The sequence below is a fragment of the Eretmochelys imbricata genome, chromosome 11 (genome assembly GCF_965152235.1).
Source record: "Eretmochelys imbricata isolate rEreImb1 chromosome 11, rEreImb1.hap1, whole genome shotgun sequence".
Taxonomy (NCBI): Eukaryota; Metazoa; Chordata; order Testudines; family Cheloniidae; genus Eretmochelys; species Eretmochelys imbricata.
Window position 1 is genome coordinate 58,503,644 of NC_135582.1, and position 72,089 is coordinate 58,575,732.

Genomic DNA, 72,089 nt, shown 5'->3' on the forward strand with positions numbered 1-72,089 from the left:
TGAAGGATGCTGCTGAATATATGCATGTCCATATGGATCTAGCACTTTTCAACAGAGATCTGAATTTATTTCAAGTGCCCTCTATTTTGGGCATTCACAGGATTGGTACATTCAAACATGCACACATGTAAATCATTTACTGTCTGTATCCCAAATAAAGACCCTTTGAAAGTTTGATCCAAATAGTGCACTTCTGCTCTTATATTTCTTTGGCAATAAGAAGGTAAAATTTAGGGCTCTTTCACAATCAAATTATGATGACTTTGTTATCAAGAGTTTGAATGAGAATGCACTGAAATTGCAGCATGCAGAAAGAAACACCTCACCCAGTCAATTCTGTTTCATATCTGCTAAAGAAACCTCACTATCTAGTACAGTGCATATTTTGTGCCAGAATGGGGAGGTCTAACACAAGATAGTATCAACAACACCAGCTCTGGAGATCAGGGTGCTTTAAACTACTGAGATCACATGAATGCTAACCATCATGACCACCTTCAAAGTTTCTCTCATTAGCTGTTCTGTATATAATGTTATTTTTCACCCACTTCAACCAAAGCTGTCAACAAACGGATATCAGTCTATGTTGCTTTGGGTTATCTTGTCACATCCTCCATCTGAAAACCATTACACAACACTTGAAGCTGACAACCACTGAACATGCAAAGCTGAACACCACTTTTGAAGGTATGCCTTCCCGGCAAATATGATTTCTCTCTTTCCTGAGGTTTAGGGGATGATTTCATTTGCTTTGAGAAAAGTAAACAAGCACCAAGTGAATTCAGAGTTCACTTCCACAGGTTTCAGAAGACAATTAATTATATGATAGTCTATGACCAAGATTTTCAAAAGTGATTTTTGGATGCCTCAATTTATGGCTGCTGAATTTGTTACTTCATGAAGGGATCTGATTTTCAAAGGTTAGCTACTGAGAAATCTCTGAAAATCAAACCCCTTTAAAGTCTCTTTCATTAAGCATCCAAAATTGGAGGTACACATAATCATTAGTCAATTTTGAGAATCTTAACCTACACATTTGTCAGGAGAGAGCTAACGTTTGTGTTTTGTTCACCAGGCTCCCACAGGGATATATCTGAGTAATAACAAAGTTTTCAGGATTTGGTCCTATAACCTTTGTACTGTACAGTGTGGGCCAAATCCTCAGCTATTGTAAATTATCATCACTCCATTAAAGCTAATGGAAGCATGCCAATTTATAGGAGAGGAAGATACAGTCCTAAATATTCTAGTCTCTTCTGTAATGACAGATTCATATTTCAATTATATCGTACAGTAAATATTTATATTAAGGTTGTAGCCACAGAACTGTTGTCTGGACTTCCCAAAAATGATTTTTCACCACTTATGAATTTAACAGGAAAGATATCCTTTCTGCATTTTTTTTTAAACCAACCTATAGAATTTGATAGACTACATTCCTGCTAGTAACTTTTACAGGATAGTTCATAACCCTATAAAAAAGATATCATTGTCTTGTAAATACTATAATTTTTTAAAAAGTAATTTCTTTAGAATCCTACTAAATTTTAGAGACTTGTATTGACTTCTTTTCTATAAAACTTTATAGGACTTTTCCCATCAGGGTTCTAATTATAATTTAGCAACCACAAAGAAGCTACAAACCTCTTGCCTTTATGAATACCAAGCAACCTTGCTCATGAAATAAGTTACAAAAGAGAAAAGAGATTGATTATTATGAAGAAATCAAGCACCCCAGTATGATTAAGGATTAAAAGACACTGTATTGCAGTAGGATTAGGTAACAGGGTTTGGGGTTTTTTAAGATAAAAGAAATTTTTAATAAAACATAACTGTACTCTGAAAGTAGTGAGCCAGATGACTGAGCAGGAGAGAGCTCAAATGGTTGCAATCAATACTTAAATCAATGCTCAGATACTTAAAGTTAAGCAAATGCTGAAGTGCTTTGCTGGATTGGGGACAGGGTGGTCAGTACCATGCAGGAGCCGAGTGCTCAGTCAGCACGGGGGAGGTGAGGGAGGAAATCAGTTGTGTCACCAGAACAGTCTTTACACCAGCCAGTTTTCCTCTTCCCAGTTCAAGTGCTGTGATTTTTTAGAGCACATTGGTTACAAAGAGACAGACTAAGACATAACGGTTTTACACTAACAAACAGAAAACCCCCACCTGGAGGTACAACCTAGTCCTGTAACAGACACTTGATTGCACGCTCTCTGCATGCTCAAAAACCTTCTGAGTTTTAAGTGGCTAGTTCTGTAGAGTCTCTCGTACATTCTCCCAGATTCTGACTGGGCCTTCTGCCCCCAGCCTTGCCATGTTACTGTACCCTGATCACCAGTTTAAAGCTTAGTCGTGGAGTTAATGCCAAGCTGGGTGCCCAGGACGCTTCCATAGCCAGGCTGAGTTTTTCCCAGCACAACAGAGGCTGCAAGTAAAAAAAATAAAAAAATGATTAATAGAGTGAAAAAAGCAAGACCAAAACGATCTGTGGCATTAACATTAAAGAAGTGAGTCAGAGAGAGCCAGCCACTCAAATGGGAAAGTAAACAGAAACTCTTAATAATAGTACAATTTATCAGCATCATAGACAATTGCACATAACAGTTGAAATTCTGGTCCCATTGAAGTCAGAAGCAAACTCCCATTGACTACAATGGGGCAAGGACCTCACCCTTGGGAATAAGCGTGTGCAACTCCACTGAGTTCAATGGATGCTGAACTTGCATCTCCATATCACCTGCTATGTGCTGTAGCCCAGCCACTGTAAGGTTTACTGCAATCCCACACTTTGGTGTTCAAAGTTAAACACAGACTTACTTTAAATAAGAAACTTTTCTTCCCTACTGTTACCTGCAACATTTAAGTGACAGTGATTTGGCCTAGGCCCTTAGAACCCTGCAAGGAACTCTGCACAAGTGGAACCCTGCCCCCACATGAAGTCAGTGGGACTCTGTGGAAATATGTGGCCTACTTGCACAGAGCTCCTTGCAGGATCAGGGCCCGAATGATCAGAATGAGACTTGAAGTTGTCACATAAGCTTACCCATCTACAGTGTTTTGTGAACAGCACATAAAGACTAGGTCCAGAATGTCTCACAAAAGCAGGGATTTAGCACATACACTGCCAGCGTACTATGAAAACTTTGTAACGTTCCCCCCCCCACCCCCCCGGCAAAGTAAATAGTAAAACAAGTGTATTTATACCAAACAAAACAACATATAAAGTCTGGTTTTGCTCAGCCAGAGGGAATGATAAATTTCTTACAGACCTCCATTATACTGGTCCTTTGTTGACCACTGACTCCACTTCCGAGACAGTGGAAACCAATTACTGTGTATCAAGCCTTTTTTTTTTAACATTTTAATTTTGTTTAACCTAATTTACGTTGAAGTCCTTTCCCCTTTTGCATTCTAAGCATATCATCATAAAACAAAACATTATTCAGTACCAGCTGTGTTTTCTGTCTTACTTCAACCCAAAGGAAACTGATGTGTGTGGGTACATATAAAATACATGGTATATACAAAAAAAAAAGCTTGCTGGAAACAATAGACTTACAAAATTTCAGCTTTGTTTGCTATCTAAGCAATGATGAATGGTGGAGCAAGAGTGAACGCTGACCTGATAAAATTAGGCAGGATAGCGAAGGGAGAGTGGGCATCAGGAAATTTATCCCAAACTTCGCTACTGACTTGCTGTGTAGACTGGGGCAAGTCATTTAATTTCACTGTGCCTCAAGTTTCCCTGTTTGGAAAGTGGGGATAGTTATTTTGTAATGTGTTTTGAGATCCTCAGGTGACAGGCACTACAGAAGAGAAAGGTACTTATTAGCCAAATTTTGATCTACTCTAGCAATATATTCAGAATGACCTGAGTAGCCAAGAGGAGTGGGATCAACACCTACATAGTTTAAATTCACTTTTTTCTTAAGTCTTCTACCATTCAGCATTGCTTCAATCACTGGCTTCCACTGCCAAGAGCATGCTGGAGCATCATAATGAAAGTGAGATGACAAGTCATTCAAGCACCAGAAAGATCTGTTTTTTTTCCATGTAAATAGACGTCAACTGGCATTGCTGGACAGTGTCAACCTTCAGTGCGGTTCCCCCACAAACACTGAGCTGAGACTTCTTGTGGAAGCTCTCACTACTTGTGTTCTGTTCTGGAACCATGGCATGGCCATTGCACTACTGACTAAGGTACCTAAATTGCAGTACACTAGTTGAGTGAGACAATTTGCTCTTTCAGGGCTAACTGCTCATCTGGTTTGTGACCCGTACAGTGGACCAAGCCAAAGCAGTGGTCATACAGGAGAGAAACATCCAGATATTTCCACACATGTTCTTTGCTCAATAAGGAATGTTCAAAGCAAAACAAGCTGGACATGGAAAGGGTCATTTATGAGAAAGGCAGCCACATCCACTTACTTTCACTTTTGGTGTTGTCTTGTTATAGGCCAGTAATGGGTCAGCTACAATCTCTTAATTGTAGAAAACTTAAATGACAGAATGAGGTACTTGGAGCCAGAGTTCTGAAGAGCTGGTAGAAATAAAGGAGGACCTCTTGAAAAAAGCGCAATTCCTGCCTCAAAGACCTTACAGTCAATTGTCACAAACGGGCCTCTGGCCCCACGTTGAGTCCCAGTGAAATCTCTGAGACGCTGCCCGCATAAGGGAGCAGGCTGGTATTGTGAGTGAAGTCTGCAAAGAAGACAAGTTCAGATACAGATCAGGATGGGGAGGATGTGGTCAGAAATAAAAAAAGATTATTTTGGCAGCAGCATTTTACAGAATGTGGAGGAGAGAAAGGTGAATATAGTGAAGATGAAACATTTGAGGGAAATGATTTTGCTAGCCTGGCTTCTGTCTGGATCACCAACGTCAAACCCTAGAAACAAGAGTGAATTCTTTTAATCAATTTTATTTAAAACTAAACCAAAGACAAACAGGTGCAAGTCTAAACTCCAGCTTCAATCAGACAGTGACTGCTCTCCCTGTGGGTCACCAAAAGCAACCTCTGCAACACAGTGTCACCCATCCCTCCTATCCCATGTCCTTTACCAGGACATAGATATGTCTCTGATTTCACTGCCGTTGATGGCTGGAGGCTGCTGAGATGGTGCTCCAGAGGCCATAGAGAAGTCCAGATTCAATAGCTTTTCCCGTTTCTAAGTGTGTACTTGCTATTAACCTACAGGGTGACATTGCTTCTGCAGTTCACTATTATTTCAAAAATCACACTTTTACTTTCCTTCCCCCAAGATTAATAATTAACAGAAAGAAAAAGTTCACAACACTTAGTTTCATCCCCCTATTTGGGACCTGTCACTAGTCTCCCCTTTTACTCTGGAGGGACTCTCCTCCCAGCCATCCATGGCCCAGGATTGGTCAACTGACTTTTTAAAACTTCCTTCCCTGAAGAAAACATCAATTCAAAGCATAATTGTCCAGAGAGAACTACACTCCAACCATTATAAGCTCCTACATTCAGCCAGTCAGTTTTCCAGATCAGGTAAAACTTAATCAGTCCCTCTTTTTGTTGAGCTGTGAGAGACCTACCTTTTGCTGACAGTCCTCCACTACACACATAGAGGGTTGGTGCATCTCATGTTCCCTGGCCTGTATGCATTAGCCAACGGTCACACATTTGTCAGTCAGAGGTCTGGATGTACTGCTATCCCTTCTTCTCACTGCTGAGATGAGCCAGGGAGCAAGGAGAGCATGTGGGGCTGTCACTGAGGCATCTTCAAATATGGTGCTGGTACTGCCCAGCATGAAGCCAAAGTAGTGGGTCCTCCTGCTGGCCTCCAATCCAACCCAGGGCTACTCATCTCTCATCCTTCAAATGCTGCTGAAGCCCAGGTATATAAAGAGGCATTACAGTTACTCCTCTTTGCTTCATAGTCCCTCTGTTGGAATTGGCAGAAAGCATTCAAATTTCAAACATTTTAAATGAGTGAAAAAAAATATTTTGTGAAAAATTTCCCCATTTTTTGACCAGCTCTAATCACTGCTATCTTCCCAGACAAAAAAAGAAAGAACTCCTTCCACTGTCCCCTCACATTCAAGACCCCACTTCCGTACACTTCAGACAAGCAATTTTTCCCCTGTCAGTGCGATGAAGCCTTGAACATGTGAGGTCTAACAGCTGGCACACAGGGATGGTCAAACTATTGCTAGATGGGGGCCTCCAAACACTTGGATCTCAAGGAAGTGGGACATTTGTTCACTAGACAGCCCACTAAAACCAACAGACCCCTAGAATCAGGTATGACAAGCCATCTTTGGCTTTCTATGGTAGTATATAATATCATCCACTGATCAGATCACAGGGGGAATCAATACACACTTGTAAGCATGAAATGGTCCTAACTTTGCAAATGTGCATTTATGTCTCCCCGCATAAACAAAATAATGTGGGTTTCTTTAATTGGTAAGGATCATAATTTCAACATACCGTGATTCATAACTGCTGAGGTAAAATGGACATCACATAAACATGCTTCCCCTCATCCTCCAGAATTTTCCAATGCCTTTCTTTAATGCATATGTGGCATTGTGCTTATATTCCTCTGGAGTAAATCCAACTAAGGCTGTCCTGGCAGTATTTATCCCATAGTCGCTGACCAATTTTTTAATTTGAGCCTCCATAGATTGAGGCGATACATAAGAAAAAGTCTTCCCAAGAACACAGTACAAAACGTACCCAGAGTCATTGTATTGTCTTGATCTTCAAAGCTCTCCACATTACAAGCGATTTCAATTTTCCCACTCTGAGGAAAAGCCATAGTCTGTACACCCTTTAAACCCCATGTACTGCTGCCTCGGATAGCACGTGCTGTATCTTTTCCTGTAGCCATGTCTTGAGTGTCTACAGTCACATTGCAACTCATCACATAGGTGCTGGCTCCAGCACTTATAACCATCAGAACAATCCTCCTTATGAATTCCTGTGACTTTGCCTCTGCATCTGTTTTCATATTTATAATGATCTGAGGCCAGATTCTGGCCTTGAATGTGCCCCAATGATTCCAACCGACTTCAGTGAGAACTCTGCAGGCACATCTGAGGCCAGACCTTGCACCCTTAGCAATTATTTTAAACTCATTTTATCTTTGTAATTCTATGCTCCTTAATTTTAATTCTATGCTTAAGCTTTTCCTTTTATTCTTCAGTTCAATAACACTTCTTTTGTTTTGCTCCCTTACCCTAATGCCTGCAAAAGTAGAAACCCCTTTGCATGTACAGAGAAACAGGCTTACTGAAACTAGAGTAGGTACCTTTATGCTTCCCCATCACTCCCACATTCTGAAGGAATATTTCAGGTCCTCTAACTCCTGGGAATTCTGCATGAATGAATTAGATTAGAGTTGATTTAATCAATATTAAATTTCCCGCCTTCTTTCAAAATGCAATGGACCAAACATTTATCCCAAACTCTTGCAGAAAGCAAATTAGTTCAGATAAGAAATGGAATATATATTTATATTTTGCCTGGTTAGAGGTAGGTTGATGCTTTTTAGCTACTGCTCTTACAGAGAAAATGTCAACCGTGGATCAGCTCTTGACCAAATCTCTCAACTTTGAAAAGGCAATATACGGGCGGCCCTCACCTCCCCCTAGTCAGCAACCACTACAAGCGCTTTTATCACCCATATTGTTTCAGGATCCCAGTGTTATCCCCCACAGTTGTTCTGAATGCCATACTTAACTACTGACTGGAGAAGCAGGCAACCTATTCTTAAGAGTATGTCTACACTACGAAATTAGGTCAAATTTATAGAAGTCGATTTTTTAGAAAGCAATTTTATACAGTCGATTGTGTGTGTCCCCACACTAATGCACTAAGCGCAGTAAGTCGGCGGAGTGCGTCCACAGTACCGAGGCTAGCATTGACTTTCAGAGCGTTGCACTGTGGGTAGCTATCCCACAGTTCCCACAGCCTCCGCCACCCATTGGAATTCTGGGTTAAGCTCCCAATGCCTGATGGGGCCAAAACATTTTCGCAGGTGGTTTTGGGTACATGTCGTCAGTTGCCCCTCCCTCCGTGAAAGCAACAACAGACAATTGTTTCACACCTGTTTTCTGTGTGGGCGCCATACTGCTTTCAGCAGACGGTGCAGTAGGACTGCTAACTGTTATCGTCATCCACCACTTCCGCTGCCACTCTGCTCTCCTGATGCTATGAATCCACCTTGCAGGTCCTCTATATGACCGTTGTCATCCACTGCTTCTGCTGGCACCTGCTCTTCTGGTGGTCTTGCAGGGCCGCTTCTGCTGCAACTCTGCTCGGCTGCTCTTGTCTCGCCATACCACGGCAAGCATGCAGCCCACTCAGCTGTTGTGTCCTGGCAGAAGACGGTGCAGTAGGTCTGCAAAACTGGTCATCCAACTACCGCTTCCCCCGCAACTCTGCTCTCTTGCAGATGCCATACCATGGCAAGCATGGAGCTGGCTCAGATCACCAAGGCAGTTATGAGCATTGTAAACACCTTACACATTATCATGCAGAACCAGAACCTGCAAAAGCAGGCAAGCAGGCGATGGCAGCGTGGTGACGAGAGTGATGAGGACATGGACACAGACTTTTCTCAAAGCATGGGCCCCAGCAATTTGGCCATCCTGGTGGCAATGGGGCAGTCTCATGCCATGGAATGCCGATTCTGGGCCCGTGAAACAAGCACAGACTGGTGGGACTACATAGTGTTGCAGGTCTAGGATGATTCCCAGTGGCTGCAAAACTTTCGCATGCGTAAGGGCACTTTCATGGAACTTTGTGACTTGCTTTCCCCTGCCCTGAAGCGCAGGAATACCAAGATGAGAGCAGCCTTCACAGTTCACAAACAAGTGGAAATAGCCCTCTGGAAGCTTGCAATGCCAGACAGCTACCGGTCTGTCAGGAATCAATTTGGAGTCGGCAAATCTACTGTGGGGGCTTCTGTGATCCAAGTAGCCAATGCAATCATTAAGCTGCTGCTATCAAGGTTAGTGACTCTGGGAAATGTGCAGGTCATAGTGGATGGCTTTGCTGCAATGGGATTCCCTAACTGTGGTGGGGCGATAGACGGAAAGCATATCCCTATCTTGGGACCAGACCACCAAGGTAGCCAGTATATAAACCAAAAGTGGTACTTTTCAATGGTGCCGCAAGCACTGGCGGATCACAAGGGACGTTTCACCAACATCAACGTGGGATGGTTGGGAAAGGTACATGACGCTTGCATCTTCAGGAACTCTGGTCTGTATGAACAGCTGCAGCAAGGGATTTACTTTCCAGACCAGAAAATAACCGTTGGGGATGTTGAAATGCCTATAATTATCCTTGGGGACTCAGCCTACCCCTTAATGCTATGGCTGATGAAGCCATACACAGGCATCCTGGACAGTAGTCAGGAGCTGTTCAACTATAGGCTGAGCAAGTGCAGAATGGTGGTAGAATGTGCATTTGGATGTTTAAAAGCACGCTGGCGCAGTTTACTGACTCAGTTAGACCTCAGCGAAACCAATATTCCCATTGTTATTACTGCTTGCTGTGTGCTCCGCAATATCTGAGAGAGTAAGGGGGAGATGTTTATGGTGGGGTAGGAAGTTGAAGCAAATCCCCTGGCCACTGATTACGTGCAGCCAGACACCAGGGCAGTTAGAAGAGCACAGCAGGGTGCGCTGCACATTGGAGAAGCTTTGAAAATCAGTTTCATGGTGTCACATTATTGACTTGAACTGGGACCATATAGAACATGGTTGCAACCAAGGTCCTGTAGTGGCACCAAATCTTGTATAAAGGGGGTCAAATAAGGTGTCTCAGACAAGGTTATGGTTTGCTGGTTATGATTATGCTGTCTATATGTGTGTATAATTTTTGTAGTTAAAGTTATGAATATTGGCTCTATACTGTCTGTATTTCAAACTTATGCTATGCTTTTGGGTGAAACCGAGACAAGTTGGTCTCAGCTCTGCCTAGCCTGCTTGATGACCCATTAAGGGCCATCAGCTATACAACTGACCCATTGAGAGAAGGCAGATACATCTTGTGACTCAGCAAGGTATGCAGGGACATGCCTATGGACAGAACTCTGAGGTTTTTCTAAGCCATGTGAGGGACAGCTTGTCTTTAAAACAAAGAAAGAAAGACCACATGGCAAGAGAATATAAAAAGCTGCTGCAGCTCCTCCATCTTGTGTTCAATCCTGCTTCATACCTCTGGAGGAACTTGGCTACACTGAAGCTTTGAACCAAGGACTGAAAGACCCATCCCAGATGTGGATGTTCAACAGAGACTTGATTTGAACCTGCAGTTTATTCTATCACTGCTGCAAGCTTGAACCAAGAACTTTGCCATTGCTGTATGTAATTGATTCCATTTAACCAATTCTAACTCTCATCTATATCTTCTTCCTTTTATGAATAAACCTTTAGATTCTAAAGGATTGGCAACAGCGTGATTTGTGGGTAAGACCTAACTTGTATATTGACCTGGGTCTGAGGCTTGGTCCTTTGGGATCGAGAGAACCTTTTTTATTTTACTGGGGTATTGGTTTTCATAACAATCTGTCCCTATAACGAGTGGCACTGGTGGTGATACTGGGAAACTGGAGTGTCTAAGAGAATTGCTTGTGTGACTTTGGGTTAGCCAGTGGGGTAAAACCAAAGTGTTCTTTGTCTGGCTGGTTTGGTTTGCCTTAGAGGTGGAAACACCCCAGCCTTGGGCTGTAACTGCCCTGCTTTAAGCAATTTGTCCTGAATTGGCACTCTCAGTTGGGTCCCACCAGAACCAGCATCATTACACATGGGTGACCAGGCTACGGTGTGACAGTTTGGTTTGTTTCTCCTTGATGAAACCCCCCCACCCTTGGTTCACTCTACTTCCCTGTAAGCCAACCACACTCCCCTCCCCCACTCAATCACCACTTGCAGAGGCAATAAAATCATTGTTTCAAATTCATGCATTCTTTATTAATTCATCACACAAATAGGGGGATAACTGCCAAGGAAGCCTGGGAGGGGTCGGGACAAGGCCACACTGCACTTCAAAACTTGTTGAATGCCAGCCTTCTGTTGCTTGGGCAGTCCTCTGGGGTGGAGAGGTTGGGTGCCTGGAGCCCGTCCCCTGCCCCACGTTCTTGGGCATCTGGGTGAGGAGGCTATGGAACTTGGGGAGGAGGGCGGTTGGTTACACAGGGACTGCAGTGGCGGTCTGTGCCTTTCCTGCACCTCAACCATATGCTGGAGCATATCAGTTTGATCCTCCAGTAGCCTCAGCATTGTACCCTGCCTCCTCTCATCATGCTGCTGCCACCTTTCCTCTTGATCCCGCCACCTCTCCTCGGGTTCATTTTGTGCTTTCCTGGACTCTGCCATTGTCTGCCTACAAGCATTCTGCTGGGTTCTTTCAGTTTGGGTGGACTGCATGAGCTCAGAGAACATTTCATCATGAGTGCGTTTTTTTCGCCTTCTTATCTGTGCTAGCCTCTGGGACAGAGATGCTAGTGGCAGCATTGAAACATTTGCAGCTGCAGGAGGAAAAAAGGGAGTGTAAAATTGAAAAAGACACATTGGCCATTTAAAAGAAGGGCTGATGTTTTCGGGTTAACATGCAGCACAAACCCAACTAAACCCCTACACCCAATTCTCTGGGATGATTGCTTCACCCCTCCCCCCACCACATGGCTAACTGCGGGGAGGATTTCTTTTCAGCCACAGGTAAACAGCCCAACAGGAACGGCCACCTCTGAATGTTCCCTTAATAAAATTCCCCTATTTCAACCAGGTGACCATGAATGATATCACTCTGAGGATAACACAGAGAGATTAAGAATGGATGTTGCTTGAATGCTAGCAAACACCGAGACCACATGCTGCCATGCTCTTATGCAATGATTCCAGACTAGGTGCTACTGGCCGGCCGTGGTACAGCGTCCTACCATGGAGGATGCAGTAAGGCTGCCCTCCCCAGAAACCTTTTGCAAAGGCTTTGGGAGTACCTCCAGGACAGCTTCATTGCTATGTCCCTGGAGGATTTCCGCTCCATCCCAGACACATTAACAGATTTTTCCAGTAGCTATACTGGCTGCGAATGCATCCCAAGTCTTCAGGGCAAATCAATCATTAAACACTTGTTTTTAAACTGTGTATTATATTTACAAAAGGTACACTTACCAGAGGTGCCTTCTCTGCCTTAAAGGTCTGGGAGCCTGGGTTGGGAGGGTACTGTCTCAAGGGTGATAAACAGCTCCTGGCTGTCGGTGAGAATGGTTTCACCGCTTGCCTGGTGTGCGCTATCATCTTCCGTGTCCCCAAACTCCTTATCCCTCTTGCGTGAGAGTCCCTTGCAGGAGTCCACGTACAGGGGTGGGGCAGTGGTAGGGGCACCCCCTAGAATGGTATGCAGCTCATCACAGAGGCAGCATGTCTGGGGCTCTGACCCCGAATGGGCGTTTGACTTTGGTTTTTTGGTAGCCTTGCCTCAGCTCCTTAAGTTTCATGCGGCACTGCTGCAGGTCCCTGTGATAGCCTTTGTCTTTCATGCCCTTGGAGATTTTTTCAAATATTTCGGCATTTCGTCTTTTGGAAAGGAGTTCTGATAGCATGGATTCGTCTCCCCATACGGCGATCAGATCCAGTACCTCCCGTTCGGTCCATGCTGGAGCTTTTTTGCTATTCTGGGACTGCATGGTCACCTCTGCTGATGAGCTTGCCATGCTGGCCAAACAGGAAATGAAATTCAAAAGTTTGCGGTGCTTTTCCTGTGTACCTGGCTAGTGCATCTGAGTTGAAAGCGCTGGCCAGAGCAGTCACAATGGTGCACTCTGGGATAGCTCCCAGGGGCCAATACTGTCGAATTGCATCCACAGTAACCCAAACGACCTGGCAATCTCAATTTCAGCACTAATCCCCTCTTTGGTGAGGAGTACAGAAATCACTTTTAGAGCCCATTAAGTTGACAAATGGCTTTGTTGTGTGGACGGGTGCAGGATTAAAATCGATCTAACATTGCTAAATTTGACCTAAACTCATAGTGTAGACCAGGGCACAATCAGATATCTGCTAAGGGATATGGAAACTAACCCCTATATACATCTTTCTTTGCCCCAAGCAATAGGAGAGCATCTTCTTCCTGATGTTCCCTGGACCAGCAGGGACTAAGAATCTTCAGGTTGTCTCCAAACTTGTATCACACCTGATAACGAGAGCAAAGCACCATCCATGGGAAAAATAAGACTACTATCAGGTGAACCTAACATTTTAGTTTTCCCTATCATCCCACCATACGCACACTTGTACTTCAGTGTATATTACAGCACAGGACTAGAAAGCAAGATCCTACTTGCGCCTATTCTCAGATCCGATCAAGAGTCACTGTGTGTGACTTTGGATAAGGGCAATTTGTGTGTCACACAGCGTGTGATTTTAGATACCGTGCAGGACCTGGGAACCCCTGATGACCATGCCTCCCATTTAAGCCCCTTGTGCCTCAAGCAACCTCGCTAAAATTGAGTGTAAAAAACAAAACAAAAATGTAAGACTTCACTACAAACAAGATCATTCAGATGCATTTTGCTGGTTAAGTAGATTACAAAATAATGAAGCACCAATTCAACAAATTAAAAATAGCATACTAATTTAAAGCAAAAATTGTAAATACCCTAAAAATGGCTTTTAACATGATGAATAAGTTTGCATTCATCCACTGACACCTCTGTTCCACTCCCTTCTTTTCAACTTTTGCAGCAGGCTAGAATTTTATTTTGTTCCACTTCACATTTACTGCAATTTTCAAATATCATGCAACAGACATCCTTGGCATTTACTTTACTTGTCCGAATGACCAGGCACTATATGCCTGAATGGCACATGTGTAGATCCTGACTATGTTTAGTTGATATTTACAGTGCTTGTTCTGGTGCTTGGATTACCCAGAATTTTTCCCCAAGCATTCCCTGAGCAACCCTGAGGCATTTAGCCCACAGTAGGCCTAATTCTGCTCTACGGCATTCCAGCTATGCCACTACAGTGTAGATGCTTCCTATATTGACAGAAGGGGTTTTCCCATCGATGTAGGTAACCCACCTCTCTGAAAGGCGGTAGCTAGGTCACCGGAAGAATTCTTCTGGTGACCTAGCTTTGTCCATGGTGGAGGTTACATTGGCCTAACTACATCATACAGGATGCAAAATTTTTCATCGCCCTAAGTGACATAGCTAGATCGATACCATTTTTAGGCATAGATCAGCCTCAGTTGCACTAAAGTGTATCTGGCCTAACTCCTCTAAAGGTAATGGAATTCACTTTCATAGAATATCAGGGTTGGAAGAGACCTCAGGAGGTCATCTAGTTCAACCCCCTGCTCAAAGCAGGACTAATCCCCAATTTTTGCCCCAGATCCCTAAATGGCCCCCTCAAGGATTGAACTCACAACCCTGGGTTTAGCAGGCCAATGCTCAAACCACTGATGGCATTCGGGATCTTTCTTGTTTACCTCAATCTCTAGGAGTGAATTTTTGTTTGCAAGAAGCAAAGATCTCAAATATTTATGTTAATATTTACGCAAAGGTTCAGTCCACTTTATATATGTATCTGTCATTCAAAAAGGAAACAGAAACGTTGCCATGGGACTAAGGTGAGCTGTCACAGCCTGAAGAATCACATTAATGGTTGCTTTCAACAATTCATGAGCAATCCAAGGACTGCATTTCCCCCCCGCATAAAGTTTGAATGATTTGTTTGTACTACAGTCATGCTTAGAGATCCCAACGAGATGGGGGCCTCACTGTTCTAGGAGCAGTACACACATACAGGATAGTCCCTGACCCAAAGCGCTGTCAATCTAAACAGACTAATGGTGGGAGAAGAAAGAGGCACACAGAGAATTTAATTGTCCTGCCAAAGGTTACCCAGAGGTCAGTGGTTAAGGCTATCAGAAGCCAGCTCTCCCAATGCCCAATCCAGTGCCCTATCCTAGATTCAAATGCAGCCCAAAACAATCAGCCTGGTTATGACCAATCTGCAAACAACAAACAAGGCCAAATTCTATTCATTACAAATCTCTCTCCCTGCTCTACTTACGTATCAGGGAAATATGCAAAGCTCAATGTCTGACAATTTTGCTGTTTTTTAGAAATTCTGAATCGTGTATTGTGCAGCTGGTGATACCACAAAGAACTCTGCAGTTAACTGATAGTGATGTAAACTCTTTATGCCAGATTGTTTTCTCTGTGCTTAAACAAATGCACTTAATTAAGATCTGATGTGTATTTCCCCCCCCCCCCCCCACAAATGCAATATTTGTGTTTGGGCACTGGCAGAAATGACTGAACTATGATATTAATGTTTGGTTTAAAGATGCTTGTGGCAGGCTCATGTCTGGAGCAACAAAAATTAAAATGTAGTCAGACAAAACAATGGTGAAAAGTCCATTAGAAAAATAAAAAGCAGTGATCATAGAAGAAAAACATGTATTCTTCTCTCAGAAAATTACTCACATATCATAACTTTTCTTAAACAGGATCCAAACACTGTCATTCTCAATAAAGTCAAAGGCGCTGAGAGTACACTTTTCCCCCAGAAGTATACAAAGAGCTTTATTTTATCTGGAGGGGAGTAGATAACTCAGTAATGGTTCTCCTTATTTTCCCAGGATGTTTTTCAAATTAAATAAATTGGTAGTAAGTGGGCAGGGACACCCAGCTGGTTGCATGCACAGGCCTTATGCATCAGGGAACTTTGGTTCAAGAAATCTAGATTAAACCCTAAGTAACGGACTGAATCCCCAATAGGCCACCATACACCTGGGACGCTGTGGAGAAGCCCACAGTGAAATAGCAACTTTGCGTGCTCCAGAATGAAAAGTATTTGGCAGCATTGTAAGGGACATTTTGGAGGGTTTGATCACATTAGATCTGGCTATGGCCATATATACCAAAATTTGACTTGTCTGCAGTGCACACACACACGCAGGTGATCACTGCACCAGTGGTTTTTGAAGGGCATCCGCTTGACAAAAAGACAGCTGAGCTAGAACATTGAAGCGTGTCAGTGACTGGATTCCAATAGGAGTTATTTCTTGCTAGAATCACAAGTGAATAATCTGTAGGCTGGGGAGAGATGAGACAGAGGAAGGGTCCATGGCACGTTTGCAAAGATATGCAGACCACACTCCCTGATCCCTATGCTGGCTCCTATCATGGATGGCCTGTGGAGCAGCTGCTCAGCAGGGTTTTGGGGGAGCCAGGATTTGGGTGGATGGAAAATATCCACCCTGTCATCTTCCTGCTGCGTGTGGGTTTTTGGCAGTCATTTAGGCATAGCATCCTGCCAGCATTGGGACGTTAGTATGGAGATTAATCTTACTGCTTCACTGTCAGCCTGAACAAAAATAAACCCCACAAAACAGCATTGAGCTCTTTCCTCTCTCCCTCTGGCTAAAAAGCAAACTAGTTGGTTTGTTCTGTGATCAACTCTCTAAAGAACAAAAATGAGCTGGAAACACACTAGGTACTGGCATGCAAGTGAGCGGAACCAAAGACGGATTTGAAGCACAGCAGAGCAAAACTTTGGTGTGATGCCCCAAAGTAGATGAAATGGATGTAGTTCTGGTTTTCAAGCACAGCTTCAGGTGAACATGGTCTGCTGTATGCTCCTGCATCTCACGTGATGTTGCTTGACTTGGACCCAACCGTTTGCCTATCCCGTAGGGGTAATGTGTATTGTAACAGGGGTATGATTACAAAAGCCCACTAATGCGTTGCACGTTAATTAGTCCATGTAGAACCCGTTGGTGTGTGCTAAATGTTCCCTACTATGCTTTAGCTAGTTAGTTCTGTTTCATATAGCATTTCAAACTATGATAAAGCGCAGTAGGGAACATTTAGCGTGAACCAGCAGGGTCTACTTGGATTAATTAATGTACAGTATGTCTGTGCTTTAGAACCTACATCCCCAGACAGTGCGTTAGCCCAGCATGTAGGCAGAGCTCAAATGAAACAGATTTTGGAATTTGTTCAGCTGCCAAATTCAAAAGTAAAACTTGGGAGGCAAAAGTAAAGCCAAACCTGCTAGTTCTGAGCTCTGGGAACAACCCTGGTGCCCCTTCTGTTCTGACTAGAGCTGGGGGGGAAATTGTTGGGGATGGGGAAAGGCAGATTTTGCAAATTTGGGGTGGTTTCACTGAATTGTTCATGACATCTTAAAATAAAGCCTTTTGAAATTTCCTTCAAATTTGTATTTAAAAAAAATTTAAAATTCTCAAAACATATTTGGTTTGACCCAACATGAATTTCCCCCCCCCCCCCCAACTTTTCAATTTGCCAATTTAAGAAAAAAATGTTTTAGTCTGACCAGAAACTAGGCTTTAAAATTTTTCAGAGTTGCCAGCAAACCCAAACAGGTATTCTTCATCCTGCTCTAGTCCTGACCTGCATGCATGGGCTCAGAGCTCTACAATACATTCTGTAAGCAAGAATTGTGAAAGGCTTTCCTCAGGTAGAGTTTCTAGGTCATCACACAAGCGTGAGTTTGATAAATCTGTATCAGGCTGATGAACTCTGAAAGGATGTCCACTGCCCTAGATAATCACAGAAGTTATATATTGTGGCAATTCTAGGGATGGAATTTCAGAAGCAATATAGGATAGGTGGCATGGTCATGTGCACAGCAATGCCTGTGATGCCCTTCCATCTCAGTTCATTGCAGTGCTGGGTTTTGAGCTCTTGAAACAAGACAGAAAGTCTGACCATGCTTATACATTTCTACATTTTTTCCCCCACTGATTTCAGCCGGAGCAGGATCAAGCTCTACAGGAGTTTGGGAGTGCTCTCCCAACTTGCCACTTGAATTCTTTATTGAGATTCAGCTAAAAGCAGCAACAATGAAAGGCTTCTTTTGCAACAATTCTCCACAACTGGGAATTTACTGTCAGAGTTCAGGACAAATAGGGTGATGAGGCTATCCATTTAATCAACATGGATCATGTGTAACTCATAGGGGTGAGGCCACCACCTGGAGGCTGGTCAGATGCAGCACTCCCTGATACCCAATATAATCAGTGATTACGTAGCATGGAGGTGAAACAACTCTGTGATCCATTTTAAAAAGCACACACAATTTACTGTCAACATACCAGGCTTCAGTGTTTAAATGACTGCATAAATGTTAAAAGGGTTTGGTGGTTATTTTTTAATATGGTGCTTATTTATAGACCTGAAAGTCATTGTTAATAGATCTTCATCTGATCTTTGGCAAGTCACTTCACCGACCTGTACAACAGTTTCCCCGTCTATAAAATGGGAATAATGATGCAGACCTCCTCTGTAAAGCACTTTGAGAGCTATTAAAAGCTCTATATAAGAGCTAGGGATTGTTATAATAAAACATTCACAAAAGGAGGGGCATTGCCAATTATTTCTAAAGTCATCACGTACCATCTACTTTTATTTGTAAAAATCATCTTGGAAACTTGAAACTGAAACCTGCTTCTTTACTAGCTTTTGCCCTACATTGTGGGGATGTGGACTAATGTGTTATTGTACTTTTTACTGTAGGAGCTGGACAGATGTCACTGATTTTATATTTTAATCATTTAAATTGTGGAGAAAAAAATATAGTGGGGTTTAATGGGGACACACACACACACACACGTGACATTCACAGCAGCAATTCAAGTTAGAAAAAGAGCATTGTCAACACTCCCCACCCAGCTCCCCACTGTTATTACTACCTATACAAGCCCCAACTTGGCCCCCAATCCTACAAACTTTACACACATGAACAGTCTCAATGGGATTACTCACCTTTGTGCTTCAGGGTTTCAGCCAGACACCTACAGGGATCAGGAAGGGATTACCTCCCCCCCCCCCATGAAGTCTGGATATGTTTGGGGGGGGGTTTAAACTCCTTCCTCTGAAGGCCACACAGCTGGAAATGGGGCACTGGATGGGGTGAGCCAGGGCTCTGAGGTGTTGTCACCAAGCATTCTCTCTCTCAGGTGCTTGGCGGGCTGGTTCTTGCTCACATGTTCAGGGTCTAACTCATCACCCTGTGTGGGGTTGGAAAGGAATTTTCCCCCAGGTCAGACTAGCAGTCACCTTAGGGGTTTTTTGCCTTTCTCTGAAGCCATTGGGTGCAGGTCACTTACCAAAATTATCTGGGTCTCTCTAACTTAATCATTTCCCTGCCACTGCAGAGGTGTTGGACACTGGTGCACCTTGCTCCCTCCCATTCTCTGCCTGTAGCACATAATAGTCTAATCTCCCATGGGCAATAAAACTTTGACCTCATTTTAGTTGTTAGGTTTAGTTGTGTGGGTGCTGGGTGGTGTTTGCAGACTGTGATATACAGGAGGTCAGACTAGATGAGCTGGTGCCCCTTCTGGCCTTAAACTCTATGACGCTATAAGAAGAAGAAAGCACAAGTGCCTACAGGATCAGAATCTTAGGGCCTGATTCAGCAAGGTACATAAGCATGTGCAGAACTTTTAAGTGTGTGAGGAGCCCTATTGACTTCAATGGGACTACTCATCTGCTTAAAGTTAGCAACATACTTAAGTACCTTGCTGAATCATGGCATCAATGGGGAAATACAGCAATTTCCCTGAAAATACCAAGCACTGGTGCTTTACAAATAATCATAATACAAATATAAGTATTTTGTAGGCACAAACCTAGGGTGGGATTTTCAATGGGACTTGAGCACCTAACTCCTTTAGGTTCCTTTCTAAACCCCAAACACAAATCACCAACATCCTATACGCAGGCACAAAATTCAGTTTCCTAGGTGCCCTTTTTATGGAAGATTTCACATCCCAGAAGGAAGAATATTGTTGTTCTTATCCTCCTCACTTTTTAGCTGAGGACACATAACCCAATAATAAATCTGATACACAAGAGCTTGCATACAGATACATTTTAGTATAAAAAAAATACAGCCCTTATGTTTGACTTTTAAATAATTTCTGCCTTGTAATACTGACTGTTTGTATTGCTTCTAGGTAACAATATAGCCGACTACTCCGATGTGTCTCCTTAAAGGGTTAGTGGCAGAATGATCAATGGGCAAACTTCCATATAAATTAAAAAAATTGATGATGTAGCCAAAGTTATCTGCATATTTCTAAATGACCATCAGGAAAAGTAGTAGGGAAGAGGAATTCAAATGCTTAGGGAAGTCTCTCTCTCAGATTTCTTCTCAGAGAGCTGCTGGCTGAGAAAGCAGTGATAAATACCAGTCGTCATCTTCATCTCTCAGTTCCAAGTGAATTTACTAGTAAAGATGGAAAGTGATGCCGGTCTCCTAAACATACAAGAGATGGAGGGTTCTGCTCAGTTTTAAGAGTGCCACAAAACTGTTCAACAGCTTTGAAATGAGCTTCTTCTCATGCTTTCGAGAATCTGTCACACTCTCCTCACAATCAGTTTTTTTTTAAACCAATTCCCTCATTGGGGTTCTCATAAAATTATGAAGATTTCTTTCCCTACATGTTTAAATCGGCCACGAATATTTTCTCAATAAATATTATAAGGCAAATCCTGAGGTACTCACTCAGGTACAGAGGTCAATGGAAGTTTCTCCTGAGTATGAACTGAGTAAAAAGCTTCAGGATTTGGCCCTTTTACAGGGCCTGATCCAAAGCCCATTGAAGTAAGTGAGAGTCATTCCACTGACTGCAATGGGCTTCAGACCTGTCCCACAGTGAGCATTTTTAACCACAGCAGATTCTATATTTTAAGTCAAGTATTAAGCAGTGCAGCTCCTACCTGTTAGACCGTATCTTTGGGAAGGCACAGCTCCTCTATCAGGTTTAACTTCCATTGACTTGAAATTTCTCCCTTTAAACCAACCTAGCTGTTTTCTTCTCTGAACCAGACTTCGTTTCTTAGGCTGATCAGCTTGCCCAAAGAGAAACATGCTGCATCCTGGGACACGAAGGGTCAAAATCTCAGCGATGTCTGTAGAATTTTTTTTAAAAAAGCACAACACCAATGCTTAACTTTACAGCAAAACTATTAGATTTGATTTAATTGAATGAGGCCAATGTAGTAAAAACCACTGACATGACAATGGAAGGATCAGAGTCCACATCCTATCCACACTAAATGCCACTATGATGACCCACCATTCTAGTGCCACTCTGATCCCTTACTATATTTCCATAGTCTACAAGATCATAAGCAGCAATGGTAGCAAAAAGATTAGAATCTCTAACCTCACAGAGACTTCCTACACCAGGATTAAAGGTCCCCAGTTCAGTGTGCCCTGAAGGGGCCATGCACACTGTTTATTTTTTGTCCAAGTGGTCTGAAGGCATCTACTCAGGATTATTTGCTTTCACTTCAAATTATTGCTTTTATGGTGGTTCTGTTTTAACTTTGGATATTTAGATTATGCATTCAGTGACTCTGTTAAGGATAGCCTAAAGCAAAAATGAAAGGCTTGTTTGTACAGTAGTTTAAATAATGCTTATATTGTTATCACAAAAGCTTTCCTATAGATGTATAACAGACAACACAGTGGTTACATTTGGATTTTTCACTGGGATTTTAGAGTAATAAAAAAAGTGCATAAAGTCTGCAGTTTGGAATCCACTTACATTGATTGTATATGCTCTACTTAAACAAATGTGTATCTTGTGTCTGCACAGTCACTTGACATTCCCCTCAGCTTTGTTTCTTTCAGGTCAGAAGCCCAGCTCTATCTGAAGTGTCCACTCTAGCCGTGACACACAAAGGAAGAGTTTGAGTCTCAGTTGAAACACCTTGATCCCCAGGCCTTCAGGGACTGAAACTGCTGTAGGAGAAGGATCACTGTCAAGTCAGCAGCATAACGTCACATGACAAATCACATGTGATGAATGCAAATATTGTTCAGTGTATTTCAGAAAGGAGCTCAGATATTAAAGTGATGAGGGACAGTACAAGAACCTGAACAGAACAGAATATTTTCACCCCAAAGAGTCCCAAAAGTGCTTTGCAAACAAGCTACTCTGTCTAATGCAAAGAATGTCATGGGAAGCATTGCTGACCACAAGAGGCCAGGGCTTTGACACCCAGCATGGAGTTGTATGGCTGTGAAAGCCAAATTTATCTAACCCCATTTTGGTTCAGGTCCCTGTTCAGGAAAGCACTTAAGCATATGCTTAATGCACATGCTAGAATTTAAAGTGGTGTAAACTGGTCATGTTAAAGCCTAGGGGAAGTTGAAATACGTACCTTTAAACCCTACTCTAGATGAAGCCAGAGACAGAATTTAAGGAATAATATCATCCTTGCTCTTCATCAATCCCAACAGCTTCCACTTACTTTGAGCCACTTTTCCACATTCCTCCAAGCCTACATTCAAAAGAGGCTAGATAGGAACTAGGTCCACTGCTCCAAGGCAAGGATGGATTCCTTCTGGATAGCCATATCAATTGGCTGTAAAGCCTCAGTGCAGGCAGCAATGACATAGTTGCCTAACAAATGCAAAATAGACAATTAGGGATCAGCCAAACCTGAATAAAGCACTGAGGGTTAGTCAGAAGGACACTTCTGTTCCTAGTCACAGGAAGGGATTCTATTTGAAAACACAACTAATTTGAAACCAAACAAGAGAGACAGGAAAGTTAAAATTACACAGCTTCTTACTCCAGGACTAAAGTGGTGCAGATAATCTCTTTCTAATTCACTTTAGACATTAATAGCACCATTCCCTCCCCCATCTTAGAAGAGATGTGTTGACAAAATTTCAAGGTCCTGTAACTCTTAGAAGTGTGCCTACCCCAAGAAAGCTGTGCATTAAACACAGAAATGGACTAAAGAACATTTGAAAGGAAATAAAAATATCACAAGGCAATTAATTTTGTATCCTGCTGTCTGATTTCAGGCCAAACTCAATAACAGTTTATTTTACTGAAGTACTGAATGCTAAAAACGTGTAATATTTGCTGGGGATCTTGATATTCTCATTCTGTTTTCTACTCAATACACTGTTTTCACATACATGTCAAATATCTGGATAGCACCTTTTTAAGGGGGAAAAGGGAGTCTTATTTTATTTCTCCATCATGTTTAAAAACAAAATTAAAAAACACATAAAGGGTACTGTGTGACAACAATGTACTTACTTATCACATCATTTATTAAAAATAACATAGCACTTAATGGAGGAAATTTATAGGTAAGAGGATAAATCTAATATTGGCCAGAATGTGTATATTATGTGGGCAAAGAAATGTATTCTCCTCAAAATAATCTTATCTATGCAAAATAAAAACCCAGAAGCATTTTCTTGTTAAGGAAACTGTTAAATGGGAATTGTCAATTGATGTATTTGTACAACACATTTTTGGAAAAGTATTTACAATTGCTATTTTCTTTTAGAATGATATTGTATATGTGACAGGTTTCAGAGTAACAGCCGTGTTAGTCTGTATTCGCAGAAAGAAAAGGAGTACTTGTGGCACCTTAGAGACTAACGAATTTATTTGAGCATGAGCTTTCGTGAGCTACAGCTCACTTCATCAGATGCATACCGTGGAAACTGCAGCAGACTCTATATATACACAGAGAATATGAAACAATACCTCCTCCCACCCCACTGTCCTGCTGGTAATAGCTTATCTAAAAGCCATTTCCAGCACAAATCCAGGTTTTCTCACCCTCCACCCCCCCACACAAATTCACTCTCCTGCTGGTGATAGCCCATCCAAAGTGACAACTCTTTACACAATGTGCATGATAATGAAGTTAGGCCATTTCCTGCACAAATCCAGGTTCTCTCACTCCCTCACCCCCCTCCAAAAACCCACCCCCATACACACACAAACTCACTCTCCTGCTGGTAATAGCTCATCCAAACTGGCCACTCTCCAAGTTTAAATCCAAGTTAAACCAGAACATCGGGGGGGGGGGGGGGGGGGGGGGGTAGGAAAAAACAAGAGGAAATAGGCTACCTTGCATAATGACTTAGCCACTCCCAGTCTCTATTTAAGCCTAAATTAATAGTATCCAATTTGCAAATGAATTCCAATTCAGCAGTTTCTCGCTGGAGTCTGGATTTGAAGCTTTTTTGTTTTAAGATAGCGACCTTCATGTCTGTGATTGCGTGACCAGAGAGATTGAAGTGTTCTCCGACTGGTTTATGAATGTTATAATTCTTGACATCTGATTTGTGTCCATTTATTCTTTTACGTAGAGACTGTCCAGTTTGACCAATGTACATGGCAGAGGGGCATTGCTGGCACATGATGGCATAAATCACATTGGTGGATGTGCAGGTGAACGAGCCTCTGATAGTGTGGCTGATGTTATTAGGCCCTGTGATGGTGTCCCCTGAATAGATATGTGGGCACAATTGGCAACGGGCTTTGTTGCAAGGATAAGTTCCTGGGTTAGTGGTTCTGTTGTGTGGTATGTGGTTGTTGGTGAGTATTTGCTTCAGGTTGCGGGGCTGTCTGTAGGCAAGGACTGGCCTGTCTCCCAAGATTTGTGAGAGTGTTGGGTCATCCTTTAGGATAGGTTGTAGATCCTTAATAATGCGTTGGAGGGGTTTTAGTTGGGGGCTGAAGGTGACGGCTAGTGGCGTTCTGTTATTTTCTTTGTTAGGCCTGTCCTGTAGTAGGTAACTTCTGGGAACTCTTCTGGCTCTATCAATCTGTTTCTTTACTTCCGCAGGTGGGTATTGTAGTTGTAAGAAAGCTTGACAGAGATCTTGTAGGTGTTTGTCTCTGTCTGAGGGGTTGGAGCAAATGCGGTTGTATCGCAGAGCTTGGCTGTAGACGATGGATCGTGTGGTGTGGTCAGGGTGAAAGCTGGAGGCGTGCAGGTAGGAATAGCGGTCAGTAGGTTTCCGGTATAGGGTGGTGTTTATGTGACCATTGTTTATTAGCACTGTAGTGTCCAGGAAGTGTATCTCTTGTGTGGACTGGACCAGGCTGAGGTTGGTGGTGGGATGGAAATTGTTGAAATCATGGTGGAATTCCTCAAGGGCTTCTTTTCCATGGGTCCAGATGATGAAGATGTCATCTTCATCATCTGGACCCATGGAAAAGAAGCCCTTGAGGAATTCCACCATGATTTCAACAATTTCCATCCCACCACCAACCTCAGCCTGGTCCAGTCCACACAAGAGATACACTTCCTGGACACTACAGTGCTAATAAACAATGGTCACATAAACACCACCCTATACCGGAAACCTACTGACCGCTATTCCTACCTGCACGCCTCCAGCTTTCACCCTGACCACACCACACGATCCATCGTCTACAGCCAAGCTCTGCGATACAACCGCATTTGCTCCAACCCCTCAGACAGAGACAAACACCTACAAGATCTCTGTCAAGCTTTCTTACAACTACAATACCCACCTGCGGAAGTAAAGAAACAGATTGATAGAGCCAGAAGAGTTCCCAGAAGTTACCTACTACAGGACAGGCCTAACAAAGAAAATAACAGAACGCCACTAGCCGTCACCTTCAGCCCCCAACTAAAACCCCTCCAACGCATTATTAAGGATCTACAACCTATCCTAAAGGATGACCCAACACTCTCACAAATCTTGGGAGACAGGCCAGTCCTTGCCTACAGACAGCCCCGCAACCTGAAGCAAATACTCACCAACAACCACATACCACACAACAGAACCACTAACCCAGGAACTTATCCTTGCAACAAAGCCCGTTGCCAATTGTGCCCACATATCTATTCAGGGGACACCATCACAGGGCCTAATAACATCAGCCACACTATCAGAGGCTCGTTCACCTGCACATCCACCAATGTGATTTATGCCATCATGTGCCAGCAATGCCCCTCTGCCATGTACATTGGTCAAACTGGACAGTCTCTACGTAAAAGAATAAATGGACACAAATCAGATGTCAAGAATTATAACATTCATAAACCAGTCGGAGAACACTTCAATCTCTCTGGTCACGCAATCACAGACATGAAGGTCGCTATCTTAAAACAAAAAAGCTTCAAATCCAGACTCCAGCGAGAAACTGCTGAATTGGAATTCATTTGCAAATTGGATACTATTAATTTAGGCTTAAATAGAGACTGGGAGTGGCTAAGTCATTATGCAAGGTAGCCTATTTCCTCTTGTTTTTTCCTACCCCCCCCCCCCCCCCCCCCCGATGTTCTGGTTTAACTTGGATTTAAACTTGGAGAGTGGCCAGTTTGGATGAGCTATTACCAGCAGGAGAGTGAGTTTGTGTGTGTATGGGGGTGGGTTTTTGGAGGGGGGTGAGGGAGTGAGAGAACCTGGATTTGTGCAGGAAATGGCCTAACTTCATTATCATGCACATTGTGTAAAGAGTTGTCACTTTGGATGGGCTATCACCAGCAGGAGAGTGAATTTGTGTGGGGGGGTGGAGGGTGAGAAAACCTGGATTTGTGCTGGAAATGGCTTTTAGATAAGCTATTACCAGCAGGACAGTGGGGTGGGAGGAGGTATTGTTTCATATTCTCTGTGTATATATAGAGTCTGCTGCAGTTTCCACGGTATGCATCTGATGAAGTGAGCTGTAGCTCACGAAAGCTCATGCTCAAATAAATTCGTTAGTCTCTAAGGTGCCACAAGTACTCCTTTTCTTATTGTATATGTGGTTTCATTAAAAAAGTGTATAATATAATTTATAGTAAACATATGTGAACTAGCATTAGAAATTGATCAACATGGGACATTAATGAGAACATATATTATTCTATGTTTCTTTTTCAGAAGGGTACTATGCTGTGTTTATATTCTGAGATTACTAATGGAAGAACGGTATTCATTGGGGTCAGAGTTAAGCTTGTTGTGATGTATGAGTAATTAAAATAAAAGTAACAAGCACAAAAACACATCCTTTTTTGAAAAAAGGAAATTCTGCCTGGTGATGGTGTAACGATTAGTGTAAAATATCACTGTAAACTTTACCAAATTGCTAAATAAATAAGAGTCTGATCATGCTAACAAGGAAACAACTAGGGAATTCTGTTTTAAAAGAAATGGCATTATATAGCTTTAAGGAAGCATCAGTCTCAAGTAACTTTAGAAACATATACCACTTTTAGTTATACCATCACTAGGCATTTCCCATTTTAAAAATGGTGTGTTTGAGGCTTGCTACTCACAGAATGTTCAGCTCGAACAATTCCAACTCTCAACTTATCTGGGAAGCCTCCAGGTAGTTACAAAGGGCAGGAAACCAGAGATGAGCCCTGCCTTTCCCCAGTCAGTCAAAGCTGTTATCTGATAGTTAACAGAAAGCAAGAGAATTTTTGAAGTATAAAAATATTTAATCATAACAGGTCCTCTTACCTAACATATCAATGGTAGCTGCTATGATTATGACTGATCTGTGGTAATCATAATAAAAAAATATATTGATTACTGTGGCTTGAGAATGTTTCTGTCCTGTGGGAGGAAAAAACAAGAGGAGATTTCAGACTTTTCATACACATCAAATGGCAGATGTTTAAGACCCCGATTCACCAATCACTTAAGTTTTTAGGACCCAGCTCCTCAAAACTTGTGACAGTCTGTATGGTAACACCCATTGTTTCATGTTCTCTGTGTATATAAAATCTCCCCACTATATTTTCCACTGTATGCATCCGATGAAGTGAGCTGTAGCTCATGAAAGCTTATGCTCTAATAAATTTGTTTGTCTAAGGTGCCACAAGTACTCTTCTTTTTTACAGATACAGACTAAGACGGCTGCTATTCTAAAAGCTATTTAGACATCCCATTGTCTTTGCATCTAGGTCTAAGTGCTTTGCTAAAGAGGAACAGACTTAAACATACTTTGATGAATAGGGGCCTAAATTATTATGTCTCTTTATTTAAAGTATTCATGATGTGTATCGAAGCCTTCAGGAGTTCCAATCTGCTACCAAAGAGGTTGTTCCTCACACATAGTCCATTGACTTCAACAGGACTGCTTGTATGACTAAGGGTGCAGGAGTGAGCTTCCTGGGCCTAATTCTGTGAGTCCCTCAATGCCTCCTCCTGAACGCTTCCTGACTGACATCAAATGCTGGGGGGACACTAATGGGAATTATGGGATCAGCGTCCCACAGAAAGCACTCTGCAGGATCAGGACCATACTCTATAGCTGTTCTCCATTTGAATCCAATACTACTTTAGCCCCCCACCTTACAAACAGCACTAACACAGTCAGAGTCCCACTGAGGCCACTAACATGCTGTGCTAGATAACTGTTTGCAGGATTAGGACCTTATTTTGTGTAGCAGGATTAGGACCTTATTTTGTGTAGCATCTTCATACCAGCTATGTCCCAACACACTTTTGAGAATGAAAGGCTACAGCAGAGAGGACCCTGGTATAAATTACAGAAAACCACGGTGCAAAGACATGATAGGAGGCCAAATTCTGACCTCATCTTTGTGGTTGCAGCTCTCAAAGCTAATGGTAGCTGCAGATGTGCATGAGAAGGCAGAATCTGGCCCTGTGGTGAATAAATTATAACATTCATACACAAGGCCAGAATCAGAGGGCTAGAGAAACAGATGCAAGTATTTTATGAGTCATATCCACATTACCACTGCCAGACAAACCATAGAATACCAAAGTGGTTATGGGTTAAGCATCAGCCTAGAATTCTAGCCTAAAGGGCCTGATTCAAAGCCCAATGAAATCAATGAGAGTCCTTTAGAACAGCTTTAATTCAATTTCCTGACTTATGTTGATTTACATCAGTCACCATGAAGCTATTTCACACAAGTTTTTCTTGTTTAATTGAAAAAATTACAACAAAAAAGCCACAAAAATCTCTTTTCTTAACAATTAAACACTATAAATGCCGTATAATCTCACGCCTATTTTTCCTACGGTGAAAGAAAACCAGAAATGAGATCACAGACCCTGCTATTTTAGTAGTTTTTCAACATCGCTCCTGATGTGAAAAATAAATTCATGTTTTTTTCCAATCTGAAAAGCTTTTAGTCTCATTTTCATCCTATTCAACTGAGTAAATTGCTGAAAGAATAAAACATTCTTTCCTGAATGTCCATGGGGTGGGGAAGATGGCTGGCAAACAGAGCTGTCAGCATGAATTTCAGCAGAAGCAAATTGTTTGATATTTGTAATGGAGTATAATAGCTATAATTCCATTTGAACTGTTGCCACTAATAAGCTAATAAAACTATGAGTCAAGACCTAGCCATCCATCAGCCGCATATTTCTTTGTACACTCACTTAATCACAGAGCCAGGTAACTTTAAGTGTTGCTGTTTCTGAAAATGATGAGCCAGAACTGGCATTTTCTCTGCATTAACAGCAAAAAAAAAAAAACCTACAGCTGCAATATCAACTCCTAAGGAGTTTTCTTCAGCATTTAACAGGTGTTTTCACAGACACTCCAATCTTCTTCCAAAATGCAAGCTACTATTTAAATGCACAGAGATCAGAAAACAGTTTGAAAGAGAATACAAAAAAAAAGGTTAAAAAGCAGTGCAATGGAGTGGCATGATTAATATGCCTATATGTAGACAGTAAATTCTTTGGGACAGGGAGCATATTTTTTTTTTAAAGTCTTTGAAGAGTGCTATGCTGTGTTCTGCCTGCTATATAAACAAGTAATCATTAAGAATACATACATTGGTTACTTGGCTGTGGGGCTAATGCTGTCTATAACCAGACATCAAAACACTGGTTAGGTAATAACCAAACTGCTTTACTATAAATGGTTTGATGAACACAGATGTAAATATATATCATATGTATTTTCTCAGACCAAGAAAACGAAACAACATTTCTCTTATTCTAGATTGTTTGTTCATGTTCCCAACGAAAGCATCTGATTAGCAAAGATGCTAGGAGGCAATGCAATGCAGCTGACTCCAGAGAAAGTTCTTTGACTGTACTAAAGTTTACCCTCTCAATGGCACACATTCCTCCAACAAACTATGGGTACATTTCTTCTCAAAGGTGAAATTCACCTCTCTGCATACAGCCAGCACAACATAGATGGCTCAGGCTCCAGCCCTGGCCTTGTGGCCATGAAAGTCAGTATGTACAGCTTTCCTCTGGGTGTCTTGTTAGAGAAAGGACCCAGAATATCCACAGCTACTCGCTGAAATGCAACCTCAATTATGGGGAGTGGCTGAAGAGGCTTGACCTGGTCTTGGGCTTGGGCTTTCCCACCCTCTGGCACACCTCATGATACCAGACATAGGTAGAAATGTCCTTGCCGAATTCCCTCCCAGTGGAAGGACTTCCCCAAATGGTCTTTGGTCCTGTTCACCCCAGCGTGGCCACTACGGTGATCGTGGGCTAAGCTCAAGAGCTTTTCCCTATACTTAGTTGGAACTACCAACTGTATTGGTATTGGAGGATGCCAGTCCTCCTTGTGCCCCCCAGAAAGGGTCTCCTTGTGTAAGAGTCCTCCTTCTACAACAAACCTGGACCTGTTAGAAGAGCCGAGAGGTGGTGGGTTGCTCTGGGCTGCTGTCCAAGCACCCTTGAGGCTCTCATCCACTTCCTGCTCTGCCTGGAACTGCTCCCTTGATGCTGGAGACATTAGCTCCTCATTGGGTTGTGGACTTGGGCTTGGTCCCACTGGAAGTGATGCAGGTGATGGGGGTGCCTCCGTTGACTGTGAACCACTCTCCGCTGGTGAAATAGGTGGTATTTCAGGCTCCGGTTGAGCCTCTTGCACCGGTTTAGCTGCTGCTGCAGGTGCAGGCTCCATGGCACCCCTTGGAGCTGGCTCCCCTGACTCTGGTGGGGTTGAAAGCATGGGCTCTGGAGCTGGCTGCTCCGCCCATTCCAATCCTTGGACTTGTTCTGGCTGGGTCCCAGGAACTGGATATACAACCACCGTCATTGACTCTGGTCTGGGGTCTAGTTCCACCACCTCTGACAGGGTCCCCAGGCCTGTGGTATCTGGGGACACAGACTGGGCCCTGGTAGGAGGCTAAGGAATGGAGTTAGGTGTGGAGGCCTGTGTGACGATGCTGGCCGTGGGAGCCAGCTGAGGTCACTCAATTAGAGTGAACTGCAAACAGAATGGGGCAGACCAGCCCAAAAGCTGGTGGATATTCCAATACTTAGATTTACCAAGTCAGCACAAAACAGCTTCTGTATTACCTCACTGGTTACTCAGAAGTCCAAATAATGCAGTTCCCTTAAAGTACCCGGCCACAGGCCTCCATCCAGACACACGTCAGATATGATGATGATTACTGAAAATCTTATCATATAAAGGAAAAGGTTCTTCCAATCCCAAAGGATCAGCCACACACTCAGGTCCAATTACAACTTAGATCTTACCCAAAATACACGCTTAAGTCATTTCTTGTTAACTAAACTAAAAATTAAAAAAGAAAAGAGAGAGTTGGTTGAAAGATCAGTATCCATACAGACTTGAATTCAATTCCTTGAGGTTCAGATACACAGCAGAGACAAGTCTGTAGTTGCTAAACGTCTTTTTAGAAATAGTCCAGAGGTTATAGTCCAATGTCCATATTCAGGGTGACTCCAGTCAGTGACTCGGGATCTCAATTCTTATGGCTCAGGGTTTCCCCTTCTTGAAATCCAAAGCAGATCTGAGATGAAGAAGGATCGTGTCCCAGGTGTTTTATACATTTCCAGCAGCCTTTTGGCCTGAGAAAACAATAGGCTTAACTTTCCTTCTCCTAAACGTCATGGATAAATTACCCAGTGCTAATTGCCATTAAGCAGTTTGACACACACAGTTTACCACAACCTTCAAAGAGACATATAGACAATAATATCAATCTCATGAAGAAACTTGCACAAGTACGGAATCCCTAGCCTGATTCTTGCTTGCATATTTATACCTGCCTCTGGAAATTTCCACTACATGCATCCGACGAAGTGGGTATTCACCCACGAAAGCTTGTGCTCCAATACGTCTGTTAGTCTATAAGGTACCACAGAACTCTTAGTCTGGATCTGTAAAAGCGGCAAACCACTTCATCTAATACCACCCTCTGGTTCCTAAATGTTAATACTCCTTTGCTGATCTTTGAATCAAAGCTATAGTAATAGACAAAACTTGTTTGTCTACATCACAAGACCTGAACAAACATCTACCCTTCTTCCTCTAACAATGCAGGCTTGCATTTCAAAGCTCTATTCATTTACATATCTTCCTAACCAGTCTTTAAAGTTCGGCCATGGGTCAGGTCAGTCTGAGTTAATTAACTCTTTCTGGCCCTGTCACCTTTCAATGAAATATTACATTACCTCATAACATCACAGTCTCTTTAGCCTGGCTATGGGTGACCATCCCCACCCTTTTCATTGGCCTCACATGGCTGGCCATGTCTTCTCCCAGCAGCATGGGAATAGGATAAATCGTCATAGACAGCAAAAGTCCATATTCCTGACCAACGCTTGTACTGGACAGACAACTTGGCTGTAGGCAAGTCAAAAAAGTTGGCCTTAAAGGGTTGTACCATCACTTGAGCCCCTGGCAGATGGTGGGGTGTCGTCCCAGGTTGCCCCTTCTGATATCCCCACCAGATGCTACCAGCTTTCTTCTCCACCACCTCCACCCATTTGGCTCCGATCTCCCCTGCCTCGATTACAGTTTTGGGTTTCCCCATCAAGGATGTACCTGTGACGGGTTGGATCACAGAAACCCCCCTTGGGAACTGCTAACTGTTGTGCCGAGCCTACCTCTGAGCCCATTTTCCCTGGCAGCTTGGGACTTCAGTGCCCTGCCTGGTTCGAGCCAGACATGCTAGCTTGCTACAGACCCAGACCCAGGTCTGAACTACGTCCCACAACTTGCAGGTTTATCTGAAAACAGCTTAAGAAGTGTTCCTGTCTCCAGCACTCAGATGCCCAGCTCCCAATGGGGTCCAAACGCCAAATAAATCCATTTTACCCTGTATAAAGCTTATACAGGGTAAACTCATAAATTGTTCGCCCTCTATAACACTGATAGAGAGATATGCACAGCTGTTTTCCCCCCGCCCAGGTATTAATACATACTCTGGGTTAATTAATAAGTAAAAAGTGATTTTTATTAAATACAAAAAGTAGGATTTAAGTGATTTCAAGTAATAACAGACAGAACAAAGTGACTTACCAAGCAAAATAAAATAAAACACGCAAGTCTAAGACTAGTACAGTAAGAAAACTGAATACAGAAAACCTCACTCTCAGAAGTTTCAATAAGCTTCTATTACAGACTGGTCGCCTTCCTGGGCAGGGGGCGGTTGGATAGGTGTGGGAGTCCCAGGGGACTGGGCAGGGGGGGTGGAGAGGGAGCAGGGCAGTCAGGGGGCTTGGATTGGGGGGCCCAGTTAGGGGTGGAGCTGTCCCCAGAGGGGGCAGTCAGGGGACAAGGAGCGGGGGGGGGGGGGGGTTGGATAGGTCAGGGCTTCTGAGAGGGCAGAGGCCAGGCTGTTTGGGGAGGCACAGCCTTCCCTTCACAGGTGTAGTGTAATAAATTGCTCCCCGTAGGAATGTGCTGCTTACACATGCCAGCCCTGGTGCTCCGTTAAGTACCACGTTCCTACAGGGAGCAATTTAATACACTACACCCAGTGGCTCTCGCAGCTGCACGGCCCAGCAGGAGATCAACACCCAGAGCGCAAGAAGTGCAGCGAGCTGAGGCTGCGGGGGAGGGACCGGGGCTGGCTCTCCAGCTGGAACCTGTGGCGGAGCTGCAACCCTGTCTGGCCAGAGGGGAGAATCACAGAATACCAAGGTTGGAAGGGACCTGAGGCAGTCATCCCCTGCTCAAAACAGGACCAATCCCCAATTTTTGGCCCAGATCCCTAAATGGCCCCTTCAAGGATTGAACTCACAAACCTGGCTTTAGTAGGCTAATGCTCCAACCACTGAGCTATCCCTCTCGCAAGAGACAGAAGGACAGAGAGAGAGAGAGAGAGAGTTTTTTCCTCAATTTTAAAAAGTTCAAATCTGGTGCGCACTCACTTCCTCTGACCTACGCAATGCAGGGAGACTTTTGAAACCTTTACAGGTAAGCCAAGTAAGTAGAGAACAGCTACTAAGATGGCTGCCAGGGTGGCCATGAAAGGTGGTTGTAGATTTTGCTACTTCCTATCCCAAGGAGATGGCCTTGTCCTCTGTCAAGGCAGACACTGTGGACCATTTTCAGCAGAGTGGGGTTCCCCAAGGAGGTCCTTACAGACCAGGGCTCCAATTTCATGTCAACCCTGCTCCGGTGCTTGTGGGAGAAGTGTGGGGTCCAACACACCTGGGCCTCAGTGTATCACCTTCAGTCCAATGGGCTGGTGAAGAGGTTCAATGGGACCCCAAAGATGATGCTGAAAACCTTTATGAACCAGCACCCACAGGACTCGGACAGGTATTTACCCCCACTGCTGTTCATGTACCAGGAAGTGCCCCAGGAATCAACTGTGTTCTCTCCTTTCGAGTTGCTGTATGGGAGGAGAGTGAGGGGACCTCTGGACTTGTTCAGGGATGAATGGGAGGGGAAAGCCTCCCCCCCGATGGAAAAAAAAAAATCGGAGGTGGAGTATGTACTGACTTTCCGGGGAAAGCTCGCCGAGCTCATGGACTTGGCCGGGGAGAATTTAGCCAGGGCCCAAGGGAAGCAAAAGGTCTGGTACAACCACTCAGCGTGTGCCCGCTCCTATGTTATCGGGGACCAGGTGACGGTTCTCATTCCCATAAGAAAGAACAAGCTACGGGCTGCCTGGGACGGGCCCTTTAAGGTCATCAAGCAGCTGAATGAGGTAAACAATGTAGCGAAACCCTTGCGGCCAGAGTCAGCACCGGCACAATGAGAGTCCATGAAAACATTACATTTCTTCTGGGATGATTAGATCCTCAATAGCTGAACACATCTTTATGACACTTATTCAACATAAGAATGGCCATACTGGGTTGGACCAAAGGTCCATCTAGCCCAGTACCCTGTCTTCCAACAGTGGCCAATGCCAGGTGCTTCAGAGGGAATGAAGAGAACAGGCAATCGTCACGTGATCCACCCCATCGCCCATTCCCAGCTTCGGGCAAACAGAGACTAGGGACACCATCCCTCTTTCCAGCAGATTTTGCAATTTAAAGCAGATTCACCCAGTCCCTTAACTGTCATCATAAAGGCACACATACACATGCTGGACATGGACATTAGAGAAGTAATCTGCTACAAATAAGGGAACAACTTTTACATTTCTACCTTTCTTGTATGACTCTCCAGGCCAAATGTTTAACAGACCTCCTTAAAGGCTTCCTCAACATTTGTAGGCAGATTTAGTTGCCTAGCAAATTGGTCAGTTACATGTAGTTTCTGGATTTGCATAAGACTTTGTGCAAATGCCGAGGTTTGGCCCTAAAAGATCTGTTAGCTAGCACTCAAACAGGAAACTAAAACCTACTTCTAAAGCAGATAGGTAATTTATTGACTTTGAAATATTGGCCCCACCTCTTCAGTATCTACTGCCTGTCCTTTGTCCTTCCCAGAAGGTCAGTGACAATTATATCCACTTTTATAAATAAAATATTCGCATGCCAAAAAGGGATACCATCAAGGTGAGTTGTCCTAACTGCCTACAACAAGTTATCATGGGTATGTTAAATTGAGGGGAAAACAATCGGTAAAGAAACAGATTTTTGTTTTGTACTTCCAGGTATGCACAACAGACACAGGAAACAACCCCCCTGCCCATCCCAGATGAACCCTGGCTGCAGCAATACATGTTTTTACCTTCTACTCTACTTCCTCAATCAGCCCAATCTAGATGAAGCTTCAACTGGTCCAGCGTGCTGGAAGAACTCCTGACAGCATCACCTTGGCAACAGCTTATTCGGCCACATTCAATGCACTGCAGTGTCTTCCCAGTGCAGGATTTGCTTTGAGGTCCTAGCCATAATCTATAAAGCCCCACTAATGTGAGCTAGATCAGGGGCTCTGTGCAACCCTTCAAGAATACACCAATCCACACAAGGAATAGGACTGACAGAGCTTGGAGGGGGAAGACAACACTCACTGCTCAAGTTACACTTCCCCCTGGAGCTGAGAGCCCTCGCCTGTGGAGCATCCCTCTGCTGGAGATCAGGAAGAGCCCATATATTTGACAAAATAAAATGCTGGAACATCCTTGAAGGCCTGCCCCCAAGAGAGGGCAATGGGGCAAACTGCAAAATGTGTCCCATTCCATAAATACACAATACATCCCATAGGGCTCATTTACTATACAGCAATGAACAATTCTCTCTTTTTTTTAAATAATGGTGTTAGCCACCTATATAAAGTACTATGGTGATGGTTGTTTTACTCATGGCTAGGGTGGATACATACTCTACAGCAGTTGGACATGGCACCAGTGTGTCTATTTTACTATTATTTATTTTATTACCACCTAGTGCATCTATTTTATGACTTAGACTATGAGGGGATGTGATCCTTTATTTGGGTTTATTTTCTTCTTTGGGGAATCATGGCTTGCTGTGCCAGTGAGCAAATGAGTCAGGTGATCTCAGGTTCCTGTGCGCATGGAATAGGCACATGCACGTATATGAACGAACGGATGTCTGCATGACTATGTTCTGCTTCACCCCACTCCCACTTCCTTTTGCTGTCCAGCATCTTGAGAGTGACAAACACACAAGCAATCCTGAACCATGAAGGTCATGACCTCAAACAGGTAGTGAGCTGGTGAAAAAGGAGCATTTAAGAAAGCCTATAATTACAGGAAAATTTAAGTTACACAGTTTTTGGACTGAGTAGCTATAGTGAGGCTAATGAAACGGAGTCATTTAGACACACATGCGTACCTGGTTGGATGGTCTCTACACTATGCTGTTTAAGACCCTCTAGCAAGACTTTCCAGGGCTTGGCATTTATACCTGGGGAGAGGAAGAGTTCTGATCTGAGGTTGAAATAATCCTGGGAAATGTCGTTCAGCAAGGGACTACAAATCATTTTAATTAGCTGAATTGCAGCATCAAGTCTGTTCTATTATCCTGAGCTACAATGTCTCAGAACTACTCTATCATAAAAGATCCCACATTGCTTCTGCCTTTGAAGCACATAATTATGGTACTGACAAACATTTAGCATCAGATTTTCAAAAGGCTAGAATGGTGGGAGCTGGCAGGTATGGAGCACTTTGAAAGGTCTGGCCACTTCACTAAAGCACCCAAATGGGAACTGAGCTCTTGAAAACGTGGCAACAAGGGATCAATTCTGCTGCAGCACATACTTTTAGTATCTTATTAGTAAAGTTTCCCACTGAAATCAGGGGGATGATTCATGGAATGAAAGTACTGCTCAGTGAAAGTAAAGGAGAGAGGAAGCCAGCCCTTAATGCACAGAATGTGCCTTTTCTAGTTTGAAGTTTATTTATTGTTCCAAGGCAGCACAATCTCTGTAGAATAAAAAAACCAAAAAACCCCCCACAACCAAATTTGGGCTAGGCCAGGAGCTAAATCAATTCAAATCTTAGCAGCACAGTTATTTATATGACTTACCCGCAATACTTATCCCATCCCAAGTAGGGGAAATTTCTTCCAAAGGACTTACAGAAGTAAAAATTTCAAAAGCAAGTGCAACCTGGAGTGATTCTCCCCCACCCCCTTAACCTTGTATTCAATATGGACAAAGTAAATCACTGTGTTAATTTGCGGCTGAAAGAATCCCTTCTGCAGATCAGGGTCTGGCAGCACATGTACTCATGCAATATAAAAGTGGCCAAGGACAGTCATTTACTGTTTGCCAAAGGTGCTATCATCAGCTGGCCGAGATACAGTGCCTGCCACGAGGTGTAGGAAAAGAAAGAGAGAGTGGACAAGGAAAACTACAAAAATGACATCATCTGGACCCATGGAAAAGAAGCCCTTGAGGAATTCCACCATGATTTCAACAATTTCCATCCCGCCATCAACCTCAGCCTGGACCAGTCCACACAAGAGATCCATTTCCTGGACACTACGGTGCTAATAGGCAATAGTCACATAAATACCACCCTATACCAGAAGCCTACTGACCGCTATTCCTACCTACATGCCTCCAGCTTTCATCCAGACCACACCACACGATCCATTGTCTACAGCCAAGTTCTACGATACAACTGCATTTGCTCCAACCCCTCAGACAGAGACAAACACCTACAAGATCTCTATCAAGCATTCTTACAACTACAGTACCCACCTGCTGAAGTGAAGAAACAGATTGACAGAGCCAGAAGAGTACCCAGAAGTCACTTACTACGGGACAGGCCCAACAAAGAAAATAACAGAACGCCACTAGCCATCACCTTCAGCCCACAACTAAAACCTCTCCAACGCATCATCAAGGATCTACAACCTATCCTGAAGGACGACCCATCGCTCTCATAGCTCTTGGGAGACAGGCCAGTCCTTGCCTACAGACAGCCCCCCAACCTGAAGCAAATACTCACCAGCAACCACACACCAGAACCACTAACCCAGGAACCTATCCTTGCAACAAAGCCCATTGCCAACTGTGTCCACATATCTATTCGGGGACACCATCATAGGGCTTCATCACATCAGCCACACTATCAGAGGCTCGTTCACCTGCACATCCACCAATGTGATATATGCCATCATGTGCCAGCAATGCCCCTCTGCCATGTACATTGGTCAAACTGGACAGTCTCTCTGTAAAAGAATAAATGGACACAAATCAGACATCAAGAATTATAACATTCAAAAACCAGTTGGAGAACACTTCAATCTCTCTGGTCACATGATTACAGACCTAAAAGTGGCAATTCTTCAACAAAAAAAACTTCAAAAACAGACTCCAACGAGGGACTGCTGAATTGGAATTAATTTGCAAACTGGATACAATTAACTTAGGCTTGAATAGAGACTGGGAGTGGATGGGTCATTACACAAAGTAAAACTATTTCCCCATGTTTATCTCCCCCCCACCCCATTCCTCAGACATTCTTGTCAACTGCTAGAAATGGCCCACCTTGATTATCACTACAAAAGGTCATCCATCCCCCATCCCCCCCCCCCCACTCTCCTGCTGGTAATAGCTCACCTTAAGTGATCACTCTGATTACAGTGTGTATGGTAACACCCATTGTTTCATATTCTCTTTGTATATAAATCTCCCCACTGTATTTTCCACTGAATGCATCCGATGAAGTGAGCTGTAGCTCACGAAAGCTTATGCTCAAATAAATTTGTTAGTCTCTAAGGTGCCACAAGTCCTCCTTTTCTTTTTGCAAATACAGACTAACAGGCTGGTACTCTGAAAAATGGAGTTGTTTCAGACATGCTGCAGTTAAAGTAATTAAGAAAAAGCATTGTAACAGGGTTTACTCACCACTATGCATTTCCTCATGGCCAGGCATGGCATCACAGTGTCCTTGTGGGGTAGCAGCCCTTGTCAACAGTCACTCTGGGGCTGGGGTGGTTTCCTTCAGAGAACTCATCCCACCAGCCAGGGCCCAGTTGTTAGCCCATTCCTTCCAGGGTCAGCTAGCCACACTAGCATTCAGAACTATCTGAACAGAGATAAAAAGCTTCCACCCTCTCTACAGCTCTTCTTCAGTGAGGTCACATTCAGCCTGCAGCCCCCTCGCTGGGCTCAGCTACCCTTGTACACCGTTTCTTTGGGGCTCGTAGGGGAATCCAGTCCCCACCTCAATTCTGGGTTACAGCCCAAGGCCCTGTACTGCATAGCTACAGCAAATCCTCTACCCATATTGCAATTTTCCCTGTGCCATTTCCTTCCTCACCTCTTTACTTCCCTTCTAGGTCTCCCAATCTGTTCCCTGGATGCTCACTTAAGACCCTGCAGGCACCTTTTGACTCCCCACATTCTCTTGCCTCCAGCCCTTCCTCAGCTGGGCCCACTCCGTAATTAAACCTGGAATCACCTAATTTCTCTCAGGTGGGGTCCATTCTGTAATCAGGGCTGCCTTAGTCAGGGGCTCTCTATTATCATCTCAGAGCTCCTGATGATCTCTGCGTGTTGATCTCTCTCTCTCTCTCTCTCTCCATATATATATATATGAATTTTATTGTCATGCTCTGTCTCTGACTCTCTTACACCAATCACCGGAACTGACTTCTACTCTGAGTTATCTGTTTTCTCCTAATGATACTGGGCCAGCCAATGGTGCCAGGCTGCATTCCATGAGCTGAGAATCTGGCCCATTGTTCTCATGTTGGGCCAGATTCTGCCACCCTTATGTTGACTAGTCCAATACCCCACAAGCAGGCCCTATTGAAATCAGTGTTAGTAGAGTGAGGTATTACTCCGTGTGAGTAGGGGTGGCAGAATCTTGCCTATTATGTCTAACTATTCTATCTACACGTAGCAATGGAAATTAAAGGCTGTTTTCTGAATACTACACTTTTAAAAGTAGATTTTTCTCCCTACCTAATGCAGCTGCAATCTTGTCCTTAAGACGCAGCATGTTACAGTCACTGTGTTTTCTCTGTCATGGAAAATGTCTATTTGTTCAGTCTTTAGGCCCAATTCTGAGACGTGCTGAGCACCCACTAGTTCAGTGGGAGTTCAGGGTGCTCAGTACCTTGCAGGAAGCAGTTAGTGCCTGTGACGTTAGGAGTGTAATATAATATCTCATTGAAAGGTGACAGGGCCAGAAAGAATTAATTAACTCACAGACTGACCTGACCCATGGCGGAAATTTAAAGACTGGTTAGGAAGATATGTAAATGAACAGAGCTTTGAAATGCAAGCCTGCATTGTTAGAGATAGAAGAGTAGATGTTTGCTCAGGTCTTGTGATGTAAGCAAACAAGTCTTTTCTATGGCTATAGGTTTGATCCAAAGATCAAAAAAGGAATATTAACATATACTTGAGTGAAATAGTATTATTGTCAATGTCTCTTTGAAGGCTGTGATAACCTGTATCTGAACTGTTTAATGGATAAATTATCCTGTGCTAATTGCCATGATGTTTGGAAGAAAGGAAGTTAAGCCTATTGTTTTCTCAGGCCAAAAGGCTGCAAGAAATGTATAAAAACCTTGGGACAGGATCCTTCTTCATCTCAGATCTGCTTTGGGTTTCAAGAAGGGGAAACTCTGAGCCATTAAGATTGAGATCCTCAGTCACTGACTGGAGTCACCCTGAATATGGACATTGGACTATAACCTATGGATTATTTCTAAAAGGATTTTTGGCAACTACAAGCTCAGCTCTGCTCTGTATCTGAACCTCAAGAATTGAACTCAAGTCTGTCTGTATATTGATCTTTTAACCAACACTCTACCTCTCTTTTCTTTTTTAATAAATTTTAGTTTAGTTAATAAGAATTGACTATAAGCGTGTATTTGGGGTAAGATCTAAGTTATTATTTGACCTGGGTCTGGGGCTTGGTCCCTTGGGGTCAGGAGAACCTTTTCTTTTATATGATGAAATAAGATTTTCAGAATTTATCATCATATGTTTGACATGTGTCTGGATGGAGGCCTGTGGTTAAGGGAACTGCATTATTTGGACTTCTAAGTAACCAGGGAGGTACCGTAGACCACAGGCAGCATCATCACAGTGCCTCTTAGGATTAAGCCCTTTCTTTGGTGTTTTTCCTTGACCTGAAATGAAAACAAATCTAGACTGAAGAGCATGTTTTACTCTGTGAGTATGAGCATGAAACACATTGTTCCTGTGACTTGGAATCACCTTTGCCATAGCCTGTGGAGGTTCTTTACCTTGTATAAGATTTTGTGTTTAGGTAACAACTGTAGCACCTCTGTCTTGTCTATTTATGTCCTTCTGCTTGTATGTCAGTCTGTATTGTAATCCTGTGCATATCATATCAGTGCACGTACATTTTCTCATACATTATACCAGGGGTCAGCAACCTATGGCATGCATGCCAAAGGCAGCACACAAGTTGATTTTCAGTGACACTCACACTGCCCGGGTCCTGGCCACCGGCCTCAGGGCTCTGCTGCCAGCCTGGGGTCCTGGCCGCTGGCCCCCTGCCAGCCAGGGTTCCGGCCACTGTTCCCACCGGGGGTTCCAGTCCACTGCCGGTCCCGGCCACCAATCCAGGGGGCTCTGCTCCTGGCCTGGCATCCCCCCCACTGGCCTGGGGCTCTGCTCCTGGCCTCGGCCTGGTGCTCTGCAGCTGCCCCCAGCTGTGGCCCACTGGCCCCAGCCTGGCGCAGTGAGGGGTGCAGACAGGGGCAAGAGGTGGCGCAGCTCAGCACCCCCACCTTAAAAATTGCTCCAGTGCCACTGGGATATTTTTAAGTCCTGATTTGCTGCTTATATCAGGCCATGTGGAACAGCGCACTGCGTTTGATGTTGTGCATGCCATCTGTCGAGATTTTTTTTTCCACTGTGAGTTGAGGGGTACATTTGACAAAATGTCAGCTCCTAAGAAAGCAAAGTTAGATGTCCATTCATTTCAGCCTTCTTGGACAGACACACTTGGATTTATTCAAAAGAAGGACCGTGCTGTTAGCGCTTTCTGTTGTGAAAGTATTGTTTGTCGCACATCAAGTGTTCGATGACATTTTGAAACAAAGCACGAGAAAACCTTTCTTGGTGGAGCAAACAAGACTGGACTGATCAAAAAGCCAGTAGCAGAAGATGAGAAGCAAAGCAGTGTTTTAAAATGCTTTAGCGTAAGTAAAAATCAAGCTACAGAAGGAAGTTACAAGATTGCACACTGCATTGCAAAAAACGGAAAGCCGTTTACAGATGGGGAATATATAAAAGAAGTTTTTCTCAGCAGTTCGGAGGTTCTGTTCAATGATTTGCCAAATAAAGATACGACCGTATCTAGAATAAAAGAACTGCCTGTCTCTGCCAGAACAGTTGAGAGATGCATAAGCGAAATGGCAGAAAACATTAACGAAAAGCAGACGACTGCATTAAAAGACACTGAGCTCTTCTCCTCCCCTCCCGCAGGGGTGTTACACAGTTCTACACCCTGCTCTCTGTCTGACATCAGCCAAGCCCGTGCTGCTGTATTGCAGTGACTAGGGAGAAAGGGAGCTTGCAATAGCTGGCTGAGAGTGGAGAGTCTCTGCGAGGCTCACCAGAACAGTTAGGGGATGTGGAGAGAGACCTGAAGGAAAGAGGGAGGGAGGAGCAAAAAATAAAATAAAGTGCAAAAAAAAATTTAAGATACAAGACAGAAAGATGGAAAAAAGAAAATAAGGGACAGTAGAGGGCAGGGAATGCGTGGGAAAGAGAGAATGGACAGAGACAAAGGTGAAACTTTTGTCCCTTTTGCATCCCTTCTCCCCAGTAGTGCTGCTAAGAGGTTTTTGTGACGGCATAGGGAGTGGGGAGTATTGACCTGGGGCTGTTGTGTGAGAGTTTTACTGGTACTGACTGCATTGATGATGGGATATCAGGATGTGACTTCACTTGAGGGACGATACCTGAGCATTTAACCTGAGCCAGGAGGGGGTTGGGGCCAGGTGACACCTTCAACCTGGGAAACTGGACAAAGGCTAGAGGAGGAGCCAGGGGGTGTGGCTGTAGGAGACTGCATGAGGGGGTTTCAGTTTGGAGCTGGCTGAGGAAAAGGAGGGAGACCCGGGGTCGGGGTCCAAGCTCCCTGCTCCCCAATATGGCCCTGACTGAGGGGGTCCTGTTGTCTGTACCTGCAAGCCCTGTTTTGGAATATGTTCCTGTCTTCTAATAAACCTTCTGCTTTACTGGCTGGTTGAGAGTCATGGTGAATAGCAGGAAGCGGGGGGTTCAGGGCCTTGTCTCCCCCACACTTCCTGACAACTGGTGATCGCGATGGGATCTACTGCACTCCATGGATGGCGCTTCCTGCAGTAAGTGACTAGGGAGCAGTAAAACGAAGGGGGATTGACGAGGACCAGATGTGCTAAAGGCTCAGAGAGGAGCAGTTTCAGGGGGGGCGGAGAAGCTATGCTTAACTCCTGCGAGTGTGTGACCAGCGAGAAGGACTGTTGCAGGAACGGGATCCCCCTGGGACTGCGGTTAGCAGTTCCAGGGGTGGAGGAGTCTGTGGCTTGATTCTGGGAGAGAGAAGGACTATTGCAAGAATGGGGTCCCCCTGGTGAGTGATTCCAGGGGCAGAGGAGTCTGTGGCGTGACCCTGGGGGAGAGGTGGTGACCTGGAGAAGGGCTGGCACATTAGGGGTCCCTCCTGGAAACCGTGGGGAGCTGAGAGCACACAGGCCTGCGAGTTCAAACTAACTACAGTAACTTGGGGCCGGCTGGAAGATGTATAACCATTGCCTTAAGAGGGACCTGGTTGAGTTGTACAAGCAGAGGGGGCTGCGCATTGGGAAGCTCACCAAAGAACAGCTGATTGCCCAGCTGGAGGAGGAAGATTGCTCGGATGAACTGATCCCTGCCTCTGAGGGAAGCAGCCCTGCAGATGAAGGGCGGGCACTGGGGTCTGTCCCAGCAGGGATGTCTGTCCCAGCTGGGAGGGGTCAGACTGCTGCCGAGGGCATCCCGAGACCCCTCCTACCTGTGGCTAGTGGAGGGGCTGAAAGGAGCCCAGCAAACACTGAGGGCACCCTGACCCTTGTGGCCAGCAGGGGATCCTCCCAGCGGAGCTCCCAATCGCTGGAGCTGAGGCAGCTGGAATGGGAGAAGGAGTTAAAACTGAAAGAGCTGGAGCTGAGGCAGCAGGAACTGCAGGAGGAGCGAGAAGAACAGGAAAAGCATCAAGAGGATCATGAAAAGAAGCGTCAGCATGAACTGGAGGAGAAGGAGAAACAGCGTCAGCATGAACTGGAGTTGGTAAGGCTGAGGAACCGAGAGGCCCCTGCTGTGGTGAGTAAGGGGGGGACCCAGGACTGTATAGAGCTTTGATAAGTGCATCCTGTCTCAGCGTAAGAAAGGGGAGGACATAGGTGAATTCCTGATTGCCTTTGAGAAGGCCTGTGAATTGCACAGGGTTGACCCTGATGACAGGCTCCAGTTTCTCACCCCCTTACTGGACCCCAAAGCCATGGGGCTGTACAGCCAAATGGAAGGGGTGGAGGCAGGGGACTATGAACTGTTCAAAAAGGCTCTGTTACATGAGTTTGGGAAGACTCCCGAGGCGTACCAGAAAAAGTTCTGGAGTCTGCGTAAAACCCCTGAGGTCACATATTTGGAACTGATCCTCTGAATTCAGGGATATGTCTACAATTGGCAGATGGGGCACAGACTAAGGAGGACATGGTTAAACTGATTGTACTGGAGCATCTGTATGAAGATTGTTCATCCGACCTGAGGCTGTGGGTGGGGGGACAAAAAGCCAGAGGACCAGCAAAGCGCAGGGCAGCTGGCTGATGAGTTCGTGGACCGCCGGTCAGGGGGTGGACAGGAGGAGGCCTGAAGGAATAGGCCCACTGTGATGCAGAGAGTCACTCTGGGATTCCCCAAAGGGGGAATGTGGAGAACACCCTCCCAAGGGGAACAACTGGCATCGGGACCAACCGCCCGGATCAAGGAGACCAACGAAACGTGACTTGTTAATTCTGTGGCCAGAGAGGCCATATACAGACCCAGTGCCCCAAGCTCAAGGACAGACTGAGCAGACCGAACCCGCACAGGGTTAACTAGGTAGGGTCCCAGCCGGAGGAGGGACAGGCTTCCCAGGCAGGGGGGGCTAGCAGCTTACCAACTGCTCATGGGGGAGGAGTTTCCCAAACCAGCTCCTCTGGGGGGCTGGATGCTCCGGACCCAAGGTTCTCAGTTTACAGGGTTGGCATGGGGCTGTCCCTGCAGAGCGAATGCCTTGTTCCCCTAGAGGTGGATGGGAGGAAGGTCAATGGGTACTGGGACATGGGTGCTGATGTGACGCTGGCCCAGCCTGAGGTGGTGGCCCCATATCGGGTGGTACCCAATACCTACCTGACTCTGATGGGTGTGGGGGGGCCCATTCAAGGTGCCCGTGGCGAGGATACATCTGAAATGGGGGGCCAAGGAGGGCCCCAAGGATGTGGGGGTGCACCATCATTTGCCCACTTAGGTGTTGATGCGTGGTGTCAAGGTTCCTTCCCCACTCTGAACTCTAGGGTACAGATGTGGGGACCTGCATGAAAACCCCCTAAGCTTATTTTTACCAGCTTAGGTTAAAACTTCCCCAAGGTACAAACTATTTTACTTTTTGCCCTTGGACTTTATTGCTGCCACCACCAAGCGTCTAACAAATATGTAACGGGGAAAGAGCCTGCTTGAAAGCGTCTTTCCCCCCCAGATCCTCCCCAAACTCTACACCCCCTTTCCTGGGGAAGGCTTGATAAAAATCCTCACCAATTTGCATAGGTGAACACAGACCTAAACCCTTGGATCTTAAGAACAATGAAAAAGCAATCAGGTTCTTAAAAGAAGAATTTTAATTGAAGAAAAGTAAAAGAATCACCTCTGCAAAATCAGGATGGTAAATGCCTTACAGGGTAATCAGATTCAAAACATAGAGAATCCCTCTAGGCAAAACCTTAAGTTACAAAAGGACACAAAAACAGGAATATACATTCCATTCAGCACAGCTTATTTTATCAGCCATTTAAACAAAACAGAATCTAACGCATATCTAGCTAGATTACTTACTAAGTTCTAAGACTCCATTCTTTTTCTGTTCCCAGCAAAAGCATCACCCAGACAGAGAAAGCCTTTGTTTCTCCCACGTCCAGCTTTAAAAGTATCTTGTCTACTCATTGGTCATTTTGGTCAGGTGCCAGCGAGGTTATCCTAACTTCTTAACCCTTTACAGGTGAAAGGGTTTTTCCTCTGGCCAGGAGGGATTTTAAAGGTGTTTACCCTTCCCTTTATATTTATGACAGGGGGTGACCTAGAGGACTGGCCAAGCAACCCCCAGAACACCCTGGTCATGACCCATAGCCAGAGCCGGCAAGGGACACTATGCCCTGACATCGGGGAGGGTATCTCACCAGAGGCGCAGGACCCTACCCTGGTGGGGAGGGAGAGCCCAGGGGCAAGGCTCAGAGTGGATGCAGCTTCAGACCCAGCCTGCGAGAGGAAGCAGGTCCCTGTCCCTTCCCCAGCTGCTGAGTTCCAGGCTGAGTTGCAGAAAGATCCCTCCTTGCGGAAGCTAAGGATCCCTGGCTGGCTTCAGCGTGGCACAGACCATGGGGAGAGGTTGCCAAGAGAGGTTCCTGTGGGAGAAAGGATTCCTGTACTGAGAATGGGCTCCCCCAGGGGAAGTGGAGTCATGGGGGATCCGGAGGCAGCTGGTGGTCCCCCAGAAGTATCGACACAAACTCCTGTACCTGGCCTATGACATCCCTCTCTCAGGGCACCAGGGAATCTGGCGTACCCGGCAGAGGCTGCTACAGAACTTTTACTGGCCTGGAGTCTTTACTACTGTCCAACAGTATTGCCGATCTTGTGACCCCGCCAGAGGGTGGGGAAGGCCCAGGACAAGGGGAAAGCAGCTTTGAGACCTTTGCCCATTATAGAAGAGCCTTTCCAGAAGGTGGCTGTGGACATAGTGGGGCCTCTTTGCAAGACAACCCAATCAGGGAAGAAATATATTTTCGTGGTGATAGATTTCGCTACCCGCTACCCCAAGGCAGTGGCCTTGTCTTCCATTGAAGCAGACACCATGGCAGATGCGCTGCTGACCATTTTCAGCCAAGTGGGGTTCCCCAAGGAAGTCTTGACAGACCAAGGATCCAACTTCATGTGAGCCCTGCTCCGGTGCTTGTGGGAGAAATGTGGGGTCCGGCACACCTGGGCCTCAGCATATCACCCCCAGTCCAATGGGCTGGTTGAGAGGTTCAATGGAACTCTAAAGGTGATGCTGAAAACCTTTATGAACCAGCACCCGCAGGACTGAGATAAGTATTTACCTCACCTGCTGTTTGCGTACAGGGAGGTGCCCCAGGAGTCTACCGGGTTTTCGCCTTTTGAACTGTTACATGAAAGAAGGGTAAGGGGGCCCCTGGACCTGATGAGAGTCGAATGGGGAAGGCCACTCCCATTGGAGAATCCGTGGTGGAGTATGTCTTGACTTTCCGAGAAAGACTTGCTGAGCTCATGGGCCTGGCCAAGAAGAATCTGGCCAGAGCCCAGAGGAAACAGAAGGTCTGGTATGACCACACGATGCGGGCCCACACCTCTGCCACCAGAGACCAGGTGATGGTTCTTATCCCCGTGAGAAAAAACAAACTGCAGGCCGCCTAGGAAGGCCCCTTCAAGGTTGTCAAGCAGCTAAATGAGGTAAATTATATGGTGGAACTGTCTAACCAGGCACACTGCCACCAGGTGTACTATGTTAATATGATGAAGCCATATTATGATAGGGGGAATGTGGTATTAGCTGTGTGTGGACATTGGGAGGAGCAGGGAGATGACCCTTTAGTAGATCTATTCCCTGAGACAGAAGCTGGCTCCTCCCTAGAAACAATTCCCCCTCTGATAGGTTAACCCCTGCTCAGCAAGCTGAGATCAGAAGGGTGCTGAATCTGTACCGACAGCTGTTTTCCAACCGGCTTGTACTCACTAATCTGACTGTCTACTAATCTACTGCAGATGGGATCACACCTGCCTATAAGATGCTCCCCCGTCCGAGTCACAGGGAAAACTGCTCAAGACCTGGAAAGAGAGGTCAGTGACATGCTGGCTTTGGGCGTGATCCAGCCATCTTCCAGCACTTGGGCCTTGCCTGTGGTGCTGGTCCCCAAAAAGGATGAGTCGATCCAGTTCTGTGTGGACTATCGGAAGCTCAATGCCATCACTGTATCTGATGCCTACCCCATGCCCAGGCCTGACGAGCTCCTAGACAAGCTATGGGGAGCTCGCTACCTTACCATCATGGATCTTACAAAGGGCTACTGGCAAGTGCCACTGGATGCAGATGCCCAGCTGAAATCGGCCTTTATCACCCATTTGGGGCTCTATGAGTTCCTGACCCTGCCTTTTGGCCTCAAGGGGGCGCTGGCCATCTTCCAGCACCTGGTGGATCAGTTACTGAGGGGGATGGAGAGTTTTGCCGTGGCGTACATTGATGAGATCTGTGTATTTAGCCAGACCGGGGAGGACCATGTGTCCCAGGTTAAACAAGTGCTGGACCCACTCCAGGAGGCTGGGCTGACCATAAAAGCTGAGAAGTACAAAGTGGGGCTGGCTGAAGTATCTTATCTGAGCCACTGGGTGGGGAACGGCTGCCTAAAGCCAGAACTAGCCAAGATGAGGCGATCAGAAACTGGCCTGCTCCCCAGACCAAAAAGCAGGTCCAGGCCTTTATTGGGATGGCGGGGTATTATTGAAGATTTGTGCCCCACTTGAGCTCCATAGCCACCCCCATCACTGAGCTGTGCAAGAAGAGGAAGCCAGACAACGTGGTCTGGACCGAGCAGTGCCAGAGGGCTCTCTGTGGGCTGAAGGAAGCTCTCTGGTCAGTGGCCCAGTTCTGGTAAACCCAGACTTTCACAAGCCCTTTATAGTGTTCACTGACGCCTCAGACACAGGGTTAGGTGTGGTGTTAATGCAGGTTGATGAAAAGGGGGAGAGACACCCCTTCATGTACTTGAGCGAGAAGTTCTTACCCCGGGAACAAAACTATGCGGCCATCAAGAAGGAATAGCTGGCTATGGTGTGGGCCCTTAGGAAACTCCAGCCATATCTCTTTGGGCGACACTTCACCGTGTACACCGACCACTCCCCCCTGACCTGGCTACATCAGATGAAAGGAGCCAATGCCAAGCTCCTGAGGTGGAGCCTGCTTCTGCAAGATTATGATATGGACGTGACCCATATGAAGGGGAGTGCCAACATGATAGCTGATGCATTGTCCCGGAGAGGGAGGCCTGAACTTCCCCAGGTCACTGGTTAGAGTGACCCCGCTCGGTTCAGTCTCGAAGGGGGGAGAGATGTGACAGCGTAGGAAGTGAGGAGTATTGACCTGGGGATGTTGCGTGGGAGTTTTACTGGTACTGTCTGCATTGGTGATGGGATATCAGGGTGTGACTTCACTTGAGGGATGATATCTGAGCATGTGACCTGAGCCAGGAGGGGGTTGGGGCCAGGTGACACCTTCTACCTGGGAAACTGGACAAAGGCTGGAGGAGGAGCCAGGGGGTGTGGCTGGAGGAGACTGCAGGAGGGGGTTTCAGTCCAAGCTCCCTGCCCCCCAATATGGACCTTACGGAGGGGGTCCTGTTGTCTGTACCTGCAAGCCCTGTTTTGGTCTGTGTTCCTGTCGCCTAATAAACCTTCTGTTTTACTGGCTGGCTGAAAGTCATGGTGAATCACAGGAAATGGGGGGTGCAGGGCCTTGTCTTCCCCACACTTCTGACAACTCCTGGCTCAGGTATCATCCCTCAAGTGATGTCACACCCTGATATCCCATCACCAATGCAGACAGTACCAGTAAAACTCCCACGCAACATCCCCAGGTCAATACTCCCCACTCCCTACACCGCCACAGTTTTCCCAAGCACCAGTCTTAGGGAGGAAGGATGGTGTTGAGGTAAAGCTCAGGAGATCTATTTGTGACTCTGCCATTGACTCAATGCATGACTGGGAGTAAATCACTTAACCTGTCTCTGAGTCTTAGTCTCTCCCACCCCCTAAAACAAGGATAATACTACCCACCTATCCCACAGGAAGTATGTGGTTCACTCAAGTGTGTAAGCACTCTGAGATCCTTCCTTGGTAGGGGCTATAAAAACCACAGCATATTACTAATCCATCACGAAGCCATCAGCAAAAAGTATCTGTGTTAATGGATGTTGTATGACAACAGGCCACATAAGGTCATGGGTTCTCAAGTTGGGGGGTGAAGGTCACAAACCAGTTTCATGTGTTCCTTTTTTCTCTTTTCAGAGTAGCAGCCCTGTTAGTCTGTATTCGCAAAAAGAAAAGGAGTACTTGTGGCAAGTCCTCCTTTTCTTTTTGTGAATACAGACTAACATGGCTGCTATTCTGAAACCTGTCATTATGCAAGGCACTGAATTTAGCCATATGGAGTGGAAATCTATTTTGCCACAAGTACTCCTTTTTCTCTTGTAACTCTGGGTCAGACTACAGAAATGGTTGAGAACCACCAGTACAGATTATTTGTTTGGTACCCCCTGCAGAAATATAACATGCTGGGAAAATATTAGGAAAAAAGAGCCAAGCAGCAAAAAAGAAAAAAGACGATAAAGTCAGAATATCACCAAAAAAATTTAAACTTTTGTAATGTATCTTCAGGATAACAGAGCATACAATTTAATAAACATCATATTGAAATGCTCCCATTCCAACTTATTCTGTTTGCTGCTCTTATTATTATCATCATAAAGAGAAACTTGAGCTATTTTCTCAACAGTATCTTTTTTTTTCTGGATTCTGAAATGTTTAGTAAACAGGCAGCCAGACGAAAGCCCACTTTGGTGGAAGACATTTTCACGCCCTGAAACAGAAACATAAGAAACTATTTTCTTCTCTCATTCTCATGCTTTCACTCCTGCTCATGTTTTCGTTTCTGGTCTTCTTCTTTAACCCATATACTTTAAAAAAAAAGACAATTATTTGGTAACTAAGCAACCAATGCTGCATAAATTTTCACCTCAGCATCTTCTTTTCACAAAGAGGAATGAAATCTTGTGGGTTATTTGAGAAGCCATTACATATTTCAGTAGGCATGCACACATCGTCAGCTTAGCAGCAAACTCAGTGCAATCACTCAAGTTATTAAAACCTGGACTATGCCATAAAACTGAAATGATTTGCCTTTCAGTGCAGGTGGGAATGAGGAGTGTGCCAGGTTGTCTCAAGGACCGTTTACAAGCTTATTCACACTTCATTGGTATCAGATTTAAAATTTTTATTAAAGCCAATGTTAAAAGAAATTATATAACACAGAGGTTAAGAAATGAGTGTCTGCACATCTGGGTATAGTGTTTAGATTATCCACAAATACAAAGTTTGTTTCTAAACTCATAAGATACATACAGTGCATAATCAGCAATAACCCAAATTTAGGTGAATAAATTGAATTACACACTACTGAAATACTATCCAGGCTAGGTACAAAATGTTGGAGAAGGGACAGTGGGTTAAAGAAGTTACCATCCATGACTTCACCTTGAACCAATACATTTCAAATGTTTCATTACCTACCATAGAAGGATTAGTATTTAAATATCTGTTAGAATGAATAGACGTCTAAAGCTTTTATTCTACTCGGTAGGTGGCCTTCTCTTTTAGTTGTGAAGTACTGTATGTAGTTAGACAGCTGCCACCTTTCATAACACAGGAGGCTGATTTCAGTGTCAGGTGTATAGATTTTATATCTAGATGAATAGATATAGATCTCTCTCTCTCTCCAATCCAAGTTCTGCCCTCAGACGTGGCCAACTTGCAAGCCATACTGTAAATGTTCTGGCATGCTTTGAGCCCTTTCAATGGAAGGTTTTACACCTGCACAAGTGTCAGTCATTATTATTGTGTCCTTTCCTAAGCACTCTGGCCAACAGTGTTTGTGTCATGATGGACACACATCCAAAAACAAAATTCGTGTCCCATACTATGGCAATAATACTTTTAGTTAGTATTGGTTACTGTCACTGACAGATTTGTAGTGTTTTGTGAATCCTATTAGAAGTTAATGACTAACCTGGAGAAGAACCAGGTCTGGGCAGGTAAGAATGCAGATTTTCATGTTATAGAAAACAATCAAAAGTTTATTAATCTATACAAATTAAAGCTTTACTCCTGCAAACTAATCCAGTCTGATAGACCCATGCACCTTCATGAATTCAATAGGGTTCCATGCAGGTGCCAGGGTCTGCCCGCATGGATCAGCTTCCAGGATCTGGGCCTGAGCTTTTATATAAATATGAATACTAGCATACTAATAAAGCCCCCTAAACCTTTGTAACTAGGTAAAACAGCCGGCACTACTTTTATAAAGCAGACAACTTCTGCCATTCACTTGTTTTCATTGTGTTTCTATATTGTAAACTGTTTTACCTGGCATTTAGAGCAACCCCTAAGGCAGTGTTTCCCAAACTTGGGATGCTGCTTGTTCAGAGAAAGCCCCTGGCAGGCCGGGCTGGTTTGTTTACCTGCCGCGTCCGCAGGTTTGGCCAATCACGGCTCCCACTGGCCGCGGTTCACTGTGCCCGGCCAATGGGGGCTGCGGGAAGCGGCACAGGCAGAGGGACGTCCCTCGGCCCGCGCCGCTTCCCGCAGCCCCTGTTGGCCGGGCACAGTGAACTGCAATAGGCCGAACCTGTGGATGCGGCAGGTAAACAAACCTGCCAGGCCTGCCAGGGGCTTTCCCTGAACAAGGGCGTCCCAAGTTTGGGAAACGCTGCCCTCAGGGTATGTCTACACTGCAGGTGGAAGCGAGCCTCCCCGTCCAGGTAGGCAGACTAGAGATAGTGGGGCTGGAACAAGAGAGCTAAAAATAGCAGTCTTTACACTGCGGGTGGGGCTGTTCAAGCCCACCCAACCCCCTAGGCCAGAGAGCCAAGTCACAACTCCCATACTGCTATTTTTAACACGCTAGCTGGAGCCCCACTTGCAGGAGTCTGCCTACCTGGGCTGGGAGACTCACTCCCCGCTGCAGCGTAGACATACCCTTTCAGTGCAACATTCAGGGCTTTATTTCTGACCATCCCACCTCTCATTCTAAGTCTGGATTTCCCCTGGACCAGAATTGCTCAAAAAGGTGCTGGAAAAAAAATCTACCTCCACAGCAGGAGCTGAAATAACCAACTGCAACAGAGGAACTAGGAGTATTTTGTTTACATAGCATGTTCATATTTTTCCCCACTGAAAATAAAACTGAGAGAATCAGTTATAGAACATTTGTTCACATACAAAACATACAATTTACGTACAATAATAATTTTAGGCTTACACAGACTACCAGTTAACAATATTTTGCATATCTATAGTGCCTTCCATCCAAGGATCTCAAAAATTATAAACAGTCTTAAGCATTTCCAGGACCAGAGCCTTAAACCTCACAAAGCCCGGTGAGGCAGGGGAGTATTATTGTCCTTATTTTGCAGATGGGGAACTGAAGCACAGCAGGGTTACGCGATTTTGCCCAACAGCAAGTCAATTACACAGCAGAACATAGATTCAGCTTTGCAGCTGATGTCCATGTTGCCAATTTTTGCTAATTTTATCATGAGTCTTGCAATATGCGGTGTTTTTCTAAAGCCCCAGCTCCTGGAATCAAGTGATTATGTGAGAATCTCTGCCTCCGGTGAAATAATTTCTAGGCTAGCCGTCGTACACAGTTGCAGAGAAAGGCTTGAAAGAAACTGTGAGCCAAGCACACCCTAAAGGCTCAGAAACCAGGTGACAACTAAAAAGAAGAGAGAGAGAGAGAGAAAAAAGTGTGTGTGTGTGATTTTAAGCCAATCTCATAATTTTAGGAGCCTGACATGATTTTTGAGTGCTTGGGGTTAGCAGTATGGTGCATGCCATAAAACTAAAACACAGACTATAAACAGAGAAAGGCTCTGGGCCATGCAGTTCAGATCTGGATCCAAAACCAAGTTGCCCCAAGCCAAGGTGGCATTTTGGAGCCGCCCTCCTCTTACAAAGGACAAGGGCTGCTGCAGCTGACTTCGGAGCCTGGGTTTGGCGGGGCGGAGCCTTGCCATGGGGGCGTTGTCCAACTTCACAGGCCCAGTTCAGCGCTGTCCCGCGCCAGGGGAGACCCAGCTATCATGTTGGCACTCCCCTTCACATGGGCCACGTCCATATCATAATCCAGTGTTGGAAGTTGGGACGGGGCCGCCGCACTCCCCGCTGCTGCCCAGGGCCATGCAGCCGGCCGCTCCTGGGAAGGCAGGTGCAGCAAGGGGAAGCTGGCCGGGGCCGCTCAGCTGGGCTGTTTTACCGCGGCGCTGCTTCTTCCCGCCCGGGGCTCTGGCTCCCACCTCCAGGGGCAGCCGGGTCCTGCTCCCGATAGACTTCAGCCTGCCAAGGGGCGGGGGAAAAAAGGTCTGAGCACAATCAGCAGCCTCTTGCCTCCCTCCTCTGGCAGCCTCTGTTTCATTGAGCTGGCCAGGATCCAGGCAGCACGTGGTTTTCGGGCCTGGCGTTTGGAGCTTCACCCCACTTCCAGCACCTCCTTGCTGCATCGGCCAGCTGGGAATTTACTGCTGAGATAGAGACCTAGGGGGAGGACCGTGCAATCAGTCCATATACATGCAGCAAAATAGTTTAGAGCAATATTGACCCACCCTAGGGTGGCTTTTTCCCCAGATCACTCGGGGACTTGCGTGCAAACTGGGTTCCCTTCCAACAAATACTGTGCTGCTCCCATAGCAACATGATGTGCAGCTGGCCCTACTACCCACAACTTACCAAAAATGGAGGGAGAGTAGCTTATGTTTTCTTTCTGCATTTTGCATGATGTACACATATCTGCCAGCCAGAAATAGGAAAATATAGATGGGCTTTTGAACTTAAATAAGGTACACTCAGATAGGAGAGCTTTCTGGCAAGGCAAGAGCGGGAATATGCCAACATAAGATTCTCAAAACAGGGGCATAAAGCTAGGCTCCTAAACTCATATTTAGGCACCTAAGGCCTCAAACCCAAAACTATATCCACGTAGGCCGCTCTTTACAGTGATACAAAACCCCATTTACTTCAGTGGTGGTCCATATGGGTGCAGGAGCGGAGCCCACCTATGCAGGGCTCTTTGCAGGAATAAGGCCCAGATACTGCAAACATGCATAGTACTCACAATAGTAAAGTTAAGCCTGCATGTAAGTGAGTGTTGAATGAGGGCCTACGTGGCCTGATTTCCAGCATAAGTGGCGTGAGCATCCAATAATTCCCACTGAAGTTGTTTTTTAAAATCAGGTCACTTATTTATGTGCCTAAATTTTAGGCACCTGGGTTTTTTTTTAAAAACTTGACATAAGCATTTTGCTAAAGAGCAGGGGTAGTTGTCATGTATGAGCTATTCTACAGCCTTATCACTACCTGGCTTTTCTAACATAGGGTAGCCAGGAACCTATTACCCTGGTGACTGTGCAGTCAGACTAAATGCTAATGACTAGATGATGCTAGATCAGAGGAAAAGTGTGCCTATGCCAGTTAGAACTGTAAGCTCTTCGGAGCAGGGATTGTCTTTTTGTAATGTGTGTACAGCGCCTAGCACAATGGGCCCTCAGCATGGGATAAGCCTTAAGGGCTTCCAGCTCTACTGCAAAACAAATAATAGTTAATTGCTGTGTCCACACTAAGGCTTTAAAAAAAAAATTCCTGCCATTGCTGTAGCTCCAGTGCAAGTCCACCAGCGTTAGCAGCAGCGGGATGGGAGCACTAGTGTAAATCAGCTTGCAAACTTTTTAATCTCCGTATCAAGTTAACATGGTAGTTAAAATATCAAGGGCCTTGTCTACACCTTGTCTACACCACTGCTCCCACCTATTGTAACCCACAAGGGGGGAGGGAGAGTTAAAGGTCCTCCTCTGCGCTGATCCACAGAAGAAGAGTTGCTACAGAGGTTTAGCTAAAGCTATGGCAATTCATGCTTTTAGCTCTATAGGTTCCCCAGTTGTATCCCCATATGGAGGGCAAAGAGGGTAGCTGTTATGCTGGTACCTGTAGGCCTGCATTGGAGCTTACAGCAACAGAGTGAGATTTTAAGGAAAAGCTTGGTGTAGACAAGGTCAACGAGAAAGTGAGAAAGCTCTGTGGTGGGGAAGTATGTGTGCACTTGGGCACATAAAGAATCAGCGCAATAAGAAATAATGGATCTGCCTGAGGCACAGGGCAAAGGTGGCAATGCGTCACCTTTATGTTCCCTTGGTCCCTGAGGTTACTAAAGACTAGTATAACTTCCCTAAGGAGTGCTTTAATTTGCATCAGCAGCTGATGGCCCCGAAGAGTTATTTTATCAGCCAGGGAATACTGGAGCACAAAAGTGCTATAGCCTTTCCTCCTCCCTTCCCACCTCGGATAGCCCTATGGCAGGGGTGGCAACCTGAGCCTGAGAAGGAGCCAGAATTTACCAATGTACATTGCCAAAGAGCCACAGTAATACGTCAGCAGCCCCCCCAGTCAGTTCCCCAACTCGCTCCCCCGCCGCAGCTCTGCTGATCAGCACCTCTCTCTCTCTCCCTCCCTCCCCGCACCTCCCGATCAGCTGTTTTGTGGGGGGGAGGGGGAGGAGTGAGGGCATGGCATCTCAGGGGAGGTGGCAGGAAGGGGTGGAGTGGGGACAGAGCCTGTGGCAGAGCCAGGGGTTGAGCAGTGAGCACCCCCTGGCCCATTGGAAAGTTGGCACCTGGAGCTCCAGCCCCAGAATCGGTGCCAATACAAAGAGCCACATATTAACTTCTGAAGAGCCGCCTGTGGCTCCAAAGCCACAGGTTGGCCACCCCTGTTCTATGGTATTGGCTTTGGGGGGAGGCATAGAGCCAGCTACTGAGAACTAGCCCTATTACAAAGCTCCTGGTGGTGCTGCCTAAATTAAACTGTTAAACTTAGAAGAAAAGAGCTTGCTGATCTGGTCCACCAGTCTTAGCCTTCTAAGATCTTACTTTATAAAGCTATAATAATCAGATGGATGGTATGGTAAACGTGATTCAAACAACACTGCACAGCACCATCTTGTGGTGATCAGAGAGTTCATTTTTTTCTTCTAAGTTTGACCTTTCCATTTTAGTTTGTCATGTCAAAGAATTTTCACATTAAGAAATTGTGATGTTTCTGAGGAAAGTTTAAAAATGAAGAGATTTCCAGTGTAAATACACTGTAAGTCTCAAAACAGAAAAGGAACAGTGTTGGGTTAAAAGTATTTTTTATAAACCTGTTTCTTATAGCAATTTTGACCAAAACTGAAATATATATATAAAAATGTACTTTCCATCATTTATAATGTTTGCTTACTCCTCATTTCATTCAACACATCCATTTTCAGTTTTGTTTTTCTTTCTTTCTAAATCAGATTTCTGGCGCAGAGGGAGTGAAAGTTCTTAAAAGGTATTATATGGCTCCTGTACCTATAATTAAAAGAACTGTATCTGTAAGATAAGTGAGAAGCATTTTCTAAAAAGGGGGCAGGAAATATGCAAATAGAGATAGAACTATCAAAAGCAATGGATCTAAAACTTTTTTTTTTTTTGTGGACCAGTTGAAAATTGCTGAGGGTCTTGGCGGACCACTTAATGATCCTTCCAAATGTTGTTTGTACCATTCGCTAACTACTGTAAAGCGCTTTAGATAAAAGTGCTATATAAAAAAATGTAATAATAATAATAAACATTTTTTTGTTCTACAAATAAAAGCACACAACTCATATTTTAATACCTTTCTAATGTGATGGATGTGCCCTCTCTCCTCCACTGCTGCAGCCCCTGAGCTGGGGCTGGGAAGGAAGGCCGTCTCTCCCCGGCAGCCGCAGCCCTGGAGCTGGGGAAAGTTGCCTCTTTCTCTGGCCACCGCAGCCCTGCGCATCCCAAATTTCCCCCACCCCCTTTTCTCAATGTACTGCCTGTTCCCACCTACCCCCATTCCCCTGCAAGCCCACCACCTCACTTTACATGTGCATCTTCTCCAGGGTCCAGGCACTTAATTAGTGGAGCCACACCTGCATGGCTCCACTAATTAAGTGAGTGGCCCTTCATTCTCTTGAATGTGGCCACCCAGGCACACACCTTAGAAGGAACTATCCGCAGACCACTTGCATGGAGCTCACGGACCACAGTTTGAGAACCACTGATCTGAAGTGAGGAATTGACATCAATAGCTGATGGGCCCTGTAGTGATGCAAGACTCACTGGTGCGGCGCCTCCAGCTGGTTGTCCTGGGAATTAGCTCTCCAGCCTCCAGAGCGCCCTCTACAGGCCAGTGTCCTGCTTGCTTCAGGTCCCCATGTCCCTCCCGGACCCCAGTGCCCTTTCCCTCCGGGTTCTGCCCTCTACGGTCTCCCTGCCTCAGGGAATCCCCACTCTTTATCCCCACCTTGCCCCAGCGGCTACTGCCAGTCTTCATCTAGCCCCCACACACTGGGGCAGACTGCAGTGTGTACCACTCATCATTGGCACGGAGGATTTGGACCTGCTGCCTTTGCCTAACCTTGGGCTGCCCCTCTGCAACCCTCTGTTACATTATTGACTTGAACTGGGACCATATAGAATATGGTTGCAACCACGGTCCTGTAGTGGCACCAAATCTTGTGTAAAGGGGATCACATGAGGTGTCTAAGACAAGGTTCTGGTTTGCTGGTTATGATTATGCTGTCTATATGTGTGTATCATTTTTGTAGTTAAAGTTATGAATATTGGCTTTATACTGTCTGTATTTCAAACTTATGCTATTCTTCTGGGTGACACCCCAGACAAGTTGGTGTCAGCCCTGCCTAGCCTGCTTGATGGCCCATTAAGGACCATCAGCCATACAACTGACCCACTGAGAGAAGGCAGGCATGCCTTGCAACTCAGCAAGGCATACAGGGACATGCCTATGGACAGAACTCTGAGGTCATACTGAAAGGTGAACTGTCAGGCTGGAGGTTACCAGTGGAGTTCCTCAGGGATCAGTTTTGGGACCAATCTTATTTAATCTTTTTATTACTGACCTTGGCACAAAAAGTGGGAGTGTGCTACTAAAGTTTGCAGATGATACAAAGCTGGGAGGTATTGCCAATTTAGAGAAGGACTGGGATATCAGACAGGAGGATCTGGATGACCTTGTAAACTGGAGTAATAGTAATAGGATGAAATTTAATAGTGAGAAGATTAAGGTCATGCATTTGGGGATTAATAACAAGAATTTTAGTTATAAGCTGGGGATGCATCAATTAGAAGTAACGGAGGAGGAGAAGGACCTTGGAGTATTGGTTGACCACAGGATGACTATGAGCCGCCAATGTGATATGGCCGTGAAAAAAGCTAATGCGGTCTTGAGATGCATCAGGAGAGGTATTTCCAGTAGAGATAAGAAGGTGTTAGTACCATTATACAAGGCACTGGTGAGACCTCATCTGGAATACTGTGTGCAGTTTTGGTCTCCCATGTTTAAGAAGGATGAATTCAAACTGGAACAGGTACAGAGAAGGGCTACTAGGATGATCCAAGGAACAGAAAACCTGTCTTATGAAAGGAGACTCAAGAAGCTTGGCTTGTTTAGCCTAACCAAAAGAAGGCTGAGGGGAGATATGATTGCTCTCTATAAATATATCAGAGGGATAAATACCGGAGAGGGAGAGGAATTATTTAAGCTCAGTACCAATGTGGACTCAAGAACAAATGGATATAAACTGGCCATCGGGAAGTTTAGACTTGAAATTAGACGAAGGTTTCTAACCATCAGAGGAGTGAAGTTCTGGAACAGCCTTCCAAGGGAAGCAGTGGGGGCAAAAGACCTATCTGGCTTCAAGATTAAACTTGATAAGTTTATGGAGGAGATGGTATGATGGGATAACATGATTTTGGCAATTAATTGATCTTTAAATATTCATGGTAAATAGGCCCAATGGCCTGTGATGGGATGTTAGATGGGGTGGGATCTGAGTTACTACAGAGAATTCTTTCCTCGGTATCTGGCTGGTGAATCTTGCCCACATGCTCAGGGTTCAGCTGATCGCCATATTTGGGGTCGGGAAGGAATTTTCCTCCAGGGTAGATTGGAAGAGGCCCTGGGGGTTCATCGTCTTCCTCTGTAGCATGGGGCACAAGTCACTTGCTGGAGGATTCTCTGCACCTTGAAGTCTTTAAACCATGATTTGAGGACTTCAGTAGCTCAGACTAGGTAGGTTAGAGGTTTATTGCAGGAGTGGGTGGGTGAGATTCTGTGGCCTGCATTGTGCAGGAGGTCAGACTAGATGATCATAATAGTCCCTTCTGACCTTAATATCTATGAGTCTATGAGTTTTTCCATGCCATGTGATGGACAGCTTGTCTTTGGAACAAAGCAAGAAAGACCACATGGCAAGAGAATATATAAAGCTACTGCAGCTCCTCCATCTTGTCTTCAGTCCTGCTTCTTACCTCTGGAAGAGCTTTGCTTCACTGAAGCATTGAACAAAGGATGGATGACCCATGCCAGCTGTGGATGTATTCCAGAGACTTGATTTGAACCTGCAGTTTATTCTATCACTGCTGCAAGCTTGAACCAAGGAACTTTGCCATTACTGTATGTAATTGATTCCATTTAACCAATTCTAACTCTCATCTATATCTTCTTCCTTTTATGAATAAACCTTCAGATTCTAAAGAATTGGCAACAGCGTGATTTGTGGGTAAGATCTGATTTGTATATTGACCTGGGTCTGAGGCTTGGTCCTTTGGGATCGAGAGAACCTTTTTTCTTTTACTGGGGTATGGGTTTTCATAACTATTTGTCCTCATAAGGAATGGCACTGGTGGTGATACTGGAGTGTCTAAGGGAACTGCTTGTGTGACTTGTGGTTAGCCAGTGGGGTGAGACCAAAGTCTGCTCTGTTTGGCTGGTTTGGTTTACCTTAGAGGTGGAAAAACCCCAGCCTTGGGCTGTAACTGCCCTGCTTGAAGCAATTTGTCCTGAATTAGCACTCTCAGTTGAGTCCCACCAGAACCAGCATCGTTACACCCCCATACCTGCTTTAGGCCTTCAGCAAGGCCTGCAGTCTGGGGGTTTTCCAGGCTAGAGCTCCCCACCGCCTCTGGCCTTTCCCCAGTTCTGCTTCACTCTAGGTACCCTGGTGAGCTTCTAAGCAGCCAGGCCCATCTCTTTCCACAGCTAGAGAGAGACTGCCTGAGTTCCTGGCTCACAGCCTTTTATAAGGCCAGCTGTGGCCTGATTGGGACATGGCCCCAGCTCTGGCTGCCTTCCCCATCAGCCTAGCCTTTGGCTCACAGCCCCAGCCCTCTCCCAGGGCTGGCTGTAACCCTTTCAGGCCTGGAGCGGGTGACCACCCCGCTACAGGCCCCCAAAGAGTTATTTTATAAGCCAGGGAATGCTGGAGCAGAGGTGCTATAGGCTTGCCTCTTCCTCTGACTCCCCCCAGCAGTCAAAGCTGGAGGTAGGAGAGTTTCCAAAAAGGAAGAAAATGGAGCTGTTGAGAAAAATTCCAAGAACCCTGGAAAAGAGAAGACAAGCTCAATTGTTAGTGTTTTAAAAATGGAGGAGGCAAGCCTATAGCACCTCTGTGCTCCAGCATTCCCTGGCTTGAAACCCTGAATGTTGCCTTACCTAATTTATCTACATTTGAGGAAGTGGCATTCCTTGATGGTGCTTAACCTGCTCTTTTTACAGTAATGGTTATTGTTTTCATTATGGTACGTTTTCTTTTCTGCAGTGCAACTACTTTGTATTTAGTTTAAGTGTTTTTAAAGTATTCCTCCAAGTGTAATAACACAATTACCATATGTTATCTTTAATTTTCTGTCATATTTCCAGGGATTTCATGCAAGTACAGCAGAAGTGGAATCACTCACCCCTAAAAATCAGTTCACATTTTTCAATGGGGAATAATTATCACCCAGATCTAAATAATGGGCCAAATCATGCCATCAGTTAGTAAGCAGAGCTCCCCATTAAAATGAATAGAGATTCACAGTATGGCCCAATGGGATTAGACTGTCTAGTTTTTCTAGAACAGCAATATTTTTAACAGACTATGCCTGGGCCCTGCAGACTTTCAGAAGAGACTAGAGTCCTGAGTATTTTTTGCTGTAAGGCTTATCTGTCTTTCTCTCCTCATGCATTTTTATCTATTTCCACAATAAGTAAAACTATCTTCATTCAGGAGACACCTACCATCATCATTTTTATATATAAAAGGATCCTTACTGTTTTAGTGTTTAATATTAAAAATGTTATATATTAAACATTAAAACAGCAAGGATTTTCCAAAGCTAAGATGTAATGGCCAGGATCAACCAAGATATTACTTCAAACTTGGACTCCCTGATCCCATCAAGATGGAAAGGACAATATGTGCTTTAAAAATGTTCTAATGACAGCTGTTTTTAAACAACCTTTCAACACTGTTGGCACTTCACAGTCATACAAGGAAGTTAGTTAATTTTTTTATATCTATGGTGCACAGGGAATCTTATTCCACATAGTATCTGAAGTTGAATTAGGAATCCATAGCCCAGCTTCATTCTGTATGGTCTATTCACATGTGGGACTCATATCCTATAGAGCCTTGCTACATTTAATACACATAAGTGTGCATTAAATGAAACAAAGTCTTGCCTCTCTTTTGGAAAAGTACTATAGAATGTAATAGGGATGAAACCAATAATGTTCTGTATACATTTAATAGGGTTCTACATATATGACTATGAAACCTATAGAAAAATATGCTTGCTATTCTGTTCTATAGATTATTTTTTTAGCCATTATGGAATTCTACAGCAGAGGTATGTCTGTTAAATTCTACCAGATGGTAGGGGGGGAAAAACCACAAACATACATATACATGCCTCTGGAAAGATTATCATTTCATCAAATTATATAGTACATTTCCATTAGGGCTCACTAAGCACCCATCTTGTGTAGGACACCATTCTGCTGTAGAAAGTAGTTTTATATTATGGAATGTCTTATTGTTTTTGTTTAAAAAACACAATAGACTTCATACAAAAAGTGGATGAAAAGAAAATTAAGATCCTGATCCTGTTTTCAGTGGGCATCCTTGCTGATGTAGGGATCAGCCCATGTAGATCCAGTTGCAGGATCAGGGCCTACACATTCAAACTGAAGCACTCCAAAATCAAGAAATTATGAAGTTAAGGTTACTTGTGCAACCTTAACTCTGCCACCTTGCATGTATGCATTTACAAGAGTTTTTAACTCCATAATAACATATTCTTGTTCCTCCAGGTCTCAGATCACATTAAGTGAGCTGTGAATGACCCAGAGGTGCACTCACTGAATAGGGAAAATAAATACAGTTCAGTTGCCTCATTCGCTGTGAACCATCCAGCCTGCACATTGACAGAGGCCGGAATGCTGAAGAAATAATAGTATCGGGTCACATAATTAAAGATTGTATTGAAATGGCATAAACAAAAGAGGCCAATGTAAAGGTTAGTAAGCAACCTTAAATTTGGCATCCCCTGACTTCTGACGACTTCACTTTGCAAACCTTAATGTAGAATAATATGGTTTTACACAAGGAGTTTAAATATATCTTGTTATAGTGGCCAAGGCCCTTTTCTCCTTAAATCTGCCATTAGCACATGGTATTTTGCCAAATTTTCTTTGAAAGGTTACTATAGAATCAAAAATAATTGGTTTATTAGAAGCTGTTGTGTGTCATGGTCATGCTTGAGTTGACTTTTCTTGTTGATATTTAGACTAAATAATTATTTTGTTAGGTTGCTGTCCACAAGTATGGATTTTATCATTATAATTAAGGCTACGTTTTAGTCACAGATATTTTTAGTAAAAGTCATGGACAGGTCACGGGCAGTAAACAAAAATTCACAGCCTGTGACCTTTCCATGACTTGTACTATATATCCCTGACTAAATCTTGGGGGGTGGAGGTGGCCCAGGGGTTCTGTGGTTGCTCAGGGGGATCCTGTGGGGCGCCATGGGTGCTGAGTGGGCAGCCTGGGAATCCCGCTGGTGCTTGGTGGGGGGTTGGCGGGGCTGGCAGGCTCCCTACCTGGCCTGCACCTCCCCAGAAGTGGTGAAATCCCCCTCCCTCTGCTCCTGGACAGAGGTGTGGCCAGGCAACTCTGCACGCTGCCTCCGCCCCGAGTGCCAACTCCCATTGTCCAGGAACCATGGCCAATGGGAGTTGCGGGGGCAGTGCCTTCAGGTGGAGACAGCATGCAGAGCCACCTGGCTGCACTTCCGCCTAGGAGCCAAGGGATGTCGCCGCTTCCAGGGAGCCCCCCCCACATAAGCACCACCCAGAGTCCTCACCCCCTCTTGTGCCCCATCCCTGAGCCCCCTCCCACACCCAAAATCCTGCTGCTACTGGGGGAGAGGGGCATGGTGGCCCGAGACTGCCCCAGCAGCGATTGGTGCGGCTGGCCCAGGGGCTGCCTGAGCTGCTCAGCTGGGCCCCTGGCCAGCCGCACCAGCTGCTGCAGAAGTCCCGGAGGTCCCGGAAAGTCACAGAATCCATGACTTCTGTGACCTCCATGACAAACTCTCAGCCTTAATTATAACTGAATACTCATGGAGTGGCCACATGTATTGTAATACTGAACTTAGTTCCCGCAGCCAGACATCCAAACTCTTCTTCTATAACTCTGCTTACCTCTGTCATCATAGTTTACCCTTGCTTGATCCTGATTTTGCTGAAAAACTTCATTCACTCATTTGGAATCAATCCTGCAAACCTTTGGTCGTGCGAGTAGCCCCACAGACTTCAAAGGGGCTAGTCATGTAAGAACTACCCAGGAGTGTGGCGTTTGCAGGATCAACTTAATCACTTCCTCTCTGCATGTCAATCCCCTCTATTATAATATTTTAAAAATCTTCATTCACAAAACTTTTGGAGCTGAAAAATGAACCAACCCAAACACACACATCTGGACTACTCTCTCATTCAAAGAATTAGTGCCATTTCACCCCCTGAGAGTTCTATTTGTCTCAGAGTCTAGCTCAAAACTGATTTGGAAACCTCTCACTCCACCTATAGATCAGCCATGATAAAGTTGGTTCCAGAACAGGGATGCACAGCAATTTCTTCTGTTCTAAGCCTTGATGTGGAAAGTGCTGCATTATTTTTGTCTAGGAAACGTCTTAAACTTTTAAACTTTAATCAGAACAGATCTTGCTCCAGCTTTCTATGTGTAATGGCCCCAGAGTAAGGACAATATTGTAATCCTCCTGTGTCTTTATTTCTTTGAATGAGTGTTGATAGATAAGCATTTCATGATGTTGTGATTCAATGAAAAGCCAGGCCTTAAGATTATTATCCATTTCCACTGTATTTGGAAGAATCCTAAAAGCTAATTCTCTCTTTCCTTTAACTTTCCTCTTCTAGTCAGACATACTGTTTCATACAAAACCTTAGGCACTGCAGCGCCTGGATGTAGTCCTTGCAAAATGAGGGAAAAGAGTTGATATAACAATTCCTAATGACACCTTAGAAATTCACCAGTGTTCCAGTAGATACAGTATGGAAAATATATACATTATAGACAAATCAAATAGTTTATCATTTGATAATGGACCTCTTAGTAATAAAAATACACACATTTTAGAGACCACATAGACTTATTCTTCATAAACAAAAGTGTGAATGGCAGGTAGTATTGTTTCACTCTTGGCAGACAGTGTCGTAAATCAGTAAGCAATCAATGGCTTCTCTAACGGTTACTTTGACCTAAGGTGATTCTAAAGTTATGTAAGTGATCCACAACGGGAAAAACTATGCAATGCAAAAATTCAGTACCAGAAGATTATACAGAATAATAAATAAGCAAAATAATAATTTATGCAAATAGAACTCCAAATATAAACTGAAACAGTTGTAATATATCTTTAACTCTGATAAAGCTTGATCAAAGGATGACAGACACACCAATAAACATTCAATCTACAGAAACTACCAATTAAGTGAGTTGTAGCTCATGAAAGCTTATGCTCAAATAAATTTGTTAGTCTCTAAGGTGCCACAAGTGCTCCTTTTCTTTTTGCGGATACAGACTAACAAGGCTGCTACTCTGATACCTATTTCTAGGCTCCTTTGACTTAACAGAAGGCAGCCTTCATGCACCTAGCCTGTATCTACTTACTTATATGGATCTCATCAACATAGCATTTTATCCACACAATATTTCTGTGATATAGGCTAATTATTATTCCATTTTACAGATGAGAAACTGAGGCACAGGATAAATGAAGTTACTAAAATCATACAGGAATGCTGTGGCAGAGACAAAAAATGAACCTAGGCTACAGAGTCCTAGCCCTCTGCACTAGATAACCCATTCTCCCACCGCTTACTCCCGAAGAGATAATTAAATATGTACCATAGTTTACAGGTCTGGATTTATTATTATCTGTGTACATTATTTTATATTTCACTTACACAGCAACAGAAAAACTAAATGCTAAATCCACTCTCGTTAGAAAAGAATAATGTAGTTAATATAAGTACACAGTTGTAGGAGCTACAGTAGAGATAGAAATGAAATAACATTAAAGTCATATGTTATTATCCCTCTGTTCTCACCACGATTGCAATTCTCATCCTTCTAGACTATCTGTCTAGTTCAACCCTTTTCTGTAAAGCCACCAAGAAAACAAAATATCTGTAAGAAGATTGCCTTAGAATCTGTAGTCCAGAATTCATAATTACAGAACACGATTACTTTAGTGTTCAAATTGTTACCAAGTTGTTATGCTGCAGATTTTGATTAATATAACATATGCATAATATTGATAATCAGCTTAGATTTTCTGTACCTAGATAAATTTGTTGTGTCTTGCTGCAAGAAGATACCTAGCAAGCAGTATGACATAAACTCAAAGTACTTGGTATACAGTCATGATCTCGTCCACGGAAACTGCCTGCTGTTTGTTTCTACTGGATTCAGGGAAAAATGACTTTGGGTACATTTTTGTGAATAAACAAGATTATACCAAGAATATACCTGACTCTTACCACCAATTTCTCATCCAAAGGGACACAACCATGAAAGGCCCCAAATTTGGCTAAATGTTTGGGCTAAAGGAATAACAATACTTTGCACTTCTATATTGCCTCCCATTCAAGGACCTCAGAGTGCTTTAAGACATAAGGGTTTGTCTACAAAGAAAAGATTTTTTTTCAGTATAGGTATTTCCACTATAATTAAACTGGTATAACTAATGCAAAAAAGTGCATCCATGCTGCTTTGTTTATGCTGGCTTAATCGTCTTCCCTTGCAAATCATTGCACCCACGCAGGACGGAATGAGTTTTTCAAAATAACTGCTCTGTATTCTAGGTAGATATCCAATGGTTCAGTGTTCTACTATTCGGCTCAATGCTTTCTGGGATTTTTCTTCACACCTCATTGTGGGATACCTACCATAACCTAACAGAAATCTGGGACTTGTACTCAAACTCAGAAACTCCCATGATTTCTTTCCTGGTACCCCATAATTCATCTGATTTAAGCAGAGCAGCGGTACTTTCAAACTGCTATCAGGCAGCATGGAGGAAGCATTGCTAAGCACCACAATCTTGATCATCACTAATAAGAGACAGAGTCCTTCAAACGTATTGGCAATCACAGAGGCTGGTGGCTTTGGATGAACTGGATGGCTTGGCAGTTAGCCATGAGCATTATTGCCGTGACACCATGTGAATACTGCTAGAGGAGGAGGAAACTTTCCAGCTAGCTCTGCATGATAATTTCCTGGAGCAGCTTCAGTTGATGGAGTGCCACTTCTGGGCTTGGCCAGCTCGCACCAATTGGTGGGACAGAATAGTGAGGCTGAACTCTGATGACGCCAGCAGTGGAAGCAAAGATTCAGGATGCAGAAGGCTACTTTCCTCGAGATCCGTGCATAGCTTATCCTAGAGCTGCAGTAGTGAAACACCTACATGAAAGTTCCCCTCAGCATGGAGCAGCACGTAGAAGCTTGCCACGCCCGGTAGCAACTGCTCAGTAGCTAGCCGCCAGTTTGGTGTTGGTAAGTCAACTGTCAAAGCTGTTCTCATCAAGGTGTGCTCTTTTATTGAGAGGCTGCTGCTGCCCCAGATTGTAAAGCTGAACAACGTACAGGACGTTGTTTTGGATGTGCATTGTTGGGGTTCCTGAATTGCATAGGGACCTTTACTAGGACCCACATACCTATTATTTGTCCCCACCCACTGGAGGCGTCAGAGTTCATCATCGAGCAATACTCCCTGCTGTTGATGATACAACGCCTGGTGACCTCCAGTAGTTCACCGCTATTCAGGTGGGCTGATCTGGAAAGGTCCATGATGCCAGGATCTTTAGAAACTCACCTCTGTTTTATGCAATGAAAAAAATTGAACTTTGGCCCCCAAAACTACTGTGGACATTAATAGTGTTTTGATTGCTCCTGTTATTCTGAGAGACCCAGCTTAGCCTCTACTTCCCTAGTTTATGAAACCTTTCACTGGCCACTTAGAAAGGAGCTGCTTAACTATACTCTGAGTACCTACAAAATGACAGTGGAGCATCCTTGAAAGCCTGAAGGGAAGGTAGAGGTGTCTCATGACAAGTCTGGAAGTTTCTGAGTAATACCTACCTTTGTCATAGGTGTCATGGGTGCTTGCTGTGTTTCGCACAACATCTGATAGCGAGGGAGAAAACCTCCCATGTGGGTGAGAAGCAGAGGTTAAGAGACTTTCTAAATGATATGAGCAGCCAAAGAGGGTGCCTTTGCAAAATGCACCAGCGGCTCAGGTTTGGATAGGCTGAAGAGATCTTGGCTGTCTGAGGGAAGGCCTTTTCTGGGGGCAAACTGTCCAGCACATAGAGAGGTTCCATGGTGGCCTGCCTGGAAAAAATACAGTCCAGCTGCTCATAGTAAGTGCATGTGCTGTGAGCATTCTCAGCAGTTTTGTTTTTGTCTTCAGAGCTCTTTGGCTTTGGCGCAGCACTGGGCCAGGCCCCAGAGTACCCCTTCTGCATTTTCTGCACATGCCATTCATAAATCTTTGCATTCCAGTGCTTCCTGTTAAGATGGGACAGGACATGCCCTCTCCTCTCCATGCCTTCTGGAAAGGAAGTCCAGGACATCAGAATGGGACTACATAAACGCATGGGTCATGGCTGGTATATTGGATTCAGTGTATGAATTTCCTAGGAGCTGGAATTGCAAAGGGGTGTATTTAGGTATGTGCCAGGGTTTAAACAGGAAAGTGGTCAAGATGACCCTAGAGCAGTGTAGTGCACACGGATAACCAAACATGCTCACCCAGATGTGAGGTAATGTAGTGTGGGATAATAGTGGGAGCGAGGTCTACCTGAAGCAGCACAGCTAATTCAAAATTAGGATGCATCCACCAGAATCTTATAGCAGTATAACTAATTCTGAAAGTTCTGTTGCTTCCAAAGCAGGTTTAATGAAAACAGGATAAAGACACCAGATAAACTGAGAAAAGAACTTTTGTGTATGGATGTAAGTCAGTTTGTGCCAAAGAAACGAAATTACAAATAAATAAATAAATAAATAATCCCTTCTCCTTGTATACACAAGCTCCAAAATGTATATGGATGGTGCAAATGTACATGGATTGTGCACTCGGGAAGAGGCAGAATCTACCACCAGTCCAGGCCCCAGAACAGCCACTCCATGGTAAGCCCACCATAAGTGATGTGCCCCTTCTGAGAGCATCTAGCCAGTGGATCTACTTGCCCAACTCTTGAAAGGATCCTCTGTGCTATCTGTCACCCCCCCCCTCCCCAAACACAGAGAAGCCTCACTAATATGTTCTATGCCTTCCATGCCCTGGCGGGGAACATTTGTCTGTAACAGAGTCCTCAAAAGGCCAGGTGGCATAGTGGCATACACTCTAGCGTACCCCTAGGGCTACCTCCCTGGATCACTTCCTACCATCTCCCCCTATATCTGCAAGCCCAACATGAGATAGAAAAAGACAAGTGAACCTTCAGCCCCAATTGGCCTCAGCCGGCCGACTTCATCCTCACACGGAGGCTTCTTCAGCACATTTCTTCAGGAGCCCTCAGGATAAATAGGTCCATCTTCCTCCCTTATCTCAGCTGAGTTGCTCCCTTTTAAGCTTCATCTCCATTTGCACATGCTCTGCAGGTTTGGATGGTGGGGGCTATCTGAGCTGAGTATTGTCCTTTAACCCTTTTGGGCCAGTGTGGGGTTTGGCCATCCCATTGCATTGTCCCCTATTAATTTAACAAATTTCAAAATGTCTTAGGCTAGGCTAGGGCTCCTAATGGCCACACATTGTCAGCACCAGCCCCCTCTCCTATCAGCCAGCCAGACAGGAAGCTAACCTCCAACAATCAAATTAACCCAATACCGTGATTTTTCCATCAGTGGGGAGGCAGAAGCAGACATTCCCCACTTCTGCCTCCTTGTGGTTGGCCAAATCTCAGAATGGGGCTAATTTCAGGCTTCCCTCACAGTCATGATTTACACAGGGGCTTAACATCGTAACATAGCAGCTCAACAGGTATTATTTGAACTCAGTACTATCACTCTGCATGACATGCATTTTTCAGCATGTGGCCATGACATCACATTGAGACATGCAACAATTTTTGCATAGTGCCGCGATATCTTGACATCATGCTCATTTCACATCAGAATGCAGCACTGTGACATCATCCTATGTTAACATGGTGCTGCTGTGACATCATCCTATGTAACTCAGCACTGGGCTGTGATGCCAGCCTGCTTCAACACAGCCCTGTGGCAAGGCACCGAGACGTGGTGCTCCTGAAAGGCAGCCCCGCGAGGCTGGTTATGGTGTTGTTACCCCAAAATCTTTGTAAGGAATAATAAGGAGGTGAAATATACAACAGGTTTGACTCCTACCAGCATCTATCAACTGGGAGAATTAGAAATCTGTGTGCCTCCCACCCATGTTGCATTGAAATAAAGGATAGAAAAAATATAACCTTAAACAGAAAGAAGATTTATGAAGGGATAGATACAACTGGGGGAAGATTCACTATGGGGAACACTACAAATACTCACAAATAGATTCCAACAAGGGGCATAAAGCCCAGACCCTTAAACTGTCCCTTGGTTAAACTAATAAATTCCCGAAAAATAATTACTGTCTCTCTCCTAGCTGCAGAAGGAGGGCACCGACAACTGATGGTTCATCTCAGGATCTCTGGAACATCGGAGGATCTGGCGCTCTACTGCCAAAGCAGGAGATCAACAGATCTGAGCTGATAGCAAAGCCTTCACTGGATCCTTTGGTGGATTACAGGAGTCAGGTAAGTATCAGAGTCCTTGACAGATGTTAGTAGCCGGAGTCTTGATCCGATGCTGCGCAAAGAACCTGGACGTGGCTGCCTCGATGGTGGACAGCGCCTGCGTCACCACTGACAGTCCCTTGTACGCTCTCTGTGGTGCACATTCCTGAGGCGCACGCTGACAGGCCCTGCCCCCAAACGGTTCCAGCCCGTTCCCTGTCCCTCAGGTTCCGTGAGGGAAACAGAGTTTTGGTGGGAAAATGCCATGAAGAAAGGGTACCAAGATGGAGTTCAAACCCTTCCTATCAGATGCACCATCCTGAATTTCCAAACTCCATTTCTAATTGCAGCAACATTCATAACGGCATATGACCATGTACCAAAATCACCTTACAGTGCCATTTAAAGCCAGCCCCGTTGCTCTGCATTGCGATGT

At 44.7% G+C, this 72,089-nt stretch overlaps 1 protein-coding gene across 1 annotated transcript; it reads right to left on the reverse strand.

Annotated features, from left to right (window-relative positions):
- Window positions 1-6,489: 6,489 nt before the first annotated feature.
- FTCDNL1 (formiminotransferase cyclodeaminase N-terminal like) lies at window positions 6,490-51,245 on the reverse strand. The gene is given in 8 exon segments (XM_077829465.1): window positions 6,490-6,707; window positions 6,710-6,907; window positions 20,739-20,939; window positions 22,290-22,388; window positions 22,391-22,441; window positions 27,277-27,375; window positions 39,830-39,864; window positions 51,169-51,245. Coding segments are annotated over 8 exon segments (978 nt in total).
- Between the last annotated feature and the right edge of the window lie 20,844 nt (window positions 51,246-72,089).